The 72,089-nt window shown below is 36.7% G+C and overlaps 1 protein-coding gene across 2 annotated transcripts; it reads right to left on the bottom strand.

Moving 5' to 3' along the window:
- Positions 1-25,028: 25,028 nt before the first annotated feature.
- On the bottom strand, positions 25,029-60,606 carry LYPLAL1 (lysophospholipase like 1). Of its 2 annotated transcripts, XM_047705121.1 has the most exons (6): positions 60,462-60,606; positions 55,292-55,391; positions 38,379-38,548; positions 26,451-26,566; positions 25,369-25,655; positions 25,029-25,159 (listed from the first exon to the last, which is right to left on the bottom strand). In XM_047705121.1, the coding sequence occupies exons 1-5, from the start codon at positions 60,553-60,555 to the stop codon at positions 25,416-25,418; spliced, it is 720 nt and encodes a 239-aa protein (XP_047561077.1). In that variant the 5' UTR covers positions 60,556-60,606; the 3' UTR covers positions 25,029-25,159; positions 25,369-25,415. The 2 variants fall into 2 exon arrangements, with proteins under 2 accessions (XP_047561077.1, XP_047561076.1); XM_047705120.1 differs by lacking the exon at positions 25,029-25,159 and having other exon boundaries at positions 25,267-25,655.
- Positions 60,607-72,089: the final 11,483 nt, after the last annotated feature.

The raw sequence follows: 72,089 nt of genomic DNA, 5'->3' as shown, positions 1-72,089 counted from the left end.
AGCTACAGCTTGGAAAAAAAAAAAAAAAAAGAGAGAGAGAGAGAGAGAGCACGAGTGAGCGCTACAGTGTGGTCAATAAAATCCCCAAAATAAAATTACTTGGGGAAAAAAAAAAACTTTTCTGTTGTACTGGAAAGAAAATACAAAATAATGAAATATGAAGCTTATAAAATATGTATTTTTTTCCACTGATAATTTATGCAGCATAATACCTCACTCAAAAATTTTTTAACTTCAATTGTAGTACAGAATTTCCAATGGGTGTACATATTCATTTGTGCTGACCTGATTTTTTATGTTGCTCCGGCGACTAATTTCCTTTATGTTCAAAATACTCAGTTAACACAGCATTACTTTCTATAGAGCATTTTCTGTGAACCCATGTAGTTTTAGGTGTTAAAAGAAAGAAACTGAAAAGTGCTTTCTCCTATATTCAAGTGACATTTCACTGATTTTAAAGTTCATAGAAAGTGCCAGTGGATTATTCCATTCTAATTCAGTTCATTATTTTGGTACTTTATGCTATTACAGAAGACTAGGGAAGCTTGGGGGTATATGTTACTAGGTATTATTACTAGGGTTACATGAATGAATGGGCTATTTGGGTGGAGATACATAAAGTGATATTTTTTTATTTATTAGGAGATTGTATTCGATAAAGGTTTTGAATGAATGAATGAATGTCTATAAGTGAATGTATGAAATTAAGAGGAGGCTTGGTGTAGATAACTAAAACCATGCAGATATTTGTAGGATAACCCTTCATACAAAACAGAGGCATCATTACTTGCTCTGAGGTGACAACGAATGCTGCTTAACTGTTAATACTGCCTATGTCTTGAATTTTGTATCCTGTTATCCAATAAAATGTGTTGAACAAAACCGTGGTAACTGTTGAAAACTTTGCCTCACCCTTTTTCCTTCCCCACAGGAAACCACATCTTCTCACATCCAACACCCCTAGACAGTAAGGGCAGTCCCCTGCCTGAAAGGATTGTGTGCTCCTAAATGGATAGAATCCAGACACACGTTAGTGGATGACTTCAATCATCCCACATGGGACCCATAGAGTGCACATTTTCCTTTTTTTAATTTTTAATGTCCATATGTTTGTTTGGCTGGAAGTCAAGTTTCATTATATGCCCCTATTATTCCACTGTATAACAATTTTATTTATAGGCCATTCGCATAAGAACTAATTTCTTTGATAGGAAGGTCTCTAATGCTGATTTAAGCTCACTATAATGAAAACAATATTGTTGGAAGTCCAAACAAATGCCGAACCCTAGAGCCATGCCTTGGTCTTTTCCCTGATTATGAGACTTCCCAATGTCAACCTATTCTCTTGGCTTCCCGCATAAATGTGCAGAAGGTAGGCAGGAACTTTATTAAATGCTGGCAATTCGTATATAAAACAAGCATGGTGTACTTAATCTCCATGTTGGCTTTGAGAAGTCTTCCCGATGCCAAGACTCTATTTGAATTCAGAGGTTCCCACACATAATGAATATGTCTTAGAAAACCATGTAGGAAGTAGGTAATTTTATTTGTGAATGTGCTATGTGTACACATAGAGAGTAGTGAGGGCAAACTTGATTTCTGTACTACTCAGCAAAAACATTTTTGGTCAAGTCACACACTCCAAGGCTGAACGTAAAATAGATTGTCTGAAATATTATAAGTGTATTGATAGCAAGTGAAACCCTGGCCTGTTTTCCACCCTCACCCTCAGGTAATTAGATCACGCTCTGTAAACAAAGGCTGGGCTTGACAACTTCACTTTCTCCTTCAGTGTGGTCTGGTAGTAATCAAAGATGCCTCAGTATTAACTTTAGAAAGTGTATATTCTCAGTGAAAGAAGTTTTGTGTTTCAAGAATGTCACCTTTATGTTTTCAGATGTTTACATTTTTGCTTACGGATGTAGCCATGAGCAAATACATCCACGTGTGATTTAATGGTGTGGTTAATTCAACCTCTGCAAAGTGTCTTGTCAGCCGTCTAAAACCATATGTTTAGCAGTCGTGCCCTGATAGCATTTCAATTAAATTAATCTTTTCCTCAGGACATCTTAGTCAAACTGAATTATGATGTATACAAATGAGAGACCTTGTGTTACGTTATGTAAGAACTACAGAGAAAGCCAGTGTGACAAATTAATACTTTCAAAAAATCCTTTTGAGTGACTTTGATCTTTATCATATTCTTATTTTTATCACGTACAAGTATAAAGAAATGAGTAATCTTAAACATGTTCAGAAAAGATGCAACTCTTTTCCCCTCCCAACTAGAGGCTGGATATTATAGTAACCAGTGGGATCTAACTGCAAATACACCTTCTCTTAGAGACTCCACAATATGCACTCAAGCAATGTCTCTACATTGTAATCAGTAATCAAATGTTCAGTTTGTTCAGTTCAAATTGTTCAGTAATCAAATGTTATGGTTTACAAAGGAACCTAACAAAAAATATTTCAATAATTAGTAAGAATTCTGTAAGAGGAGGATGATTGATGTCTCTGGCTCTTCCATGCTGTGGGCAGGAAAGAAAGACCATGGAGTTGAGTTATGAATGATTTCTCACAGAGGAGAAATCACTTTTTTCTAGTTTAATGTGCAGATTTTCATTACCATCTTTTTATAACTTTCAATATTCACTAATTTAAACTTATAACATCTCTGATTATCTTCAGTTTATCCATTGTACATAAGTAAATGTAGGAATCTTCTGTGAGTATTGTTTATTTGATTAGGGAAAGAAACTATTATTTAAGGAAGTTATCTAATAGAGATGGATTTATATATTTTTAAATGCATCACTAATTTACTGATTCAATAACTTAGGCATAAAGTTCTATCTACTAAATACAAGTTCTGGTATATCATTACTTTCTTTTCCAAAGTTCAGAACAATTTTTTAAAAGATTCATGTATTTTTCTCATAGAGAGAGTACATGCATGCGAGTGAATTAAGGGCAGAGGGAGAGGAAGAGAGAGGGAAGCAGACTCCTTGCTGAGCAGGGATGCTGACATAGGGCTCAATCTCATGACCCTGAGATCATGACCTGAGCTGAAATCAAGAGTTGGATGCTTAACTGAGCCACCCAGACACTCCAAATTTCAAAACAGTTTTGATTTGAAGCAAAAGCATTTTGATTTGAAGTAATAATTATAGTAATAGCAACGCTATATTAGTACTTTTTTTTTTTTTCTAGGCTGTGTATTGGGAACTCAGTAAACTCACACCAATTCATCTTCAAAACAATCTTACAGGGTTTACCTTTTTACTTCTCCTTAACATAGAAGACCAGAAACCAGAAGGTTCAGTAATCTTGGTTCAACATGGTAATGCTTAGTATGGTCAAAACCTAGTTTAACTGACCCCGGAAGTGACAGGTTTTTGACCACTGTGTTCTTTTTTGCTTTCCCCCAATACATATCTTGTCTCTTCTTTGGAATGCTTATCACAGCCTCGGTCCCCCTATATACAGCAGTAATTATAGGCAGAGATTATCACTCCCTTGGAAAACATTTTTTCATTGTATTTGATTGCATTTTGTTACTGGTTAAAAAATGCAGATAATGTAACATTTACCATCTTAACCATTTTTAGGGTTTAATAGTGTTAAGCGTATTCACATTGTTGTGCAACAGTCTCCAGAACTTTTTCATCTTGCAAAATTGAACCTATACATCCATTAAATAATCCCCCATTACCCTCTCTCCCACCTCAAAGAAAACTACCATTCTATTTTGTTTTGTGAGTGCGCACACACACACACACACACACACACACACACACCCCTATATGTATGTACGTATAATGTGATGAAACAGTATCATGAAAATTCTGTACTATTTTCTATGTGTGTATCATGGGGAACATAAGAAAACATAAGAAAAACCTCTATTTCTGAAAGAACTTCATATTTAGGGAAAATGAGGCGGCTGGTATATGCCACATAGAAATAATTACACATACAAATTTATAGATGTTTGACATCGCCTTTACCGTTGTGTGAACATATATGTAGTTGCCCCTAGATATTGATGCTGAACATGTAAGGGAAGCAAGCCAAGCTTGTCAAGGAATGCCAGATAGTCTGTAAAAAAATTGATGCAGACAAAACATCAGTCTGGTTGGATCTCCCCAGAGAGTGTTTTTCCCAACTGTTTAAAAAATGATGATCCTTTTTATTTTTATATTTTGTAGCTTTGGCGGTGGTATTAAAAAAAATTAGGGAAGTTTACTAATGAACATTTTCCATCATTTACTAGTGACATTTGTCTTCTAAAAAGCCTCTCTACATATGAATACACATAAACATATATATGCACACATATATACAATGTATGTAATATACATCATTAATATTTTAATAATACAAATGTGTAACTTATATTGTATGTGTTATATATATTACATATATATGTATGTTTTTATGAATATACTTATATATTCAAACAAGTCTCCTCTTGACAGAAAATACTAATATTTTCAGTCCAGAGAACCTAAATGAAGATACCATGGGTTTTTTTTATGTCTCTATAACTTTGCATTGTTTGAGAGTTTAGGACAGTTATTTCCATTGCTTACAATCAGAGTGTTTGATGTTTCAGTGCTCTCCTCTAACACGTTTCAAACAACCCTTTCCACATTCTCACCATCTGGATCTCATCCTCATGCATGCAAGATATTTACCCACGTGGCCTTCCATCTGTACAAAATTGTTAAAGGGATCCTAAGGATGATTTACTTAAAATTCCAAGCATTGCAATACGCTGGCAAGAGGGACTAATTTAAAAGTAGAATTATATTTCTTTAGAAATACCCTATACAAGTTAGCTGTCATTGTTAGTGGTTTTATTAGCCATTTTCAAGGATTTATATAACTAAATTTTGACAAGTAATTTCTTAAAAGGGCCTCTAAAATGAGTTCTGGATCAAAACGGTGTCCACTTGGGTGGGTAGTCAAGTGGAACTGTGTGGGTATGGCATAAATATTGGATTGAAATTTGTGCTGGCACGATTCTCCTGCAGAATTCATCTCTTCATCTAGAACTGCCCTTAGTGACAACAACTTCCCACCGGCACCCTACAAAGTTTCTTTTCACCAATCCAAGGGAACTGAAATTGAACAAGGTGGATCCCTGCTGAGCTCTTAGATAACATTTCAGGCATCAAAAGCCCACTGAGGTAACTGAATGAAGTTAAAGGAGACACAGAGCCAGATGATTACAGTTGAGGACTGGAGCTCTTCTGCTCCACTGTAATTATAATCATACGTAGCCTTTTTAATGACATGAAATTCACTTTGTACATATTTTACTTGAGTTTTTCTTTTAGACACTATTGAAAATACATGGGTAAGACAAAACCATTCTGACTAACCTAATTTTCTTTTGACCGATGGGTTGATGTTTCTAAATCAAAAGGCAGCAAGAACTTACTTGGCAGTTATTAAGCAGCTGAATGGTGAAAGTAATTCAGGTCTTCTGTTCTTGTTTCAAAATGTCCCCCATACACAGTGGTTCATGACTAGTTCATAAGAACAAAGTGGGAAAAGTTAGCCGTAACACAGATTCAGATATTAGCTGAAAGGAAAAACAACAGACTATTTTCTTGGACAATGAAACATGAATTCTCCATAACATTCTGATGACTTAAAATCCTGATGTGATTCAAATATCTTAGCAGCTAGAGAATACGGTAACATACTGTTTGCTTGAAGCTCATTTTTTAAAATTTTTTTTTAAATTTTTTATTTCTTTTCAGCGTAATAGTATTCATTGTTTTTGCACCACACCCAGTGCTCCATGCAGTCCGTGCCCTCTCTAATACCCACCACCTGGTTCCCCCAACCTCCCACCCCCCGCCCCTTCAAAACCCTCAGATTGTTTTTCAGAGTCCATAGTCTCTCATGGTTCACCTCCCCTTCTAATTTCCCTCAACTCCCTTCTCTCCATTTTTATTTTATTAACATTTCACATTTAGTTTACAAGGCTTGTTACACAAATAGTGGTTCCTGCTTGGCTCTTCTGCTTATTTTGGTATTTACTGACACATCTCTAAATAGCATGTTTTTAACTATTTTTTTTTTAGATTTTTTAATTTATTTATTTGACAGATCACAAGCAAGCAGAGAGGCAGGCAGAGAGAGAGGAGGAAGCAGGCCCCCCACAGAGCAGAGAGCCCGATGTGGGGCTCAATCCCAGGACCCTGGGATCATGACCTGAGCCAAAGGCAGAGGCTTTAACCCACTGAGCGACCCAGGCGCCCCATGTTTTTAACTATTTTTAAAAGTTTTCATTTGTAGATTTTATCATCTTCTCAATAGGGCAGAGTGGATTTATTCTTTTCTTTTACATGTGCTTTCTCCCGTAACTGTCCCCACCACACACAATATACTTCCCCTCTTTCCATCCCCTTATTTTCCATCTGCCTGCCTATTATCCATCTACTACCGATTTATCTATCTCCTTTCCTTCCTCCTCTGATCTATTTTTTGTTGTTGTTGTTCTCTTTATCTTTCCATGTCTCCCCTCTCTGTGTCTCTCTCTCTTTCTCTATGTATGTGTGTATTTTTGAGTATTTGTATTTTCTCAATGATTACTGCTTATATTATGATAATTATGTAGACTCTACTCAGAGCCCAAATATATAATATTCCATGATTACATTCCTTTCCTTACATAATTTGTATCCCTGGAATGAATAATTACCTTATTTGTTTCCCTTTAGATATACTCACCACTAATTCAAACTCCTGTCTCTCCTGTCTGAAAAAAGAAACTAAAACCTTTCTTTTGAATGTGTGATTTCTCAGGCTTGGAACTTCTGGCAAAATACCTAGATAGTAGGAAAGTCTCATCTCACATATTGTTAACATTTAGTTCATCTTCTATCTCTCACACTAGGCTGTAAGTTCCATGAGGGCAAAAACCATGTCTTGGCTGTTCAGCTCTGTATGTCTAGCGTGTGGCCTGGCCCAGAGGACTCTCTCAGCAGATATTTATGGCATGGAGTATAATAGTTACATAATACTCCTTGAATCTTAAGAAAGCCTCTATTTCAGGGAAAAATCTTTCACATTTTATTTACACAGCTAAAAAGTCATTGGGGTGGCAGTCTTCATAATAACATCAATTTGTCCTAAGAATAAATTTCAATTTCACCTTTTAAAAAACTTCCAATGGGTCCACTTGGGTGGCTCAGTCATTAAGCGTCTACCTTCAGCTTGGGTCTTGATCCCAGGTCCTGGAATCGAGCCTAGCTTTGGGCTCCCTGCTCAGCAGGGAAATCTGTCTCTCCCTCTCCCATTCCCACTGCTTGTGTTCCCTCTCTCTCCCTCTCTCTCTGTCAAATAAATAAATAAAATCTTAAAAATATATATATTTCCAACCTAAAAAGGGGAATTTTGCACTCTTCAAAAATTTCAGTTTGTGTAGATAGAAGGCTTTGATCATATTGGTTTAAGGGCAAAAGATCCGACCAGTATCCAGATGCCTCTGCTTTCCATTATTCCAAATAGTTAAAAATGCATTTACTAGCCAGGTGGTCTAGGACAAATTACTTATTCATTTTGTGCCCTAGTTCACACACATATAAAATGGGGATAATAATGCTACTTATCGGGCGCCTGGGTGGCTCAGTGGGTTAAGCCGCTGCCTTCGGCTCAGGTCATGATCTCAGAGTCCTGGGATCGAGTCCCGCATCGGGCTCTCTGCTCAGCAGGGAGCCTGCTTCCTCCTGTCTCTCTGCCTGCCTCTCTGCCTGCTTGTGATCTCTCTCTGTCAAATAAATAAATAAAATCTTAAAAAAAAAATAATGCTACTTATCTAAAAAGACTCTTGGGAAGTTTAAAAGAGCTAAAAGTGCTTAGAAATGTACTTGAAAAAAAAATACTGCCAGATAGCTACTTAACATGGAGATACATTGTGGTATGTATCTTATTCTTGAAGCTTGGGGAACATTCATATAACTATAGTAAACAAAATAACAAATTAAATTACATCATGTGAAGAAAGCAATCCTAGGTATCTCAGATGATGATATGTAGCCATACTCCTTAAGAAGAAAGTTTTCTAATATTGTGGGCATGCCAGGACTTTTAGTTGCCTACTGGGCATCCATTTTCTTTCCAACTTCCTCCTTCTTGGCAGAACCCAGTTTTATTCAGGTATCTCCTCTCCATAGAGCCATGTGCATCACGAGAAGGTGATCCTATCCCCAGCTCTAGGGAGTGGACCCTGATTTGACAAAGCCAATCATGACATCCCTACTACTTCTCTCTTGCCAGCAACTGGTTTAGAAATGGGCATGTGAACAAAGTCTGGCCAGTAACACATGAGAGGGAGGTCTGTTGGGGATCTTTAGGGAAGGTTTCTCACTCGTAAGAAAGAGCCAGAAAAACAGACGGTTTTTCCTTTTCTTCTTGATGATGTTGTATCTGAATGTGATGCCTAGAACTGCTGAGGCCATCAGAGGCCATGAGAACTGACACTACAGCCAGCTCTTGGGATGGCAGTGCCAATGGATGGAAGAAACTTGGGTCCCCAGCAGCCTGGCTGCACCGTGGAGAACACTTTGCTTAGAGCCTACCCAATCTGTGGACTTCTTGTTATGTGAGAGAATACATTTATTTCTTAACTCAGTTTGGGTCTGCTATAGGCTAAATGTTTGTGTCCCCCCATCCCATCAAACGCCTATGTGAAAATTCTAATGAATAATGTGATAATATTAGGAGATGGGACCTATGAGAGGTGATTAGATCATGAGGGAGGAACCTTCATGAACAGGATTTGTGTTCTTCCAAAAGAAGCTCTAGAGAGATCCCTCGCCCCTCCCACTATGTGAGGACACAAGAAGTCATCAGTTTGCAACCTGGACGAGGATCTTCACCAGAACCTGAGCTTGTGGCATATTGATCTTGAACTTCAGTCTCCAGAGCTGTGAGAAATAAATTCATGTTGTTTATAAGCCACCCAGTCTGTGGTATTTTGTTATTACAGTCCTAATGGACTAAGACAGAGTCTGTGTTTTCTATTACATGCTGTTCCAAAGCAACATCTAAACTGATAAAATGTCCTTTTAAAATAGACATTAAGAAGTAAGTTATCATTTAGTTAAACATACACTGCTCTCCTTTAAGAAAACCATATCATGGAGAAAGAGTGATACAATAACATTTTCCCTTTTCTTCTATAAGGTGTCAAAATCCAAAGATTATTTTTTAATGTCATTCTTCAACCAATTATTTTCATTGCCAAGTCCTATACAATCTAAAAACATTCTTGTGGCACTTTTCCAAAGCCATGTTATACAGCAAAAGTTTCCATTTAGAGTATAAGTTTCTTCTCAAATAGGACACACTAAATTTAAGGAAGAGTGGTTGTTCAAACTGCAAGACTATAAAATCTCAACACTATAATCGACCAAAATGAACCAAAAAATGCAAAAATAGCATTGCAAATGTTAGTACTTAAAAGTAGGAAAAAGCCCAAGTTAATTTCACAAGCTAAGAAATATTAGCCAGGAAAAATATAATTTAGGTCAGAATCAAAACACACCCGAATCAACACCCAGCTCCTGTTTTTGAAAGAGTAAAGCATAGTGGCAGGAAGTAAGTTAAGGTAATTCTGGAAGGTCTTCTGACCTCCTCTGATTCAGATTTAGATTTCCTCTAATGGACAACAGCTGTGCCACTAGAATGTAAGCGCCTTCAGGGCAGGGATTTCTGTCTGTGTGGTCAACCATCCTATCCTAACACTTAAAATAATATTCAATGAACACTCACTGAATTAATAAATACATATTTTGTAATCTTGGTAGACTTGGGCCTCCGTGAAAGACTATGTTGCTTGAAAAAAGATGGACAAGTGAGGATACTTTCTTGTGCTGTGGCTTCTCTGTGGTGTGAGGATGCACGTGTTCTGGCAGCCATTTTGTGACCACAGAATGACAAATGTCAGGAAAAAGGCCAATATTCTGGGCATGACAGAGTGAATAGACAAAAGGCTGGGTCTTTAATGATAGCATTGGACAGCTACACCAAACCTGAGAACACTTCTCCTCCAACTCTCCTCTGTGAGGGTAGCAACTGTTCTTACCCTTTAAGTCATAGTTGCTCAGGTTTCCTGCAAATGTATCACTCTGTCCTGACAACTTCTACTTTGAATATGTTTCAGACAAGTGAGAAGCTATTTCATTATCATACCTATTTCTCCTTCAAGGTAAGAAATTGATGAAAGATAAACATTCAATTGAGCAGGCAAGAAAAAACAAAAACTAAATGAATAATGGGATTATAAAAGAAGGGGTCATAAGAAACAGGTCAGAGATGCACTCAACAGAACCTGGGGGCTAGATTTAGGAAGATTAAGGTGAAGGGGAAATAAAAAAAGATTCTATTATTCCTTGGTTGTGGGACTGGGAGGAAAGCTGCCCTCTTAGCTGTAGGAAGATGAACATTAGGAATAAGAGCAGAGTTAGGGGAAGTGATGATCAGGTTGTCTGGCCTGGAGTTGGTGCTCATGGGATCATATCAACAGTATCAGTGAGAAGACATCCAGCAAGTCATTGGAAGATTTGGTCTGGTTTTCAAAAATAAGATTGGGTGTCTCAGTTGTAAATATGTGAATCAGACACATAGATGGGAGAGTTTGACAATTTCCATGGTGTAAAGATTCCCACCATGGCCATTTCAAGCTAGTGGTTTAACAACCAATTTGCAAAATTTCTGAAAAATGTTACAGTTGGGAGTCAGTAAAAGCTGGCTCTAAGACAACTCAGGAGTAGAACAATCACTATTATTAGAATTGGAGGCACATGTATAAACTCATTACGTATATATGTATATATGTATGTATATATTCTCTATTATATATATATATATTCCATATATATTCCAAAATTTATGTATGTATGTATGGATTCAAACAATATAAATATATGGACACAATATAGACTATATAGGGATAATATATAACAGTATATATGTGTAACAACATGTAATAGTATACTTAAATATACATATACATAAATATGCTTGTAAAGTTATGTATATGAATATTCATACATTTATCCCATTTTTTTCCACTGATGGCCTGGGAACTACAATACCTCAAAAGAGTAAGTCTACCTAGTGCTTCGTTAATTGGAGTCAGAAGTCCTTGGAGAAATGATTGATTTAGGGATTGGGCAACAAATGATAAGCCTGATACATTTTTTTGAGCTGTAAAATAATGCAATTTTCAAAGAATGAAAAGGACATGTAAAAACGACACCAAAGCCAACTCAAAGAGGCTCTAAATTGTCAATTCTGGGATCATGTCAGTATCAAAAAAATTTTAGAACATATTACTGTGATATATTACAACCCACTGAATAAAATATGAAGCCATGAGTTGATTCTGATATAAGTAAATAAACAAATTAAAACTTTCATGAAGAATTAGAACCATAAGAGACTGTTAATCATAGGAAAAAAAAAAAAAACTGAGAGTTCCTGGAGGGGGAAGTGGGGGGTGGGTTAACTGGGTGATGGACATTAAGGAGGGCATATGATATAATGAGCACTGGGTGTTACTTAAGACTGATGAATCACTGACCTCTACCTCTGAAACCAACAATACATTGTATTTTAATTTAATATACATCACATTTAAAAAGCTGATGTATATTAACTTTATAAAATAATGCTGACATTGTTCTTCAAAAAATTAATTTAAAAAAGAATTAGATACTGCCATAGTCATCACAAAATACCTACTCATTAATTGCAGAAAGGAAAAGGATAACTTTATAATGAATAATCCTTTATAGTGAAGTCACCATACTGATAAAATGGTCAAAGTGAATATTTTTAGCAATGAGATAAATTGAAACCATGACTCACTTGATAGGACACAATAAAAAGTATCTATCATCACTTCTATATTTCTGCATGAGAGGAATTTAATATAATCATAAGGAAATATCAGAAAAATCCAGTTTACAAAAATAACTGGCCTTTGAGTGTTAAGGTAATACAACTCCAAGAAAGACTGAAGAATTGCTCCAGACCAAAGGCAACTAAAGAAACAAGTTAATACAGTGTACAATCTGGCATGGACTCTTTGCTGTAAAGGATATAATTGGACATTTGGTGAAAGTTGAATGGGGATCTAATCTAATAGGATTAGATAGCAGTAATGCATTATTTTGAATTTCTTGATTATTATAGTTGTACCACAGAACTTTAGAATGTTCTTGTTTGTAGGAAATACACACCAAAGTGTTATAGCGTGATGAGGCATTTTGTTAGCGATGTTTTTGCAAATTGTTCAGAAGAGGAAGTTCTTAATACTATGCTTACAACTTTAATATATATTTGGAACTTTAAAAAATATATACCAGTATATCCTACCTTTCTAGTCGTTATAACTCACCAGTAAGTCCTAAATTAGTTTTACAAGTTAACTACTTCATTGTACATAATACTTCAACTCAATGAAACTATTATTTCTATATGATTTTAAACTTTCTCCTAGTTAATTCACATCCGTTGTTACATTTATTCTTATGCCAACCATCGAAAGTAGCTTGGAAATTATCTTCCCTAATGTTTGGGTAGAGAAAATGAGGCAAATAGCTCAGTAATCATCATTCACTACTAGACAATTAACTGCTGAATATTTGTGTCATGGAAGACACCACATAAAGTGCCATCACATGTATCTCAGAGCTGTCAACAATAAAGCTGGACCAGAATTTCAGGTCATCTGATATCCATCCTGTCTTTTCTAATGACCTGTTATCCCAGTGGGATTCCACATTGGCCACCAACTTCATTCAGTTGATAGTGGCTCTTGGAGTCCTGCGTTGAGAAGGAAGACTAGCTGACTTCTTAGAGAAGAATGCCTTGCTTGACACATCTGCCGGAAGCTGGGTGGGAAGCAGAATGCATACTATTGGGTTTTGTTGTTGTTTATTTGCTGCTTTCCCCCCACATTTTGCTGCAAAATGTTGTCTTCCTAAGCATTAAATGTAACCTCAGGGGAAGCTAACATAGAAGACAGGGCCACATTCCTCAAGTCTTATAAAATAAATCCCAAAGAACACCAAAGAAATCTTAGTTAAGAAGTCTTCAGGAAGTGATAATTATGTTGTCTAATTTATTACATGTCTATTGTGTACCAATCACGGTACCAGGTATTGAAGAGGAAAACAAATATATAGCCCTTGCCTTTGAGATCAAAATTTGGAATGGGTAGAGAACCAACATGTAAAGGATCCATACAAAAACATGGGAACAGAGAAACTTCTGCCGAAGATAATTGGATAAGGCATTGAGTTGCCCAAAACCTGTGTCTTAAACGTTAGGAGCTTGTCAGTTGAGGGAGGAGAGAGCTTTCCAACTGGTGGGAATAACATACTGAAGGCACGGTCTTGACAAAGGGCATGTCAAGGGAATCTGGGTGCAGCAGAAGCACTGGGAGTTTGTGTGTGTGTGTGCATGTGTGTGTGTGTGCACGTGCACACGCATGTGTGTGTGTCTATTTATGTGCACTGTGGCATGAGAGAAAAGATGGGCAAAAGATGAAGCTGAAATAGGAGGTAGGGGCCAGACTATGAAGGGGTTAACTGCATAGTTAGAAAATTATAATAATTTAATTCTGAGGACACTGGGAAGCCAGCAGGATGTTGTGAGGTAGTGGGGCAGACCAATAACTCTGATGTCATGCTGGAGAAAAACAGAAGAAACCAGAGGCAAGGAGACCCACCCAAAGGCATGATAGGAGCAGAACTAAGACAGAGACATTGAGGATGGTTTAAGGCCAAAGTGGAAAGATGCTTCTTCGATAGAACATGAAAGCATTTGTGAACTGACACGATGGAAAGTTGAGAGGTGGGGACCAGTGAAGTACAACCGTGGACATTATTACGTAGAGGAAAGTCCTTTAAAAGAGATCACAACAGGAGAAGTGGTTCAGGAATGGGCAACAAAGCAATACTTCTCAACGGCTGTGTTGGGTTCTTCACATTAAATTTCATAACAACCCCATTTTACAGCTGGGAGAACAGAAATTGGAGAGATGAGGTTTCTCTTTTAACCCCAATCATACATTTGATCAATGTGAACATTTTGCATTGTTTTGAATATATTCAAGGTATAGTCCTATGAAGATATCAAGTAAGATAAAGACTGAACCAGGCTATAAGATTCAGAAATTAGAAACCTGATAAAAACAGTTAATAATCTGAAAAAAACTCTTAAATCTATACAATGACTTAAAAATTAGGTTGGACTTGCTATTTCATTGGGGCAGAGGGAGAGACCGTTGCATTCTTCTAGCAAAACAGGAAAAATGGAACCCAAAAGAGCAGGCGTATAAAATATCTACAAAGGAAAGGAAATGGCTCTGGATCTAAGACATTTGAAATTTGTGTGTATTTGTAGCTATACTTTCCGAACGCCAAGGGTGCAGAGTTGCGGCATGCTGAAAAGAGCATCAGAAAGAGGAATCACATTTGAGCCCTCTCAGTTCCTGTAAGTGTAAAATGATAATCTCTGAATTCCCTCCAGCAGTAAGGACTCTTTGATTCTATGGAGAACTATGGGAGAACAATGCTCAGCAGCTGCTCTCAGGCACACTTCACATTTCACAGGATAATTAAGAAACCTTAAAACAAAACAAAACAAAACAAAAACGCATTTCATCTACTATTTGAAATCGATATATTTTTCATTTCCCATTGTAAAACCCTGTTTTTAGACTTAACTAGAGATTTGTTGCTATTGAAGTGAAATTTTTAAAGGGAAACATTTATTTGCTTCTGCCAGTCGCAAGCCGTGAACTTTGGTTTTAACACTTCTTTGTTGTTATGTGATAGAGAAACTGGCTTCATGCTTAATGCCCAGGGGAAAGACTTCTGTCTCTCATAGACACCCCCACCCAATTTTTCAATTTCAATAATTTCATTGGCAAAAGAAAGCATACCAGAAGTGGCCAAAATTAATATGTCAAGTAACTAATATGTCAAGTGTACCTCTAGCTACAATTGGACAAGCCAACAACCCACTGGAACAAGCTATGTTGATATCACTGTTAAAATGAATTTAAAATAAAATGTGAAGGCATTGAAATTTGCTCATCACTTTTTAAGACAGAGAAGAAAGAAAGAAAGAAGGAAAGGAAGGAAGAGGGAAGGAAGGAAGGGAGGGAGGGAGGGAAGGGAGGAAAGGAAAAAATATTCCAGATTCTGTGAACTAAATTATTGGCAAAAACATGTCTCTTATGGGCATTTTTCCCAAAATATTTCTTCAAAACAGGATGTGCACTATTTATCATAGAACTATCAATTCTATTCTCCATATAAAAATATTACATGGCTTTCACAACCAATCCAAAACAAAGGTCTATATAAACTCACAAAGGTAACGCACATAACAGCGTGAGGGCATCACAAAGAAAATATACTTTAAAATAATATTTTACATTTTTGTAAAAGTCCACTCAATATTTCAAATTAAATTTCACTCATTTTCTGAAATACTGGAGTAGTAGAAAGGAATGAGGTTTGCAGGGTGGTTAAACAGCACTTGAAGGAAGTCCATGGAAAGTGGTTGCAAACGTATCAGTCAAATCCTGTGGTCAGTTGGGCAGTAAATGGTCTTCCATCTTTTTTCCTCTTAATGAGGAGAATTTAGGGAAGGGATTATAGGCTGAAGAGAGGGGTCAAAACAATGACCCAAATGCTGTCCTGTTTGTTGCTAATTCTCCTCCAAGTGGGAGGACAGCCTTGGGCCTACCCCTTCAGAATAATGAGTGCTAATAAGTGTTCTGAAGGGGCAGAAGGTTCTGTCCTTTTTCAGAAACAGTTACAGAAACGCACACTTGCGTTGAGTATGAAAGCAGGGAAATTCACCATCCCTACATGCAGAGACCAGGCCAATCTTTAGAACTATGGCCAATTCGCCTGGAACATGGAGGACATTGGACAGGATGGTCGTTAAGGAGGAACAGAACAACTGGGCTGTCTTATGGTTCAGCCTCTCCTTCAGTCTCTCATGCCAACCTAGATCCATTTGAAGGTGGTGGTAAAAGGTCCCAGAATTTTGTTTTGTTTTTTTTTTCTGCACTGGGCTCTACCTGCTTTAAGGAAGCTTTGGGCCTCTCGGAAAATTTCCCTGAAATAATTTCCCATGGGAAACCACAGAGAGGGCATTGACTGATATTAAAGCTCTTATTGTCCTGGATTTGGCTTACCATGCTGATGAGGTTGATTCCATGAAGAGTGAGAACCGGAAAACGAAATAATTTTTGCAAGTAACTGCCATGCCTCTCAAAACGGAGACATGATTTGCTGTGTGGCGTCCTCTTCCTCTTTGCACCCCTGGGAATCCATCCTGTCTCCTTTAACTGACCTCAGCTGGTTTAAGGAGAAAGGAGGCTAGGGTGACATCTCCCTGTTCCCAAAAGGATGAAAGGCTACATTCTATCGAGCGTGTTGGGGAATGTTGGGAAGGAAAGGGATTCACACTGTTGTGGCTCTGGTGGGTACCAACCTCTGAATTACCATTTTACTGGGTCCCATGTGGTGATGAGATGCCCAAATTCAGCTGATGGGATTGGGGCAAGCTCACAGGGGGGAGGGAAGTTAGCATGAACTTGGGGGTGGAGACTCCATGTTAATGCATTGCTGTTCCGGGTTCCAGGGCCGAACGTATAATTGGTATTGGTGTTTTACATGCTTATATGCAATACTCCTAAGTACCAAAGGGGCTTCTCCAGATTGGGAAGAGCCAGGTATAGAGAATACTAATACTTCTGGGGCCCTCCATCTTCAGTGATCGCTTTGAGCTACAAGTCTCCATGACTGACTATGTTGCCAACTGAAGCTTCTGGCAAAGGTGGGGGTAACCTCCACTTGGTGATGCCCCTTGGGGTTTGGACTCATTGCCTCCTCAACATAGCTACCCGTTTTGCCTCTTTTGAGAAGCAGGTCTTAGTTTGAGAAGGGGCTCTTGTTGAAGCTGAGTGCCTGACCCCTGAAAGAACTATGACTATAACCTGACATTTCTATTTTGGGGTGGACTGACTCAACCTCAATGACTAACAGAGTCAAAAGGATCCAGTAATGGAAATGGTACATTCAGGAACGCAGCCGGCCTGGCCTCCGAGGCATCTTGGCTCCACATGAGCAGATGGCAGTTGTTCCACTCCAGCACCTGAAGCAAAATCACTGGCTCAGTGAGGCCCTAGTTCCCAGCGTCTCCCTACAGTGCTGGGGCTTGCTTCACTGATGGTTTGGCTAAGCTGAAATCGGAGGGTGTCCACTGGGCAGCTCCAACCGTTCAGCCTCAGGGCCAACTGTTCAGACCTGAAAATGGCCACAGTCATTCCATTCAGTGGGCAGAACTCAAGCCTGTTCTTAGAGCTCTGACAACTCCTACCCTTGGTAAACCTCATTATATTTTTACTAACTCTGAGGTTGTTGCCATGGCCTATTTGGACTATCACTTGGAAAAGTATAGACTGGGAGATTAATGACACCCTTCTTGGCACTGCTCACTGAGGAAACACATAGTGACTGCTGATTGAATGTTCTGGGTCACTCCTGTAGCTGGACCTCTTGACACCGACTGGAATCGAACTGTTGGTTGAGTCTGCCCTACCCAGACTGCCACTGTTGCTTACCCGAACCATCATTATACCAGACATGGTAACCCATCAACCATTCTACTGGGTACAGAGTAAAAGGTTCTGTTTGAAAAGCAGAGGCTACCATTACGTGCCCAATTCTGAGTCCTAACAAAATTTGATCCAGTTGCCTCTCAGGGCAGGTAAACCACACAGCAGGGAGCATTGCCTGAACTTGCTCCCAACACATGAATTACAACTGATCTTTGACCTGTTCTTGGGGTAAGTGGTGCCTTACTGCTGTCAACCCCTTTTCAGGTTGTGTTCCTGTTCCAGTCTGATAAGCCTATACTGGCTGTACTATTGTGGCTTGTGAAAGTAATCTGAGAGATATTTTTGGTTTATATTTCTGGACCACTTCCAACCTGACAATGGTGTGCCTTTTATCACAAAACAATTCAACAATGGGCTGAAAGGTAAGTATTTGATGGACTTTTCACATTCCCTGCAATTCACTGGGATCTGATCTTCCTGAGCATTGGGGCCTTCTCCTCAAGAACTGACTCAAAAATATCTGGCTGGTTCTACTTCTGTCACTTTCCTCCAGTCCACATACCTTAGTAAGGCAGTTTGGTCGATGAATGCAACAGTCCTCAAAAAGGGATAATCTCTTCTCTGCTGTTTTATGAATTAGAGTCAAAATGAAAGTGTTGGGAGATTGTATAGAACAGTTTTGAAAATTCAGGATTCCTCCTGATCATTCCTGATTATGATTCATTCTTCTTCTTTTCCCTAATGACAACCTGAGGTTGACTTGTTTGGTCCACTCTCTGGGAGGCTGCTTAACCAAAAGGAGGCAAGGGATTCAGATTGATTTTGGCTCACAGATAGGAATTTATTTGTTGCATTGATATGGTCTTAGATCAAAAAGATAATCACTAACTCTTTGAGTACAAGTGCTTACCAAGCCTCGCTACAGTGGTCCATGTGGGGCCAGATTGGGGGGCCCACAATGGGTCTCTGTAAGTTTTATAAAAACGCCCTTGTCCCTCTTGTACCCAGCCCTTCCAGATGAAAGGTCTGGGTATAAGGAGGGAACAACTGGCAAGTAGTGGAATTACAGCTACTGGAATGGGACATAGTTACATGTAAATGGAGGGAAAACAGCAATTCCGGAAACTGAGAATATCTGACCCCAGAAGCTTCTGGGGAAAAAAAGATTTTGAGCACTGTCTTTGAGAATGGCTGGAGCTCTCCTGAAGATGTAGAACAACTTAGTATGGTTTTCCCAAACTGTTATAAACACCTTAAAATTTAAGTCACTGCTGGGCCTGCCATTTCTCAACAGAGGACTCAAAATTTGATTGCCATTCTTCTTAACATTACTAAGAAGACTTTGGAAACAGTAAAGGATGGCCCGGGTTCTAAATCCTTCCCTTACAAAAAAATAAAAAACACCTATCAACACATCTTTCTTATTTCCCACACCCATTCCCATAGCTGTCACTTGTTCACTCTATGGTGTGGACAAATGCCACCAAGCTGGTGATGTGCACAAACAGCACAGAGTGACTGCCCCCTGGGCATTCTCTATAAAGGCAGGAACTAGACTCAGTTATTGAACAGAACTTGAAACTGTAAGGCTAGACAGCTAGACAGGAATTCACATTGGAGACACTGTCACCTGTGCCCTTGACTGATGGAGGTCCCATTTTAGGAGGGCTAACAATTGTAAAGTAGGTGTTAACTCTTCTCTCTGGAACACATGGTGACTTTCATCCATGTAAGACATTTTCAAGTGTTTTCATGAGTAGCTCATATAGATCCCACATGACTGTAGAGATCGCTCCAAAATGAAGTTACCCCTGTTATTCATGAAAGCTTTCTAGAGAGGATAACCAATTTGCTATTTATGTATAGCCTAAGGGCTCTAATCTTTACAATGGGATCCACTCATCCAATTAAAAAATTCGGTAAGAAATTTGTGCCTGTCTTTAGCTAAAATGCTCAAAGATTACTCCTCTTGTTTCTGGAAACATTCAGCGCCAATTCAAATCATGGCTATGGGGTTGTAGAGGACACGCTGTCCTAGATGATCTCCTTGTAGACCAAGATGGAGTCCATGTAATTGCTCATATATCCTGTGATGCCTGGACTAATGCTAATGACAAGTGGGAAGGGCAATATAGAAACTTAAGGAGAAGGACAGCTGGCCTCCCAAGGAAAACTCTAAATGGTCATGAGATTTGTTCAGTTGGATGGGACCAGAACCTGGTGGACACAGCTGAGGTCAGTGCTACAGGGGGGCCTCATTCAAGTTTGTAGAGTCCTGTTCATAGCAGTCTTAATTCAGTGTTGTACGGAACAAATGTGGTTACAGCCAAATGGCAGAATTTAACAAATATGACAAGAGACAGCTCATGCATGTAACCCTCAGTGTAGGAATATGCTAAACTTACTTCAGAAGAGTTTACACATGTACACCCACAGAAACCTATTTTTAAGGAGCAAACTGGGACGTTAATATTAAAATATGTATGACAGCACATTTCTTCTCTGTAAATACAGTTCTAACTTTTCATGTGTTGAAATTACTCCAAGTCAGTCTTATGAACTGACTTTATGTACCATGTAATCTGAATTTTCTTGAAATATCTGCATGCTTTTCACATTGAAATGTTTGCATGGCTTTGGTAATTCTGTCCTCATATCAAGAAATCCCTTTTATATGATAAAGACTTTTTGCCTAAATACATTCTGGCTAAACGGTATCTGGACATTCTCTTTTACATATCAAAGTACCACACGTTATCCATAGCCCAATTGTCATTCTGCTTTATATTTTGCTCTCAGTTCATTTTGTTATACTTCAATTGAAATATTCAACTGCAATTGCACTACTGGGTATTTACCCCAAAGATACAGATGTAGTGAAAAGAAGGGCCATCTGTACCCCAATGTTTATAGCAGCAATAGCCATGGTCGCCAATCTGTGGAAAGAACCAAGATGCCCTTCAACGGACTAATGGATAAGGAAGATGTGGTCCATATACACTATGGAGTATTATGCCTCCATCAGAAAGGATGAATACCCAACTTTTGTAGCAACATGGACGGGACTGGAAGAGATTATGCTGAGTGAAATAAGTCAAGCAGAGAGAGTCAATTATCATATGGTTTCACTTATTTGTGGAGCATAACAAATAACATGGAGGACATGGGTGGGGGGTGGGAGGTTGGGGGAACAAGGTGGTGAGTATTAGGGAGGGCACGTATTGCATGGAGCACTGGGTGTGGTGCAAAAACAATGAATACTGTTATGCTGAAAATAAATAAAAAAGAAAGAAATTAGCATAAATACCTCCCCAAAAAAGAAATACTCAACTTCCTATAAAAAATACATTTAAGCTCCTTATCACTGATGATGATCTTTCTTATTCCAATTTCAGTTGAGAAAAAATACTACCAATAAACATTTGGTAATAAAAGTAATAAAGCACACTACAAAAATTCAAACAGAAGAAAGAGTAAAAAGTGCAAGTTTCCATTCACTCGTATCCTAGCCTTCTCTCTCCTTCCTTGCAAAATTCCAATCTCCCCAACATGAAGGTATATAATTTATTGTGATGCTGATTTACATTTTCTTCTTCTTGCCATTTTTCTTCTCCCACATAAGAAAGGACCACAGCTATTTCAATTCCTTTGCCTTCAAAATGTTTCTGCGGGTAAAGCAACAGCAAGGTTTGGGATGGGACAGGAAAGGAATGACTGAGTGGTTTCCTTAGGAGGACACTTTAAACCCTGGTGTTTCCAGCCTTAGCATATTTTTCTCAGGCTCAAAAACTGGGCTTTAGGAGACCACATGCATATGGACAACAGGGACCTCAAGATTAGTGAGTGAGTACTGGAGCCTGGAGGACCTCCCCTGAACATACTGCTCAGGATTACACAATGGGTATCTTACTGGCCCAATGGGGAGGGGACCAGAATTGGACTGAAGGTTATAGCCATGTAAAATTTTAGATCTATCCTCCATGCATGGATCTATTTGTGGAGCTGCATTTATAACCATACTAACTAGTACTAGTAATGCCTTGAATTTAATATATATATAATTTAATATATACAATATTTAATATAATATATATTTAATATAATTTATATAATATATATTATATATTTTATAAATATGTATATATAAAATATCATTTAGCCAGAATGTGTTTAGGCAAAAAGTCTTTATCATATAAAAGGGATTTCTTGATATGAGGACAGAATTACCAAAGCCATGCAAACATTTCAATGCCAAAAGCATGCAGATATTTCAAGAAAAAAATATATAACATATATTTAATATAATATATATTATGTATATATAATATATATATATATAATTTTATTTATTTGACAGAAAGAGACACAGCAAGAGAGAGTACACAAGCAGTGGGAGAGGGAGGGGGGAAAGCAGGCTTTCCAATGAGCAGGACCCTGAGATCATGACCTGAGCTGAAGGCACACACTTAACCGACTGAGCCACCCAGGCACCTCTGTTTAACTTATATTAAAGACTTTTACATAGACTATATAGCTTGATCTTCAGGCAATAATCTCAAAGAAGAGTATATTGTGGCAGAGGCTGAGGTTTATGCCAGAGTACATGATTAGTAAGTAACAGCCTAAGTATTAAAAAAAAAACCAAACTGGATTTCTTTCCTTGCACTCTATCTGGGATGTATACACTTGACACCGTTCTTTATGCCAGGTATATGTGGTACTCCCAGGGTAAATGCAGCCAGAAGGGGTTTATGTGTGAGTCATACTGTGTATATTCAAGCTGAGACATTTAGAAGTTCAAGGAGTTGAAGGTCATTAAAAGCTTGGGATAATTAAAACCCTGCACAGTCTTCTGTAAAGGGATTTTTGGATTTTATTAAATGTTATCAGTCTCTTTCTCTCTCCCACCCTCCCTCTTCACATTTAGAGTTGATAACTTTTTTTTTAAAGATTTTATTTATTTATTTGACAGACAGAGATCACAAGTAGGCAGAGAAGCAGGCAGAGAGAGAGGAGGAAGCAGGCTCCCCACTAAGCAGAGAGCTCGATGCGGAGCTCGATCCCAGGACCCTGGGATCATGACCTGAGCCGAAAGTAGAGGCTTTAACCCACTGAGCCACCCAGGCGCCCCTAGAATTGATAACTTTAAATACAAGAAGAGTAAAGGGACTTTCTGCTTATGACCAAGATGGAGATATACAAGGACCAGATTTATTCTTCAACCTGAAACAGCTCAACAGCTAAACCATGTGTAGGCTTCCAGATCCCGGACACTGGCAGCACAGGGTGGTTCTTACGAAGCACAGATGAGTTGAGGTCTACAGATGCTCAGCTTACTGTGCGAAGGGAGCTTCTGGGCTGCAGTGTGAGGAGGGAGACCTTGAGGGAGCCAGGAGAGCCCGGAGCTTAGAGTTCACAGAGCAGAGTGTGAGAGAGCCACAGATCTGCAGAGGTTCAGCCCAACTCCAGCACTAACCATCAGAGAGAAGTGTGGGAGGGGAGGGTGACCCACTGGGAACAGAGGAAACAACCACCAGGGCTCATGTGGTTCGTAGAACACACATGTCCCATGTGTGTTCTACGAACCACACTGTGAAACCTCACAGTCCAGCAAGTGTCAGCTTGAGTACCCACAGTGCACTGCTGGAAGAGTGGGGCAAAGTCGGTCCTGGAAAAACAGGGCTCTGGAACCTCCTAAGAAAGCTTGAAGCCTGAAAGGATGAAACTGTTTCTAAGTACTTTCCAGGTAATTTAATTGCACTCAGTGAGAAAGCTCCTATTTATAGAAATGCAAATAGCCCACTGCTTAATGAGGTAGAACTTACAATGCTTGGGATCTAATAAAAAATCATGAGGCCTAGGAAGGAGGCAAGAAAATATCATCCTTAGTGGAAAGAGAGATCAATCAATAGAAACAAACTAACAAATGACCGAGGTGACAGACTCAATAAAGAATAGAACCATTGCTATTTATATCCCATATATTCTAGAAGGAGAATAAAGATATTAAATATAAAATGCCAACAAATTAAACACAGAACTTCTCTCTCTCTCTCTTTTTTTTAATCACAGATGCACAGTACCTTGGATAAAAAATAAAGTAGGTAGGATTAATGATAAATTAAATATTGCAGAAGATCAATGAACTTGATACACAGTGGTAGAAACTATCCAAAATGAAATGCAGAGTGGAAAACCAAAAAAAAAAAAAAAAAAAAAAAAAAAAGGAAAAGGGGGGGAAAAAAAGGAATAAGTACTAATAAGCCCAAAGTCCCCTAAAAAAGAGAAGAGGAAGAGGCAAAAAATTTTAGAAAATGCAGTGGCCAAAATGTCTCTAAATTTAATGAAAACTATAAATCCACAGATTTCAAAAGCAGAAACTCAACAAACACCTGGCACAAAAAAAAAAAAAAAAGGAGAAAACAACACCAAAGCACATCATAACCAAATTGCTTAAAACTAAAGACAGAAAAAATTGTAAATACAGTCATAGAAAAAAAAAAAAAACAGAAAAAATGCAAACTAGAAGATGATAATGTAAGATCTTTACAGTAATGAAAGGAAAAAATACCCTGTGAACCTAGAATTCTATATATCATTAAAAAATGAAGGTAAAATAAGACTTTTTCAAACATACAAAAGTTGAAAGAATTTAATAGCTACGGACCTGCATTATCATACATGTTAAAGTATTTCAGGCAGAAGGAAAATGATATCATATGGAAATCTGGCACTTAAGGAATGAGGAGCACTGGAAAAAGCAGATATAAAATAATTTTAAAATATTAAACTTTAAAGGATAATCCAGTGTCACTTCCAGCCATTGATGTAACGTAGGAAATGAATCTATTCTTTCATCTGAAACAACAACAACAACAAAAAAGGCAAAATACCGAAAACAAGGTTTTTCAAAGTACTGGACATCGGGCAGGAAAGGACAGTGGTCTCTGATGGAAGGGGCAGGGAACAAGGCGAGCCCTATGCCCCAGCTTACTGCCTTCAGAGACCTCCCAGGCCACAGAGCGGAGAGAAAACACTTCATGCAGAGCTCAGAGGACCATATTTATTACTCAAAAGGTCTCCAATCGGAGGGGGAGATGAACCTTGAGCGACTGTGGACTCTGAGGAACTAACTGAGGGTTTTGGAGGGGAGGGCGTGGGGGGTTGGGTGAGCCTGGTGGTGGGTATAGTGGAGGGCACGTATTGCATGGAGCACTGGGTGTGGTGCATAAACAATGAACTCTGGAACACTGAAAAGAAATAAAAAAATAAATAAATAAAAATTTTTTTTAAAGTCTCCAATTATTTACAAATGTATCTGAAAAACAATCCACAGATGTCTAAATTAATATTTGCCATCGATAAGGTGATGCTACTCTCTGTAGTGCTAAGCATTTCAGTGACTAGTAAATAAATCAGTACACGCGATATTTATTAGTATTTTAATTATCATTTATCAAACTGTAATTTGCAAGTAAAAACCACTTTTCTTTTTTTTTTTAAAGATTTTATTTATTTATTTGACAGAGAGAAATCACAAGTAGGCAGAGAGGCAGGCAGAGAGAGAGGAGGAAGCAGGCTCCCTGCTGAGCAGAAAGCCCGACGTGGGGCTCGAACCCAGGACCTGGGATCATGACCTGAGCCGAAGGCAGAGGCTTAACCCACTGAGCCACCCAGGCGCCCCTAAAAACCACTTTTCATGGAGACATGACATGTAGATGAGCAAATCTTCCCTGACTCATTCACGTTGCCTTTCCACTTCTCCCGGAAGCTTCGTAAGAATCCATGACTTCAGTTTTTCGAGCTCGGCTCTGCTTAGCTCATGGTAAACACCCGGGAAACTGTGAAACTTCGCGCTCACTCCCAGGGACCTTAACATCGAGTTTGTCTCCTCACCCCAAGAATGAAGAACTAACTCATCTGCAGCACCGTGACACTGAAATAATTCAGGGGGCACACCGTCGCTGTCCCGAAGAGCCTGGGAACAGGACACGGAAACGGAAATGTTTAAGAAATTCCCTAAAGGACATCATTCTGGGAAACCAGACAGGGCAGACAAAGGGCCACTCTACCCAAGCTTTACTGTTCCAAGGGAGAAAAGAGGCGGGCGTGGTGCCGTCTGGGGCATCCAGCTGGTTGCAGGTACCACGGGAGCCACCGTTAGTCCTATACAACCAGCATTGACTCCACAGAGGACTGCCTCAAACATGGGCAGAGTGTTTCCTGAAGAAACCGTGTAACTCGAGCAGACACACCTCTTCACGCAGGGTGGAAGGATGGAGGAAGACAGGGACAATTAAGGGAAAAACTACATTGTAGTTTTCATTTCTGTATCCGCCGTTTCTACTGCAGGTATGAAGTTACAGCGCTACGTACTGTATCCCTGTATTAGCCTGTTGCTATGAAACAGGCATCGGGAATGTGAGAGATTCTGTTTTGATTACATTCATGACATAAACAAACCTCGCTACAATCATCCATATTTTTATCATGGTGTAAGGGATACATATATATCGTACATACAGATTCTTTTTATTCTTTCACCTTTGACGCTGAGCTTAACAATAGTCTTTCTATGGCATTTCCTGAACATTAATGACCAGCTGGAATTATTATTTACTATAACTATATTAAATAATATAATCGGGGATGGAGTCCCAGCAGTGCTTTGTGCACTGATGGTTACTGCATAATTAACAATTTCATTTTAGTTTCAACATGTGAATATTTTATGCTTGTTTGTTTTGTTTTGTTTTTAAAATCTGGAACTTACCTGGTAAACAGCAGATGTTTTATTAAGAAAACTAGAAAGAGCAAATACTCCTGCCACATCTTGATGATTTCTATATGCTAAATGCATTGCCATGCACCCTCCCATAGAAAATCCTCCTAAAGGAAGCAAAAAATTCACTTATCAGAAGAAGCTGAATAAATGCGACAATAATTTAAAACAAGATACATCTGGGTCAGGCTTCCATGCATATTGTAAAATATTTGGAGACCTTTACAGAGATACAGTGCTAAAAAGTATAGTTTACTTTCGAGCTCATTAAAAAAATACTTAAAATGAGTAACACTGGTTCATCTAGGTCATCACTGGTAAAGAGACTTGTTAAAAGAGTTGGGGGGCACCTGGGTGGCTCAGTGGGTTAAAGCCTCTGCCTTTGGCTCAGGTCATGATCTCAGGGTCCTGGGATAGAGCCCCACATTGGGCTCTCTGCTCAGCAGGGATCCTGCTCCCCCACCCCCCCGCCTGCCTCTCTGCCTACTTGTGATCTCTGTCAAATAAATAAATTAAATCTTTAAAAAAAAAAAGAGTTGTAATTAAACAAAGAAATCATGCTCATTGACTAAACATATTTATCATAATTCAAAATACGAGTCAGCACAAGTATTATTTAAACTTCTAATGTCCACTTACGTTTTGCTTATACTTGTATTATAGGAGTCCTCCCACTGCCACCAGAATTAATAACATGTACCTCTCTTACTTGCCAAGCTCCAAGCACCATGAAGAGTTACATTTCTCGTGCCTGCCTTATAAGAGATGTTTAGGGATCTTTTAGGGAAGATAATCAAAAATTTGGTGAGGGGTGCCTGGGTGGCTCAGTGTGTTAAAGCCTCTGCCTTCGGCTTGCGTCATGATCCCATGGTCCTGGGATCAAGCTATGCCTCAGGCTCTCTGCTCAGCACGGAGTCTGCCTTCCCCTCTCTCTCTGCCTGCCTCTCTACTTATGATGTCTGTCTGTCAAATAAATAAATATAATCTTAAAAAAAAAATTCGGTGAGCTAGTTAAAACATCTCTGATTTACAATATTGCTTTGGAAACTGACTTACGATAGTATAAAAGATGTACCTATACAAATTTTTCAAAAGATTAAAAAAATAATTTATTCATTTAACAAACTGTTATTGTCTTTCATGTGTCCGAACACTGTGCTAGCCACCGAAGATATGCAGACGAAAATACACAGTCCCATGCTCCCCTCAGCAGCACACGTACTAAATACACACAGACCCTTGTCCTTGACGGGGCACCAGGGACATCACAGAATACGGAGATAAGTATAAGATGTGGGGGCCCAACTTCAGGCTCGAGACCTGGAATGCTACTCCCCTGCTTGAGTGAGAGCTAAAAGGTGTCTTATTTGCATTTTGTGAGAAATATAGTAAGTCAGTCACACAGCCACACACTTACGGAAATATAAAAATATACACTGGTGTGGAATCCAGATCTCCTCATTTCCAGCCTCCTGCTTTCTTTCACTTGACAAAGTGTAAAGGTGAATGCTTAAAGAGACTATAAATTTAAATTTACTACAATCTCTTTTTACGGATGAAGTGAACCAAGGCCCAAGATTGGGTGACCTGTTTAAGGATGGCGTCCCTAATTCTGGCTGTTAAGCTAGGACTTTTGGAATCTGGGTTGTTTGTAACAGACCTTAATGTACTCTCTACTATCCTCTAGTATTTATTCAAATAGAACTGCTTTTAAGTTTTGTTTTTATATTTTATTTATTTAATAATGTCTAATAATATTATTGGGCAGGGCAATAATATTATTTTGGACCCAGGATACAACGTATGAGAGAAGATTACTAAGGCTTGGGAAGTTTGGATTTTTAAGAAGTACATAATATGTAAATAATGATAATGTACGATGAATATTACATCTGTGGTTTCCAACATACCAGAAAGAAATAATAGGGCCTCAACAGCAGAAGTTCACCATGGATGAGAACCACCTGGAAGGCTCTTTCAAAATAACCCCCCATACCAGCCACAGATGCAGATACGTTTGAGAGATCATGAATGGGCTTGGCAGGGGACGAGCCGCTCACACACCTTAAAATTGAGTGTGAAAGTTGCATATATGCATCAGATTCCCAAAAAGGTTAAAAACCACCGGACTGCATTACCTGTGGATGTGTACACTGATCATGAGTGATCATGAGGACATGCCTCATTTGGATATGTAGAGATTGCTGCAGACAAGATGAGTGTTTTCGGTAAACCCTCATTGTAAGTAAGCAGAGAGAATGTGATTCTTACTGGGTTCTGCTACAGTTCTAGTTATAGACTGCTCTTTTTCTTCTCAAGTTTTTCTATGTGATATAGTACGTGGGTTATAAAGCAAACACTCTGAAATAGAATTCTGACCAAGTTTTAATTTAGCAACTGTAAGTTAGATCTCTAGATTTTGAAATCCTTGAGGATAAGAACCGTTCTGCCTCCCATGATCACACTATGTTGCGAGTTTATGAGGAGCTCAGCGGAGTGTCCTCGCCCCCTGGTGCACATGTGCCCAGGAGGTGGCTTCCTCATCTCCTGTGCCCAGTGGTGAGTACACTTCCTGGTACACAGTGGTAACTCAGCAAAAGTCTGTTTAGCTGAATTCTTAGAAACCATATATTATAGGATGAAAGTAATAAAAAGTTTATGAATGTCTCTTAAATTTATCATATTTAAAGGCACATGAAACATTTTTTTTTAAAGATTTTATTTATTCATCTGACAGAGATCACAAGTAGGCAGAGAGGCAGGCAGAGAGAGAGAAGAGGAAGCAGGCTTCCTGCTGAGCAGAGAGCCCAATGCATGGCTCGATCCCGGGACCCTGGGATCATGACCTGAGCCAAAGGCAGAGGCTTTAACGCATTGAGCCACCCAGGCACCCCCACATGAAACATTTTTTAATGTAAAGTCTGGTAGAAAGAGGACCCCAGTGAAATAAAGGGAAACCGAGTTTTAATCCTATGACACTCTAGATGTTGCCTTGGGGTAAATTATTTAAAACCCAGAATCTCATTTCCAGTAAGATTAGATAGTTGGACTAGATGATCTTTAGAGTTTCCACCAAGTTTTTATTTTTTAAAAGTTTTCATTTATTCATTTAAGAGAGAAAGAGAGACAGAGAATGAGAGAGCAAGAGAGAGCAACAGTGAGCACAGTTTGGGAGGGGAGGGAGAGGCAGAGGGAGAAGCAGACACCCCACTGAGCAGAGAGCCTGAAGTGGGGCTCAATCCAAGGACCCTGGGATCATGACCTGAGCCGAAGGCAGAGGCTTAACCGACTGAGCCACCTAGGTGCCCCAGGGTTTCCACAAAGTTTTTTAAATCTATTATATACAAATGCTTAATAATCACTTATAAAAGTCAAACAAAAAGGACTTTCAAAGTTTAGAGTTATTGTAAACACAGAAGTCTACTTTCAGTTTAAGATTAAGAATCTGTATCTCCCAGGATATGACCGCAGACTTCCTTCAAGTTCACAGAACCAATCCTAGCAAATGATTACTTCCTTCATTGCTTCAGATCTCCCCTCTTTTTCCAATTTACTTACAAAATGAATTCCAGGTTGCTTATAACCAAACACACTATTCACAATAAAACTACAGCTTTAAAATGAGGGGGAAATGTGAGGGAGAGAGAGTTGGGGTTCCTGGTAGAATGAGAGGTAAAGAATGAAGGAGAGAGAGACACACATAATATGGGAGGGCAGCAGCAATTACGGGTACTTCTGGTCTTCCAACTGCTTCCTTGTAGCAAGACAACATTCTTTAACAGAAGGATTCATGCCAAATCCTACTAGCAACTTCTACTGGCATTGAATTCCTGGGTGGAATTTATCAAGGAGATCTTTATTAAACATCAAACTCAAAATCAGACATTGTACAGACAGCTTCTTCTGCTCATGACTTTTATGTAAGTCTGGGACATAAAGCCTTAGCATTCAGTAGTCTATAAGGTTCATGTGAAGAGGGATTTTTGTCTTACTCACTGATGTCCCCTCCCTATGCTTAGAACAAGTGCCTGGCACATAGCAGGCATCTAGTAAGTATCTCATCAAATAAATGAATAAATATAGGTTGTGGTTCTATAAAATTATATCTATAAGGGGACAAATTTGTATCATCAGGGAATGTGGCTCTTTGGCGATCTGACTGGCTATAAAAGTAAAGCTTAGAAAAAAGCAAAAAAGTGTCCCCCAGCCAGATTTCTAAATCCAGCTCCTTAAAATTAAAGATTCCTAGACTCAGCGCCAGACCCTCTAACACAATCTCAAAGTACATGTCTAATTTTTAAAAGCTCTTCTACCTACACATCAAATGTATGAGAATCAGAGTCTTAGAAAAATACCAATGCCTGCAAGGCAGACGATTCAGGATTAGGTATTACGGGGAAGAAAAGAGTGAAAATATGGTCTTGATTTAAAAGAAACCGTATGTTGTAGATACCAAGGCTGTAGGAACCAAGTTTTTATTTTTTGGAGAAATTCAAGAGCTTGAATTATATTTTTGCCAAATGTACCTAAGGAATATATTAACTATGACCAGTGTGACTAAGGAACTACATGTTTAATTTTATTTAATTTCAGCGAGTTCAAATTTAAGCCTAAATAATCACATGTGCTAAGGACTATCATAGCAGACGATGAAGTTCCAGGTAATCTAAGCTGCATCAATGATCGAAAAAAGCTTCACAATTCATAACTGGAGCAAAAAGAAAACGTTTCATAAAGAGACGTTTCATAAAGACACGCTGAGGCTAGGATCATTAAATGTGATCTTTTAATATAACAGAGATTTAAAAATCACAAGATAAAAGGTGAATGAAACAGATTAGTAAGCAAAAACAACTTAGTTATTTTAAAATCATCCATACTGAGAAAATTTTACAGATTAAATTTCCCCCTCCACCATTTCATTCTTATTGACCAGCATAACCTAATTACTTTGTGTGGTTTCAGAGCCCCCTGAACGAAACCAACCTAACAAGAACAAAACCAAAGATAAGAAAACATTTTCCCACATTTGAGACGTCATTATGAACAGATATGAGTGCGTCCTGCAGATTCTGAACCTCACGTTCGATACTCCTAATTCACAGTGAAAATGAATGTGCTCACTGAAATCTTATTATTTAAACATTTACTCTAAGCCCCTTACCCAATTATAATGTTGTGAGGTAATCTGCTATTTCTCACCAGTCATCTTTGACAATACAATCACGTTTAGCATCACAACTTATTATGAAAAGGGACTTTGTGTATTTTTTTCTAATAGAAGGAAATTTAACACAAAAGACTAGTTATTTGATTTTAATTTCCATCTAAATGTCTAAAATGCAATCTAAAATATACTATTCAATAAGTAAATACCAAATAGTAAACTCATTGTAGTAATGGTTACAATGTGTATTTATAGTTGCTGGCAAAGTATTAAAATGTCAAGAGTTAACATTTCAACATACATTTAAGATTAACAAGCTGAATAAAACATGTTAAAAAATAATAAACCTAGCTTTTATGAACTTTTAAAATAAAATAAACCAGAAACAACGTATTAAAAAAAAAAAAACAACAAAAACTATCCTGGGAAAACTAATCTATCTGAAAACAAAATCCAGAGGAAAAAAATACAAATTCACGTTTACCATCAATTAAACAGAACTTTTAGCATGTAATAAAATCTACCCTCCCTTCAAATTTCAACAACTCCTCCATTTAACTTATATATTATAGTTATTCAGACTATAAACTGTGATAAAGTCTCAAAAGATTTGGGAATATCTATTTGTCTATTTTCTCTGATATTTACAGGGTAAACAAAATACTTATCATCTTCCAGAAAAAGCTGTTGAAACAGGACTTCCAAGCCTTTAAAGTTCTAATTGTTGTTGAGGAAACACAAGTTGTTTAATGAAGATACACACACACACACACACACACATATATATGAAAAGAAAGTAGGAATCTGCTATCATTTCTCAAGTTTTAGCTCAAGAAAGAGCTAAAAGTTTCCAAAGAAACTTGTGTAAGGTCAGGACGAAGGGAGACTGGAAATTTTGGTGCTCATCTTCATCTTGGTCATTGCAATTGTCCTTTCATTTTTATTTTAAATATTATAAAATTAATACACTGATATATATACAGTGTATGAAGTGTTTACACCATACAGGCAGAAATAAAATGAGTCATCCAAAATTTCACTACTCATACATAATTCTGACATATTTTTAAAGTTCATTTTAATAGTTAAACACTCAATATATAATTTTTATACCTTTTTCTTTCATATCATACTGACTTAAGTCTTTCAACAGAATTAAAAAAAACATAACTTTATTCATTGAGCACACACTCATAATGTTCATTCTATGTGTACATACAGTATTTAATAATTACATAATATTCAATTGTATTAATAGACCATAATTCCCTTAACCATTTCTCTCATGATGGGTATTTAGAACATCCACATAAATTACTCAGGTGTAATTCCAGGATTACTTGATTCTCCCTGCTTCAAAATTCTGACAGTATGCTCATATTATCAAAATTCTTGTAATCTGGTTATATCATTAGTCAGATTCTAGATGTCCTAGATCAAATTTAAACCCTAAATTTTATCATTTTTGTCTTAAACAAATTGTCACCACCTAGTGGCCGAAAAAGGAATCCCATCCTGGTACAAAGGTGACGAAGTCAAAGGATCTGGGTTCTAGTCCCAACTAGATTTTATGTTAGCTAGAATCTCTTTGGATTTTAGTTTTTTTTTGTTGTTGTTGTTTTGTTTTGTTTTTAAATATCAGAAATGAGAATAATAATTTCCTGTTTTACCTGTCACAAGGCTCAAAAGAGATACTGTGCATGAAAACAACCTTATAATTTAAACACTATCTGAAAATAAAACAATATGATGTATAATAATGGCAATTTAAAAACTGTCAAGTGTAATATAAATGTGAACTATTTTAGTACTATTACTACTATATGTACTTTTAAAGCACAGCAGTACACATGGGAAAAATTATATACCTTTCTTCATTTTGATTTCTCACATTATACAGAAACATACAAGAAGGAAATGAGTTTCAACACTGATATTAACAGAGAGGCAGAATGTAGTACTATGAATTTGCTTACATTCTGTACAATGGACACTCCCCACATTAATAAAACAAGAAGACAGAATAATATAACATTATTAATAATTTTCTCAGGCTACAAGATTTGAACCAACTGATTTATTATAGTAACTATATTATCAACAATCAGAAACTGATTTAAAGTCACTATTTTACTGCTCGTTTCCCCTTTTATCACACCCTCTGTAGAATCATGAGTGGTACAAATACATAAAATTAAATAAATAAGCTTTCTTATGCCTGATAGTCTTAATGTACAGAGTGAGGATTCACAAATGTCTCTAAGAACACACTGGTATTCCTTGACCATCTCCTCTATCTGACCCCAGCACTAGGACAGTTAGTGAACTTTTTGTCTAGTTCTTCCTATTTAACCAAAGTTAATTTATTTTTCCATTAAGAAAGCAATATAGGGGCGCCTGGGTGGCTCAGTGGGTTAAAGCCTCTGCCTTCAGCTCAGGTCATGATCCCAAAGTCCTGGGATTGAGCCCCGCATCGGGCTCTCTGCTCAGCAGGGAGCCTGCTTCCTCCTCTCTCTCTGCCTGCCTCTCTGTCTGCCTCTCTGCCTACTTGTGATCTCTGTCTGTCAAATAAATAAATAAAATCTTAAAAAAAAAAAAAGCAATATATTTCCACTGATGACTAGAAAATCAAGATTTGTTTTCATAGGTAATGCCTGCAGTGGACTATCATGTCCTTCAGTAAAAACCTTATTCATCTTTGTGTTCCCTAAATCTGTAAACAGTGGGTGTGTTAATCACTGTCATTCTCTTGGACCTACTGCATTTGCCTTGTAGCTATTCTCCAGGCCTTCAGACTGGCCTGCCTGCCACCACACCACCATGTTGCCAGCATAAGCTTTCTGAAATGCACATTCCATCACGTCATTCTCTGCATCTAATTCAATAATCCTTGGGGACTGGAGTGCATACTAAACTAGTATATTCTGAGAGATTCTGATGTGCCCTTCTTTTCTTCCATGAATGTGCTTCCCTCTTTGTTTACCAGTCGTATTCTTACGCATTCTTTAAAACTCAGCTGGAGAGTCCTCTCTTCTAAGAAAAGTCCCTAACTCTCCCAAAGATCACCTGTTTTTCCTGACTGCTCACAATGCAGCTTTTAACACACTTTCACAATACATCGTATTAGAGCACCTTACTTCTGCATCTCCCTCATTAGGCTGTAAAATTTTTGAAGTTTTCTTGGTATTCCAAGACTTAACATTTTTATTAACAATTTGGAGATCAAATTTAGTATGAGAAGTACCATCTTTGACCTGATCGAGCTAGGTACACTATCCAAAAGCAGTTTGGCAAATATAAATTACTAAAACAATTGTTTTTAAAACTAAGGTTAAAATAAAAAAAAAAAAACCACTCATCAAAATAAAACCACAGACAACGGATAGGCTCCCACCTACCCGAATACAGAAAATAGTGTTGCTTTACAAAGCTACACCGGTTGCAGATATAATCTTAGAGATAAGGGTTCCATGAGCATATACTGTATGATATTAAATCAGAAATTTTATCCCATATTAAACAAAATCAATAAAGATAACAATTTTTGTACCTATTATCTCCATATTTTCCCTTTCTGATCCTAAAATTCTCTGGTTTTTCCTTTTACAATTTTTTGAAAATAACCCAACCTTACTGCATATGTGTGTCTGTAATAAAAATTGTTCAAGATCTTAAGCACATTTTTCTTCAACTACCCATTGAATCCCTCCTTCATTAACATGTTATGAATGCACTTAAATCTTACTTCACTTAAAATGTACCATAATAGACACACAAAAGTATAAAAACCAGTAGGAAAATATTAAGCAGTAACTTCTGTTTAAGTAATCTATGAAAAAGAAAGGGAAACACAGCATGTCCACCACTGAGCAAAATGAAGACAGCTGGTGGGGAAGGAGCAGTGAGCTACCTGAGTCTCCCGGGGGCGGGCCTAACCCAGTAGGGCCTTTCTGCTGTTTGGAGTGACCCTGGCATAAGGGCTATAAAGATTATTTAATAACAGCAAGAAACCGGTCTCAACATTATGTGCCAGACATGTTTCTAAGATGGTAGGAATTGACTAGTTCAATCATCACAACTCTGTAAGAGAGCTACTATTATTATCGTCCAAGCACAGAGGCTAAGGGGATTCTGTACCTATAAAGTCATGAGTCTAGGGTTGCAAACCTGCAGGCCAAGCCCAGAGCCCAAGCTCTTGCTTGTGGTATACCACCATGAGCTGCAATTATGATTCACACAACGCAGGGGATGCACGTACACACACTCGAACACAGCAGTGACACTGCCTCTTGTACCGCATTCTCAAATAAATGGGTGGTTTGGTTAGGTCCGTAAGACAAGCAAGTAACAACCACAGCAAAAAGATCTCCACAGGATTAGAATGGTATTTCCTTTCTGCATTAAGAGTTAACCCACGTAAAGAATCCTAGACACAAAAAAGGAGTTAATAACGAATATAAACATATTTTTTAAATATATATATAGTTATGATAATATACCATAGTTTTATATAGGTAACTATCTGTAATATATAGTTATATTAATAACGAATATAAACATAACTAATGTTTTGTCATAGTGTAAGAGGTCAAGGATCATGTGAATTTGGGGGACATGTTTAATGCTACGGAACCGTTCCTGAAGATTTATGTTCTTTGACTAGTGAAATGACTAACAATACAGGTAACAAGAACAAACCGCCTTGCATCTGCACCTTTGTGGTCTCTTTCACATCTCAAAGTAGGAAAGAAGCTTTTTTATAGAAGTTAATCAGCTCAACTCACAAATTCTAAAAAAATATCTTTTTTTCTTTCCCAGCTTTTTATATTCATAAAACAATGTGTAAATATTTTAATATGGCTTTACCATAAATTTCAAGTTTTATCATTTTATAATATAATCATCTACAAAGCTTTCAAAAAGAAATATTGTTATAAAGTCAATGGAATTCTGAGAAAATACTGACTATATTACTGATCGCTTTATAAACAAGACTATTTTTTATTTTTTTAAAGATTTTATTTATTTATTTGACAGAGAGAAATCACAAGTAAGCAGAGAGGCAGGCAGAGAGAGAGGAGGAAGCAGGCTCCCTGCTGAGCAGAAAGCCCGATGTGGGGCTCAAACCCAGGACCTGGGATCATGACCTGAGCCAAAGGCAACGGCTTAACCCACTGAGCCACCCAGGCGCCCCTAAACAAGACTATTTTTTAATAAAGTTCTCTTGGTACTTCAGAAAATTAACTAATACTTCCATGACATGGTAAAAAGAAAGCAAAATAAATTCCAGATGAATCAAAGAATTACATGTAAAAAAAAAAAAAAAAGTTATAGAAAACCAGCAGAAAATTTGAGTATTTACCCAAGTTCTAGAGATTTTCTTAAACTGAGACCTTATTTGGAAAAGAAAAATCGTAAGAGGAAAGAGTAACAGACAACTAAGAAAAACTTTCCTGTGTAAAAATGTAACAAACAAAATTAGAAGGAAAATAACAAAGTAATTACAAATTAATTGCCTTATTTTTAGCAAATTTTTTCAAGACAATATTATCAATGAGGATATAATAAGATGGACATTCTACTAGGGGTAGAAGTATCAATACATACAATTTTTTCATGAAAGGAATTTGACAACATGTATTAGAAGTCTTATACTGCCTCTCAACTCAATGACTAGTTTAGTATTTCAATAAATACAAAGGAAGTTTATTAATTTACCCAAATCTTGTCTGTACAGGATCCCAATGTGCATTTTAATGTTATTTAGAATATGACAGAGATAGCTAATTTGCTATATATTTTCATCACTAAATACAACTCGCTATAAATTGAATAGTTATATTTGAAAATAAACTCCTTCACGAAAATATGTCCTGTACCATCTACACCCTATCCAACTAATCTCATTTTCCTATGTATTACAGAAATAGATATTTTAATAGCTTATGTATTTAATATTTTAATATTTTATTTTATATTTGTATTTAATTAATATTATAAAATATTTGTATTTTAATATTTCTTTTACAGAAAAAGCAAAGGGCATTAAGTAGAATAAACAGTTTATGTAAAGGTACTTTATATCTCCTTAGAAACAGAAATTGCTTAAGGTATTTTTGTTTGTTTTTTAAGATTTTATTTTATTTTTTTAATTTATTTGACAGACAGAGATCACAAGTAGGCAGAGAGGCAGGCAGAGAGAGAGGAAGGAAAGCAGGCTCCCTGCTGAGCAGAGAGCCCGATGCGATTCGAGGCTTGATCCCAGGACCCTGGGATCATGACCTGAGCCGAAGCCAGAGGCTTTAACCCACTGAGCCACCCGGGTGCCCCTGAAGGTATGTTTAACAGGAAGTTTACAAACACTCTACTCCTCTGATACTAACCACGAAGAATTTACTTTTCATGAATTTGATATTTTGATGGCATATGCTACCTTAATCATGGCAATAGTTTAAACATATTTATAAAACTTAAGCTAACTAAAATAAAATATTTTAAAAACTAAAATGAATAATCTCTTAATTGAAAACTAAGCATGGAATTCTCAAATTATGTTATTATCAGAAAGAAAATAAAGTTTCATGAGCTGTCATTTAATATTTTTGAAACCCTTAACATGTAAACTCTATTTGAAACTATAAACAGGTCAAATGATATACAAGTGTTGCTAAATAATATTCCAAGTAAAGTTTAATGTATAAGAATAGAGCAAATTGAATGAAATTTAAATTACCAACATTTAATGGTCTTACCTACTAATATTCTACTCTTCTTGATGCCACTTTTTACTTCATCATCAATCAAATCTGTAAGCACTTGACACATTACATTGATTGACTCAAGGTGTTCTGGGCAGTCATTAGATATTTTAAATCTGTCAAACCATACATTGGAGATTCCTCCTTTCATAGGAGTATATGGCCTGTTTAAAACCAAAACAAACAAACAAAAAAACAAAAAAGGAGAAGAAAACAAAGGGAAAGGGGATGTTATTAAAACGAATGTTTCAATTTCTAAAACACCAATGCGTTGAATAATTTCAATCTCCTCCAAGTTTTATCAGTTAAAGAGTTCATACTGAAAGCAGCCTCGTGCATATTGGACTAACTTGCCTATACTTACACTGATCCCATTAACATTTCCTAATGCCAACTCAAAATCCTTCCCTATTTGCCCCATCTTTTCAGATTCATAAATTCTCCAGAGAATTTCCATGAAAAAAGGAATTTTATATATAACATATAATTATATAATTAATATATATAGAGGGTGCATGTGTTTTGTTGTTGTTTTTTTTTCTCTCCTGCTCGATTTGAATGACTTAACTGATCAGGTCTACCTTTTTTTTTTTTTTTTTTCAATTTGTTTTGATTTACTTTAGTCCCTTCACCCTCTTTAATGTAAGATCTATATTTTAGTATTCGTAACTAACTGAATAATGTTTAATATCTCAAGAGTGGGAAAAAATGATTTAAAAGGTGGTTAATTTGTAGCACTTAAGTATGGAAAGATGAGTTAATAATTTAAGAGCTTTCTTAATCACATCCAGGTCATCCTTAGAATGAGGGCTCAATTTTTTTTTCTTAAGAACTTTTTTTTTTTTTGTCTTCTTAGGAACCTTCAAATGAGAATTTAATAGGGTACAGATAATCTTTGGAAGCACTCATCAAACAGCTCTTCCATACTGTTTGCATCACTGAGGTCTCAAACTGGGTGCCTCATTGGACTTAGGTTTTATGTGATCAGATGCTCTGAACTGGGTGCTCTGTTGAACAAGACCGGTCTTACAAGATGCTTTATATCTACATATGAGGTGAGATGGCTATACTATTAGTGACTCTTAACCCACTCATTGTCTGTTCCTACTCTGGAAAGCTCTGATAGAGTGAGTGTGTGTCTGTGGCAAGGTATTCCAAATGTTCTGTTTTAATCAATTACAATGGGGTTAAGGGTTCCTGTGTTCATATCCTATGTCAGTAAAGGTCAATGAAGGGGAACGAAAACAATCTTAGACATTCCTGCAAGCAAACATAGAGGTGTAGCAGGATACAGAAGATAAACATGGAGAATGAAGGTTTTCCAAAGATGAGGGATAGGAGGGTTCAATCAAAGAACTGTTTCCCACATGGCAAAGTGTGTTTTCCCCTTACATGACAGTGAAAACAGGATTTATGTCCTATGCAAAAAAGACCGAGAAAACACAACCAGTGCTAAAAGCACCCATTGTAATTTCGAAGGAATCTAAACCAATGATGACCACAGATGCAGAATTCCTCCTATATTTACTACTCTGACCAAATCAGAGTTGGATGTATTCTCTCACCATCCAAAGTCAGCGAAATAGGAGTATGAAATGTACAGGTAGAAGGGAAAAAAAAAAAAAAACGGGAGGCTGAAAGACATCAAGTGAGATCTCACAGTGCCTCCCTATACATGCTCTAGTGAGAAACATGCTTCCTGGGGAAAGACTAAGTGGAACTTCAGCAAACCCAAAGAGCTAGAAGTAGTCAATTCTTATTCTCTCAACCACTGTTATCAAAAGGGACTCCACAGTCTGTGCAGATCTGCCCTTGAGCAGCAGCCACTCTAGGGGACCAAATGGCTGGTACAGGAGAGAGCGGAACTAATTTTTCTGTATTGATCATACCACTCCAAAATAAATGGACTTTTTGTGCCTGGAAATCAAGAGGATTATATTTGGACAGTTTCTCGGAGAAACTGAAAGCAGAGCTCATCTATAGAGGATCTTGTTTATTTACTAAAATAGAAGAATGTTATCAATATTACTTTGCAGCATCTTTCTAAAAAACAAATTTTCTTCTGGCTTATGAAGATATATGATATTTTGCAAAGACGGGAAATTATATGTGTGTGCTGTTGTGATGTTTTTCGGATAAATTTGATTCTGCGCACCACTCCTCCTCTCCATTGCTCCTCTCTTCTCCCACTCCTCCCACATCCTGCCTTTCATGCTAGGTAAACCATGTTTAGGATCTGGAATATATCCTTGAATTTTTTTTTTTTTTTGCATATACATTAAAACATGCATCTTGATAGGACATTTTTTTAGAGCACTATTTCCTTTTCAAAAATGAGATAACCTATTTGCTTCCCCTTTGTGCATTATGCTTTTCCCCCTTAACTGTAACTTATGGGTATCCTTCCTGATAGTTTGAACCCATCCTTTTAAATGGCTACATAATACCATATGATAAATATGTCCCACAGTTTCATCAGCCATTCCCCTAATAATGGGCATTTATTTGGTACACGGGTTTGAGCCACTAAGAACAGTTCTGCGTTAAACATATTTGCATACATGTTTTTATATACTGGGGCTTTTAGTCCTATGGAACAGTCCAAGAAACAGGACTACTGGATTGAAACTAATTTTTATCTTATCAGACGTTTTAAAGTTGCTACCATTAAGACTATAAAAATCCAATTTTGTGCAAGAAAAGAGAACATCCTTTTGTCCACAGCCCTTAGAGCAATAGGTGCTAACATCCTTTAAAATACTAGCATTTAAGGGTATCAACTATAGTTTTAAGTCAACTTTCTGGAAGTATAATTTACATATATAAAAGTAAACACCTAACTATATCGGTCCAAGATCTGCCAATATAATCATCTCCACAATGATACGGAACATTCCCTTTACTTCAGAAAATTCCATCCTGCCCCTTTGCCAGCAATTCCCATGTACTGCCCCAGGCAACCATGGAGTGATTCTTATCACTCCAGATTAGCGTTTCCTGTTCTAGAACTCTACATAAATGGAATTACTTATTTGTATCATTTATTTTTTTCTATTGTGGTTTTGCTTTTCCTATTAGTTTAGGAGAGCACTTGGTCTATAACTGACACTTAAATACTTGTCATTTCTATTTCAAGTATTTTTTAACATCATTTTTACATACAACATTACGTATTTACGGTGTCCTTTGGGAAAAAAATCAGATAAAAGACATTGCATTTGATAGAATCTGTCCTTAAAAAGCAACTGAAATTTCTAGGTCTCCTGATTTAAGAGGCTCTTCCTAATCCATTCATTTTTACACATGGAGCTCAAAAATTTCTAAGATTTTTGTTTTCATTTTTAGATTAAAGTTGTGAAATTTCCTGGAATTTATTTCATACATGAAGTGCCATAGGATTCAAGTTTTTTCTCCCATATGGATACTCAATTGTGTCCATACTATTACTACTAAAAGGAAAAAAAAAAAGTCTTCCACATAGGTGAAATTCCATCTTTGCCATATATTTAATTTCATAGTTCTGAATTATCTAGTTTCTCTCAATCTAGATTTTGTGAAAAAAATGAAGCCCTGATGCCTAACACATACACTATTTATAATAAATGGACTCTTTCCAGTGCCTCTAGAATGGTACTCGTTCTATGTTATCCTTGGGGAAATCAAGAAAACAGTAACTGAAATCACATTCTGAGCTGTGCTTCAGGTGAAGAACTCTGGTTGAGAAAGTTTCTATTTTGTTCTACTGAAGTAATTCTCTATCCTTGTGTTAGGATCATACGGACTGTATCGAAGTAGCTTCAGAGTGTACTGTCAAGTTGAGTAATGTTAGTTTATCTCTCCCGACCGTCATCAAGACCAGTGTCTTTTTTTCAGACTCATCCTGCCTATTCTTACGCATCCACTCATTTTTATCTAAGAAATTAATCGCATATTTAAAAATAATTTCAAAAAATTCTCCTTATAAGTCCTTGTGGAGTTTTAATTAATATTAACTAATTTAACTAATAAATAATTAAGAAATTAAATAAATAATAATTTAACTAATAAATAATTAACTAATAAGTAATTGTCTGGGAATTAACATTTTATGACAAAAAACTGGGAGGAGGGGAGATTTTTGCAGACTGAGCTCTTCCTAGGATCTGCCACATTCTCTTGTGGGGCTTCTCTTGCATTATTTTCCAGGCTTTCAAGGAGTGCAGAGATGATAAAATTCTGCATCAGATTTCTACCAGGACTCCACAGAACCCACTTTCTCCCTCATTCCTGCAGGCTTTCTGACCTCCGAAGCTGCTTGGCTCAAGAGAGGTAAATAAATTGGAATCAGAAGGGGAGAGAACACAGAAAGCATTCAAGCCTCCCATCTCCCAGAATCCCTTTCTCAGGATTAACTTTCTTAAAGTACTCTGAAAATGAAAGCAGGTGCTTTCCACTAGTATTAACGTCAGTGTCAGACAAAATGAAGTACGAAAGTACATTCAATTTGTCATTGGAATCACAATGTTCTGAATCAAAACTGAATATATAACACTCACTTTATAAAGCCTGAATTAGACTGTTACTCTTTTTAATTATTTCTACTTTCCTCTTGATTTTATTCTGCTATTTCTCTAAGTATTTATTTGTCTGTCTAAACACTTAAGTAAGGATGATATCATAGGCTAAAATCTGAATCATTCTGGGAACTCAGCCATTAATAGAAAAAATGACACTCACTTAACTTTTTTGTCTTTGACAGTGCCTTACTTAATCAGACACTGATGCTCCACGGAGGTGCACTCCCGATGTAAATTTCATGAATATAGGAGTTTTTTGTTCTCTCAATTCTCTAAGAGAATTACATTTTGTTCAAAAGAGATAGTTGGGAAAATTTAGTAAGACAAAGAACATTAGAACTTTTGTGTTAAGAAAATATAATCAAGAATGCAGAATTCTCTTAATATGTTAGAATAACCTTTAAAGGAGGCATAAAAATAAGGCTGTTTTTTAAAACAGCTAAACAAACTGGCACATATGTTATACTCATTCACCTTTTCCCTCAAATAAATCACTTTATTAGCTAGTATAAAACAGCTCAGACATTACCACAATAAATAAATATGCTTGGCAAAGAACATCTGTGTGGCTCCTTTGTCAATCAATCAATCAAACACACTGGTAAAATATTAAGCTGGAATAAAATGTCCAAAGCATAAAAAAACAAAAAAGAGTTGACATTCAGTTTGATACCAAGTTCTGTTTTGATCTGTGTTCTTTAAAAGTTGTAAAATCAAAAGGTCATTCATAACCTTTACGATAACATCACGTGGCTTCAGTCTTCCTCTGTGTCATTTCATAGAACTTCCCCAGCAATCACCAGGTCCAGGCACATTTCCCTCTTGTTTTCCTTCAAACAGGGTGGCCTCATTATTGATCTAGGGGGTTTGCATCTGATACCCTCTCTACCTGGAATGCTCTGTGCCACACTTCTGCATGGTAGGGCTTGCACGGATCATTTAGGTCTCAGCTCAAATAGGATAATGCAATATCCTACTTAAGTGTGTGTGTGTGCGTGTGTGTGTGTGTTTTAGTGTGGAGGGGAAATACACTTTAAATTGTTGGTTCAAAGAAGTGTATTCCGTTATCCTATTTACCTGTTTTAACAGAATTTATTACTATTTGAAATGAATATATTAGTTGTTCTTATATTTTCCACAGTAATACACTCAGTACCAAGAACAAGTATTTGTTGAATGATCAATGTCAATAATCATTTGTGTCACTGGGAGTAATTTGGGTCAGATGGAAATAAGAGAATATCTAATATTGGTCTATTTTGCTCTGATTATCTTTTGACTTTGTGTAAAATCCATATTGTGATTTCTAGGAAAAGGTCAAATTTTTCTTTTGTTGCTTAAAAGAAAAAATATTTCTAAGTTCTTACATACTAATAAGCATTTAAGTGTGCTCTTTAAAATAAATACCAAAGAAGTAAAACTATTTCTTCAAAAGAGCTGTTTTTAATAGATTCCTTACCAATGAAGTGTACTTAAAACACAGATCTACTGGTATCAGGAGAGCGATCTCCCAATATTGCTTCAGATAGGACTCCAATTTCAAGTGACAGAGCAAAAATGAATCCATTATTATCTGCACCTAAATCGAAAGTACCTAACCCCGTTCTGGAATACATTTAATAAAAAATATAAACATACACTTCACTGGAAAAATAGTAATAAAAGAGTAGAGGCACTATGCAAATCTTATTACTGTTAAATTTTTCAAAACACCAAGAGCAATTTATATCATCATATAAGTTATTAATTGGCTTGTTAAAAAATTTCTATTATTTTTAAAATGGAAATTCTAATAGTAAGTCCAAACCAAGAAAACCTCTAATTACAAATACAACTAAAGTATGCTTTAGAAACAAAAATCTTTATTGAGCACTTCAATTAAATAGTCCAAATTAACAATGAAAAAAATGAGGCAATATTTTCCATTTAAATCAACACGGCAAGTTAACTGCTGACTTTTACTTAATATGCTCCAACTTAGCTGATTAAAAACATCTATTAAATAGGGTTGAGGAAAAGGAATACCTTATAGTCAAATGGCAATTTACAATTTAATCAAAACATACTGACATGCTGTAATGGACCACAACTTGGTAAATATAATAGACTATTGTTCTCCTTTTAAGTTCTTTAAAATATGTATGACTATTGAAAACAAAAATCATAACTGTGTCTTGATAGAGTTTTCAATGTATGTAAATGAAATATGTATGACAAGCATAAAGGGGTGGGGAGGAGATAAAGGAAACTATAAGGTTGTATGTTTCCTACATTTCATGTCAAGTAAAAATCTAACTAGGTGAAAGGTTTGATATGTATCTTATAATCCCTAGAACTGGAAAAAAAAAATAAAAATAGATAGGTGAATGGAATATTAACAAAATCCAAATTATCCATAAAGAAGATGGCACAGGGAGAAAGAGGAACAAAGAGCTGTAGACTTAAAGTCAAACAACATTAGCACTAATTACATTAAATGTAAATGGTCTAAACAAAACACTTAAAAGAAACTATCACATTGGTTAAAGTGAAAAAACAAAGCTCAGATACATGATGTCTGTAAGAAACCTACTTTAAATATGATATAGATTGGCTAAAAGTAAAAAGATGAAAAAAAGACATACTATACTACTATTTCTTGTATGTAAAAATGCATTTAATTTTAGTATCTTGTTCTTGCATCCTGCTATCTTCCTAAATTAACTTATTTTCTAGTAGTTATTTAGTAGATTCCTTATGATCTTTGTGTAAATAGTCATATCATCTGGGAATAATGGCACTGTTACTTTCTCCTCTTCAACATTATTCTCTTTATTTCGTTGTCTAGCCTTATTGCACTTGTCTGAACTTCCATACATTGTTGAACAGAATCAAGGACCTCTTTCTGGCCCAGGATATGGGCTCCCTGCTCAGCAGGAAGTCTGGTTCTCTCTTTGACCCTCACACCACTTGTGCTGTCTCTTAAATAAATAAAAAAAAAAAAACCTTTTTTTATTTTTTAAAAGATCTCCTTCTGTGTAATCTTTGAGGGGAAGCATTCAATATTCCACCATTAAATATGGTGTTACAAGTTTTTATCAATGCACCTTTTATTATGTTGAGGAAATATCATGCTTTACCTAATTAGCTGAGTTTGATGAACTAGTTAAATGCTTTTTCTGTATCCTCTGAAATAAACATATTTTTTAATCTTTTGTTTTGTTAACACAGTGATTACACTGATGGATTTTCAAATGTTAAGCTAACTTTTCGTTCCTGGGATAAACCCATCTGGTCATAATGTATTATCCATTTTATATGTAGCTGGATTTGATTTGCTAGTGTTTTGTTAAGGAATTTTACATATATGGTCATGAGGGTATTGATTTGTAGTTTTCTTGAATGTATTCGAAATTTGTCGCCATCAGGGTTATACTGGTCTCTTAATATGTGTTAGAAAATGCTCCTGTTTCCGGAATTGTGTTAATCCTTACTTCAATGTTCAATAAAATTTACTAGTGGAATTGGCTGGACCTGAAAGTTTCTCATGTGAAGGTTCTGATAATGAATTCAATTTCTTTCATAATAATGTAGGTATTCTGATTTTTATTTTACTTTTATGTCAGTTTTGTCATTTGTGTTTCTCATGGAATTTGTATCTTTTCTCTAATTGTTCAACTTTATTAGCATGAAGTTGTTAATGAGAGTTCCCTTTATTGCCTTTAGGATTTGTGTTGATATCCTTTATTTAGTTTCATATTTAGAAATATGTTGTTAATTTCCAAATATTTGGGAGTATTCCAGATATCTTATTGCTGTTGATTTCCAATTTCATTCCATTCTTGTCACAGAAAATATTCTGTACAATCTCAGTCTTCTGCTACTCATTGGTACTTATATTATGGTCTTCCTTCTATATACTCTCTTGGTGACTGTCCTACAAGCTTTTTCAGTAGAGTTTTATAAATGTCAATGTTCAAGGTAGTTTTAGTACTATTACTTATCAAATTTTACATCTGCCTAGCTATTCTTTTTCTAAATTGTTCTATTAGATCCTGAAGAATGAGTATTAAAAGCTTCAATTATGATTGTAGATTAGTCCACTTCTCTCTTTAGTTCTGACAGTTTTCTTTGCATGTGTTTATAAGCAATATAAATAAATACATGCCTATGAAGGATTATTATCTTCCTTAATATTTACTTTTAGCTTATAAATGTTCACTTTTATCTCTGGTAATACCTTGAAGTATACTTTATTTAATAATAATACAGTAGGTCAGCTTTCCTATGTTTACTGTTTATACAGCATATCTTTTCCTTTCCTTTTGCTTTGTTTTGATTAGTCTTTTCCCAAACTTAAAATTAGTATCTCAAATAATCTCAAGTATTTAATAATAAAGACATTTAAAAAGTTGTTTCCAATAATACTTTATATATTAACTGAATTTAAATAAAAGTAAATTTAAAAAATAAAAAGTTATCTCTCACAAAGATGTTTTTAAAATTCCACTTTAGATTAACCTTAATTTTCCAAAGTAAGAGCTCTCAAATTTTGATGCAGAAAAACTACACAGGGAGGCAGATGACATCCAAACCTGCTTCAGTTTTCAGAGGTAGGAAAGAAGATTCTGTAAATTTTTTAATATAACTATGCTGGTATACTTGAGTACAAATGGTTGGTAGACACTATAATCTACTTACATTAGAAGTGGTGCTCCTTAAATTGCAAATTATGAGCTCCATCTCATACCTGGTCAGTCAGAATCTAAGAGATTGTAACCTAAAATATCCAGATTTTAATAATATCCCAGATAATTCTTACTGGGAACAGTATATTTTAAAAACAATTATCTTCCAGTTTAAAATTTCAATTTCCCATTAACTGTAAAGCTAAAAAAAAAAAAAAAAAAATCCTTCCAATTGGGTACTGACTCATGAACATTGGGGCCAGTATGCTAAGTTTAAGATGCCCCAAACAAAACACACTCCATGTCCAATATTCTCATAGATTCCTACCTTAACATCACTGCCTTCACCTTTTCCCAGATTTTCAATTTTTCCCAACCTATGCTGTGTGAATCTCTCTTGAATTGAATGCTTGTGTTACATTTCCACCACAGTAACCTAGTTCAGACTTTTATGATTGCTACAGCAGTGGATCTCACCTCTGGCTGCATACAAGAATCAGAAATGAAGCTTTTAAAAATCTTTCTGCCTTGGCTACATCCCAAGCCAATTAAATCAAACTCTCTGGGGGTAACAACCAGATGGAATCACAGATAAAATACAGGATACCAGTTAAATTTTAATTTCAGATAAACAATAAATACTTTTTATTTTATAAAAAAATACTATTTTATATTTATATTTTATATTTATATTTATACTATTATAGTATAAGTATGTCCCAGATATTATTTCTTTATTTGCTAAATAAAGCTGGCAACCCTATACTCTAGCATCTGTAATACTTTTAATCACTGAAATGTATGTACATGATCAGCAACCCATATATATATATATATATATATATATATATATATATATATATATAAAACCTATTGTGAGTTGGAATTTAACAATTCTGAAAGTTACTGCCTTAGACCAAGGGTGAGCAAACTTTTCCTGGAAAAGCCAGAGTAAATATTTTAGGCTCTGTGGACCATATAGTCTCTTTGGCGACTACTGAAATCCCTTTTGTAGCACAAAAGCAACCACAGATAATAGCCAAATGAGAGAGTGTGGTTGTATTCCAATAAAACTTCATTTATAAGAATAGGTGATTGGCCATATTTAACCCACAGGCTGTAGTTTGCTGACCCTATTCTAGACTATCAGATCATTTCAGATTTCCATTTTGTTATTCAATATATTCATTATTTTTCTCAGCTTTACAACTGCTAGCCCAAATATTCCTTGAAAATACAACCCACACACATAGGCTTGGAAAATTTCTTCAAGGATTATCAGCAATTAATTCTTTGGATAATATTTCTACATCCTGTCCACAAGGATATCACAGATTACTATTAATAACTAACATTTATTTGATACTTATTTTATGTCAGACATCATGCTAAGGATTTACACATATATTCAGTAACATCACATATTCTCAGGACAACTCTTTGAGGTAGATACAATTATTACTTCCATTTTGCACTTCAAGAAAATGGGACACCAGTAAGGGTAAAATACCTTGCTCTCAAGATCTTAGAGCACTTAAGGAGAGAAATCCAGATGGAAGCCAGAGCCTGCTTAATCCAAGGACCGTATTTTTAACCACTGTACCATGATAATTCTATGTATCTTCAACAGCCTACTGAACAATATTATATCTCGAATATTTCCCTCACCTATTGTCTAACACTGTGGCAAAAATGAGGAGTATTACAGTACTGGTTCTTACTTACAGTGCATAAAATCTGAAAACTCAAAAAGTTAATGACTAAAGGATTTTGGATATCTAGTCCAAATTGTTCATTTTAGACATGTGAAAATTAAGACCCAGAACTGATCAATTTTTCATTAACAGCCTTCACAATTTTATTTAAAATAAGTATTAGATGACATATTTCTAGAAGCCTTCACTTTTCCTCCTTAACTGAAGTTCTGGTTTCTCCAAGACTCCACATTGTATAGCATGTATCAGATCGCTGATTCAAAGTAATCAGAGGATTCACAAGTGATTCATTGCTTATATACAATTATATTGCCACTCTGGATATGTATCACATAACTTTTGCGAATATATAAAATATATATTTTATATATATAATATATAAAATACTTAAATATAAATGATATTAATATAAATATATAAAATACTTAAATATAAATGGAATGAAATGAATAAAACATAAATGTAACTATACATATTTCTAAACCTTATATCCATTAACTAAGCTTAGAAATAGTCAACAAATTAGTACTCTGTTCCTGTTTTAATACTTCCATGTATTTTTCTTCTCAGTCTGTTATATTTTAGAGGATGTCAAATTATAAAGTAGATATCATTGTAAAAGCAGCAATTTTGTGATTAAGAAAAAATAACTTAAAGAATTTTGAGTGTACAAGGAAAAAAATCACATATCTATCTATATATATTTTTACCTAAATACATCAGTAAACTGCTAAGCTGAATTAGTGATACTGAAAGCACTGTTTATTAGATAACTGATAGATAACCCTTAGAAAGCCTCAGTAATAAAATTAGAAACTGTTTTTAAAATAAATTAATGCTACTAAGTGTTTGGTGAAATGGGTATCCTGAGACACTACTGGTAATAATGCAAACTGTCCATTCTTAGAAAACAATTTAGAAGAGTTAATCCCCTGGACAAAAAGAAACTGACTGTAAGGCCTCTGAGTACTTTCTAGGAATTTTTCCTGAAGGAAAATCAGAAATAGGATAAACAGATATACATAGTGGTAAACTGAGGATAAAAACTAAAACAGTCTACAACAGAATAAATTTTAAAGAATATTCTGTAGCTACTAAAGCAGTTTTCTGTATTTCAACACAAAATCATCACAGGAGGAAATCATCAAATACAGCAATAGGTGAAAAAAAGGAAGAATTTATAATTGTATGTTTAGTATGAACTCACATTTGCAAAACTAAATACACCAGACATTACAGATGTTAAAGAGACGATGAGAATCTTAACAGTTGCCACGTACTTTTTATAATACTTGTGGTTTACTCAAGTTTTTACTTTTAGTTAGGAAAATGCAAAAGGTTTCCAAAATGTTGTTCCTCTAGGATAAATTTTTATTAACTATATTTATATAAAATCACCACTAACAGTTCTAAAATCTGAGGGCATTAGGGCTGGACTGATTGAATAGCCTGGAAAAGGGATACCAAAAAGAGGCCAGATGGTCAACAGGAGTCATAATACCTACCCACCAAACATAATTTAATGGGAAAAAACTAAGAAACGACCATCTGTGGGACAGAAAATTAGGCCTAAAAATATGAAAACCCTTAAAATGTATTACATTTAATTCACAATGAAATTAAGGAAGCATCGTCACCAATTTCAATAGGACAAGAGAATAAAATATTATTGAACGGTAAACACTATCTAGTGTCTTTACTACTTCAATGCCGCTAACGCTCCTGTATTAAGTAAAAAATAATCAGGAAATACATTAAAACAGCAAGGAAATAGCATATACCAAAAGTACAATGAGATGTAAGATGAACTAAAACTGAAAAATCCTCAGTCAACAGAGATATGGTTCAAATTTGAAAATGAAAATAGTTCAGATCTTGTAATTTTAAATTACATATTAAATACAGTTTCTAATTGCTCTGAGAGTCTGAAACATCTGGAAGTAAGACTTGCTGATTTCTGCACTATTCATAGAACAAAAGAAAAATGATTTCACAGTAATGTTGAACTAGATTTTCTAATATAATAAAACACTGAACCAGTTCTTGCTTGTTATACTTGCCTGTTGTAAGATCCCTCCTGACATTTGGAAGATCATAAAATCGAAAAGTCTGGAGCCATTGGTAATCCTTGATCAGTACCATTTGATTTCCAATGTGCAAAAGGACCAAAGAAATACAGCAGAGCTACAGAATGTACAACTTACTAAATATCTGACACAAAATAACTTTGCTAGGTCAATTGAGGGTTCTGGTACTTACGTTTGAGAGCAAAAAACATTTAAAAACTCACTTGATTTGTATATTGACAGCAAATTAACTGGCATTACTATCCTTAATCATACATGTTTCATTTCACTCTCTTATTTGATGCCTCTCATCAAGGATAGAGGTCTGAGATGTAATAGCCCATGATGCAGATCTATAGATCTTACTTACAGTAAAAACATATATATATATACTCTTCCTGAAAATTTTTAAAAAGTTCTTGAATTCCTGAATGGGAAACTGCAAAGTTTATTCAATTGTGAGGTTTTTATTTCTTCATTTTAGGAATCTTAGAGCCAGTGAAAACAGGGAAGCAAAGCTTCACAATCCCATGCTCTCAAGAGTAAATTCTGAAGGCAAGTGGAATTTTGTATTTAATGTTTCTGACCTCGAGTAATTAAATCTAAAAATAAAGAAAGCCTAGCACATAAAGACCTGTTCTTAGGTGCAATCTCAACTTCTTTTTGTATTGATTCGAAGACAATGATGCCATTCATACTTTAATTACCTCAGATATTTGTTTTTCTAAAATATAAACAGCTGACCACACTGCAACCTTTTTTTTCCCCCCTAATGGAGAACCAAGATACTAATCATCTGGTATGTGCAGGAATAGAGGTGTAATTTAAAGCAGGGTTTCTCAGCCTGGGCACCACTGTGATTTGGGGCTGGAGAACTGTCTGTTGTGGCGGCTGTCCCATGCAGTGTAGGGCATGTAGCCGCATCCCAGGCTTCTAGCCGGTAGATGCCCGGAGCCTCTCAGGCTGCCTCTCCTGCCAGCCGTGACAACCAAAATGTCTCCCAAACACTGCAAATGTGCAAATGTTCTGAGGGAGAATCATCCTTGCTTGAGAACTATAATTTAAATCATCTCATCATTAAAAAAAAAAAAAAAACAAAAAATGGAAATCTTACAAGTTCAAGCACTATAACCCATGAGAAATCTACGTGAAAATGATGATTTGATCTAGGAGAGTCTCCCTCACACATTATAAATGTATGAGACCTCCTTTTTTAAAAGTCTGAAATTACATTGCCCAAAATGGTAACTCCTAGCCACATGGAGCTATAAAGCATTGCAACCTATAACTAGTTTAACCAGTTACTGAACTTTTACTTTTATTGTATGTAATTTTTTAATTGAAGTGTAAGTAACATACAGTGTTCTGTTAGTTTCAGGTATACAACATGCTTCAACAATTCTATACATTACTCAGAGCTCACCCGATATATGTAGTCACCACCTGTCAAATGTTATTACATTATTGACTATATTCCCTATTCATCTCTGTGACTTATTTATTTTGTAATTGGAAATTTGTACCTCTTAATACCATTTACCTGCTTCACCTATCCCCCACCCACTTCCCTGCTGGCAACCATCAGTTTGTTCTCTGTATTTAAGAATCTGTTTTTTGGGGGTGCCTGGGTGGCTCAGTCATTTGGGTGTCTGCCTTTGGCTCAGGTCATGATCCTGGATCGAGCCCTGCTGTGGGCTCCCTGCTCGGCGGGGAGCCTGCTTCTCCCTTCCTCCCCACTTGTGCTCTCTCGCGCTATCTCTGTCTCTCTCTCTCAAATAAATAAGTAAAAAATCTTAAAAAAAAAAAAGAATGTTTTTTGGTTTCTTTGTTTGCTGGTTTTATTATATTCCATATATAAGTGAGATCACGTGGTATTTATCTTTCTCTGACTTATTTCACTTATCATAATACCTCTAGGTCCATCCATTTTGTTGCAAATGGCAAGATTTCATTCTTTTTTATGGCCGAGTAATATTCCAGTGTGTGCGAGTGTACACACATACACGCACCACATCTTTATCTGTTCATTTATTGATGGCACGTGGGTTGCTTCCATACCTTGGCTACTGTAAATAATGCTGCAATAATAAACACAGGAATGCATCTATCTTTTCAAATTAAGAGTTTCTGCTTTCTTTGAAGAAATAATTATTTATTTAATATAAATTTAATTGATCGATCAGCATCCAAATGGAGAAGTGTTGCAAATGTAAAATATATACCAGATTTCAAAGATTTAGAATGAATAAAAGAATGTAATTTATCACTTTATATGTTGAAATGAAAATATTTTGGATATAATTGGTTAAATAACACATATTTTAAAATTAATTTACTTGTTGGTTTTTCCTTTTTTTAATGTGGTGTCAGAACACTTAACTTTACATGTTAGCTCATATTACATTTCATTGGTTCGCATGGTCCAAAATGTTTCATGGTCTGTTCAAATACATACTGATGATAAAAATATATAATACTCCAAAGTTACCATGAATTCAGTAAAATATCTCAGTGATTTTATATTTTACTGATATTATATTTTACTTAAACACAACAGCACCCACAAATGATACTGAGTATCCATGGAGATTTTTGGATTCTCAGAAATATTTTGGGCCTAAAGTTTGAAATCCACTGGTCTGGAACATGTATCAATACTGCTGATAATATAAAATTCATAACCTGAAAGCATTAATTCTAAAATCTGTTTCCAATGATCTTCCATTCAATTTAGACAATTATGTTTATATTTAGGCTGAAATGAACTTATCTTTCCCATCTCCATAGGAATACCACTGTCCTCCTCCTTCCAAACTTCACTAAAATGAATAGCAAATGACAAGCTCTTTTGACATTTCAAAGGCATTTAACTGAAACAACACAAAAATAACCCCTTGGTCAGTAGGTCTTTTATTTGCACTACCAAACTACTAAACTCCTTTAAAATTATATTAACTTTTTAAAAAATCTTAAATTTTATGACGAAATTATTTTATTGTTCTACCTCTTTCAATTCTATCAACTAAGTAAGTAAAATCTTACTTACTTACTTACTTACTTACTAAGTAAGTAAAACATTAATGGCACATAAAAAGGTCCTTGAAGTTCTGGTTCTGATTCTCCTTAACACTAAGTTAACAAAAAAATAAGAACAAAATGCCTGTGTATAAGCACACAGAATAATTAATAAGGATAAATCAAGAAGAGATAATGGGAAATCAGAGGGGGATGCAGAGCTCAGTATATAATTTTGGTTACCCAAAAAAGGATTTGCAAACCCCAGTTTAAAGTATATGCTCAGGATAAAAGCCTATGCAGATGCTAACTTAATAATTATAAAAAGCAGTATGACTTCAAAACTATACCAATCTCATGACTGTGCATTTTATTAAACACATTTATGGGTTATATAATCTAAATATTTATTAAGTAGTCAATTCCATATTCCTACTATGGTTTACAGATTCAAAAAACTTAACATTGTTTTTAAATCTTTTTAAGTGTAGAAAGAATGCCACAAAACACTTTGCCTGAGATTATGAACTCTGGCATAACTAAATTATTAGAAAGCTTATACTTGTTGGGAGCTATTAGTTTCTTTTTGGGGTAAACGAAGGGAAAAAAAGAGAATTTGAAAGATGAGCAATGTGCACGGCCAGAGTGCTTAGGACAAATTTTCAGAGCTTCAGGGAATGTTTTACAAAGAGGAAAGAAATGACTTGCCTCACAAAACTTGGCCCCACTGTGGAACTGGGGAGAAAAAAAAAGTTCTAGAAAAAAAGGTACCGCAATTCAAAATACTTTAAATACAGAACGAAGTTTCAGGAACATTTAGCTGGTGTATCTGTTTATATACATTCTATGCCACAGTTACACTGAGCAGTGAGATAAATTACTACATACCTGGGAGGGGCTGTTGGATAAATAATTTTTATGTGTTGGAATGTTAACTCTTGATTTAAAACCTGCTGGATCCATTTTCTCAATCCTTGTCCAGAATCACCTGATGGATCACAAAATATCAATTAAGACAAAACATTTTGACAACACAGTGTATTTAAAAGCATCCTATAACTTTCATATCACACAGAGGCTGGAACAAGGAATATAAAAAAATCTCCATATGTAAAAATAACTGCACAGAAGCCAATTTATCAACATGAATTAATTGATCAGGCATTAATAACTAAAAATAATTTAGAAAGTTTTACTCCTAACTTCACCACTGATCACTTTTAAAGACCTTGTTCAAATTTGAGTTTCAAGTTTCCTTGTCTGTTTAAAGGGTAAAACAGGCACAAATAGATGAAGTAAATTATTTTCCTAAAAAAATTCTGTATCTGATTTTAAACATTGTCGTTTCTTATCTTACCTGTAAAAATAGTAAATTTCTGAAGCAAATATAAACTTTTGTAGATGGAACGATCTAAAACAATTTTCTTGGTTAAAATAACAAGATCTTTCAAAAGGGGTATTTAGCAAACTTTATTTTTAACTTGAAGAAATCTAAATTTAATTTTGATAACAGGTTTATGTGATGTAAAATAACAATTATACATCCCAAGGCTGAAAAATAACCAAAATCAAGAATTAATGTATAATTAATAACCATAAAAACCATATAAAAAATAACCAAAAGCAAGAATTAATGTATGGATATTTCCATTAAAAAATGGAAGGAAATTAGGTCCATGTTATATAGTCCTGAAGAGGAAATTTAAAGGTAACAACTTTTAATTTTTTAGATCAGCTCATTAGACATCAACTCAGAGTCTATCTACGGAATACCTATTACTGTGTCAGGCACTGTGTTCACTGCTAGAGAGGCAGTGATGGCAAGGTAAGGAAGAAAGAGTCCCTCCTCTCACTGAGGACACAGTTTACTGTGAGAAACACACACAAGTCAAATAATCATACATGAACATGGAAGACAAATATAACCACTGTGAAGATGAGACACTTGGTGCTGCCACGGTTTACTACATTCAGAACTGACCCAGCTAAGGAGTTCAGGAATAACATCAGAAGATAAGCTCTGCAAAGCGAAGTTCAGTTTGTATTTTAGCCACTGAGTTATTTGTTTATTTAATGCCTAGATCACAAATGACACAAACTGACCCAGTTTTCAAGACCTACAGGATGGTGAAAAGTGAGGCAAACAAGAAAAGAGCATTTTGGACAGAATATGGCAAATGCTAAGATCCTTTACAAGATGGAAGAGGAGGACATCTAAGAATGAGGGAAAGAGTGGTGAGCACAAGAAGAGGCTGGAGAAACTGTAGGGATGTGGCAAATCCTAACAGTACGGAGTTACTTTTTGGCAGAAAGGTGGCTGTCTTCTAAGGGTCACTCTGGCAACTGTGTGACGACAGAAGGGACAAAAGTAGGTGTGGGGAGATCAGTTAGGAGGCGACTGTCCAGATGACAGATGCTTAAATTAGGGATCTAGCAATTGCATGCACAGGATAGGTTCAAGGATACTTAGGAGAGAAAATAAATAGATATTGGTAATAGATTAGTTATAAGGGCAATGGTGGAAGGTTTCAAGGATGACAGCAAGGTTTCTGGCCAGGATAATTGAGTGAACAATGGAACTAAACACTGAGATAGGAAACACATGAATCAGCAGGTCTACACTCGCTATACTGCCTACAAGGTCCTCTACCTGGGGTTGAGCAAACTATAGCCAGCTGGAAGGCAAAAGCCAAAAGCCTTAAGATATGAATGGTTTTTACATTTTTTAAAGAGTTGCTAAAAAAATAAAGAAAAAGGAGAAAAAGGAAGGGAGGCAGAAAAGAAAAATGTGAAAGAAACCATATCTGGTTCACAAAATCTGAAATGGCTGCTACCTGACCCTTTACAGGAAGTTTGCTGACCCCTGCCTCCTACCACCTGCACCAGGATCCTCTGGATATCCTGGCCTACTCCTCTCCCTCAGTCAGGGAAAGTCAGGGAAAACGCCTGACTTGCTGTTCCCATGAATGTCAGGGAACCTACCTCAGGGCCTCTGTCCTGCCTTCTCCCTTGTCCGCAACTGTATAACCCAACACCCACATGATTCACTCACTCAGGTCTAGCTGCTGAAGTACCACCTTCATAGTGAGGCCTACTCTGACCACCTTAGCTAAACTATCACCCCCAATACCTCCCATCCTCCTTGTCTTGCTTTCTCTTTTTTCCACAGAACTCACTACTATCCACTATATAGTATTTCCTCCAATGGAATGTAAGCTCCACAAGAGCCGGGACTTTTTGTTTCGTTCATTAATACATGCCTGGAGCCTAGAACAATGCTCTGCACAGTGGCCATATAATAGATATTTCCTGAATGAATGGATTATTAAATGAGCGATTATGAGGCAGTTGGATAAACATGTACAGAACTCAAAGGAAAATTAAAATAGAGACACAAATTTATGTTACCATATAGAGGAAAACAGAATCCTCAGGCATATGTGCACATTATCCTGCAGAGAAAAATGCAAAATGAAAAGAGACCACAGAACCAAATTCTGAGAAGCCCCAACATTAACAGACAGAACAGAATGAGACTGGAAAATCAATTATAAGGAGTAAACAGGTAGTAAGTACCAAGAAAGTCTTTCAAGAACATCGAATGTTGCAGATGGTTCAAATAAGAAGAGGACTGAAAAATGTTCCCCACATTTAGCAACACAGCAGTTACCAGTAAAGTTACTAGTAACTTCACTCAGTGCCAACTCAGTTTGCTTTGATTTACTGCATGGGGAAAACGCAAGATATGCATAATTTGGGTCTGTGTGAACCTTATAGCGCAGTTTGGGAACTACAAATTAAATTTGGGAATTACAAATAATGGATACCATTAAAAGAAGTGCCATAATGTTCTAAAGGAATATACACCAGAGTGAATTAATCTAAGCTGGGAAGCGGAACGAAGCTAATTAAACTACTACTTGCTTTGATTGTCCTGAAAGAAGGTACCTGTTTGGTATTTTAGGTGTAGGAATGGCTCAAATTAAGTTGGCTATCTATTACTCACATTCCCATACCTTCTTCTATGACTACCAAACCATAGCGGTAGCCTAGGAGAGAACTTCAGCCTTTTAGGATTAAAAAAACAAAAAACAAAAAACAAAACAAAACAAAAAACTGCCTCTGAATATTCTTTTCCAACCTTGAAAAGCAAAACTTAATGCTACAAAGTAACATCCATTCATCCATTCACAAGGCCCACTTTTAAAAAGCCTGCACTTTATTCTAAGAGCATGTAACAACTATTAAAACTGGTTTGTCTGTATTTAGATTAACCAGAACCCAAACACCTATAATATAACCACATATAATAAGTCTAATGTAAAATCATACTCCTAGTACGGGTTTTAAATTTACTGCAGTGGAGGTCTATGTGGAAATTGCATTTCATTTGCATAATTAGCAGAAGAATTCTTTGGATAAATTCTGTTCCAAAGTACAAAAGGAAAAAATATATATTTGGGGTTTATAATTTATAAAAATATAAGTAATTTGAAAAGAGTAAGGATGGTACTTTAAGCAAAGTGGCCCACGGGAAAAAAGAAAAGTCTAGGAGTATTTCCTAACAATATTACAAAACATTTATTACAAAAGCTACAGTATCTGGGAATTTCTGGATGCTTATAAATGAACCCCCATGGATCCCCAAATAGTACCAGGAACAGTCTCTTAGTTGTAAGGCTTTGGTGTCCTCCTAGACACCTCACTTCACCATTCTAAATATATTTCATTAGCGAAGTCCTTCCTGTTAAACATCTTTAGCCCATTTCTTCCCTATTTCCAAAATGAAACAGCTTAGCTCAGAGTTTTTCCACCTTACCCTTCCGGAGTCAGAGAGATCTGGGTGCGAATCCTAACTCCACTACCACTCACAGCAACAGCCAAGTGACCTTGAGCAAGCTGTTCAACTTATCAGGGCTCATTTTAAAAATGAGAATACTTCCCATAACTGCCCATTTCCAGGTCTCCACCTTGTACCTTTCCAATCCCCTCCACTATTCAACTGCAAGTCTCAGCTCAAAGTCCATGTTCTCGGTCAAATTGGTAAAATCTCAGCTCTTCTTCTTCCAAATGCCTTAATATGCCTAACCACAGTTTTTTTCCTTACAATTCTCTTGGCAGTAAATCATGTACCATCTTGTGATCTCCCATCCACTGCTGACTCAAACTAATTGAATTGTTTTTGTTTTTAACTTTAGGTAGGCGCCCTGAGGACACTGGCTGCATCTCATTTCTTTAAAAAAATATTTCCCAAGAACTTACCCTAGGCCAAGCACTAGGGATGCAGAGACTAAAATAAGGGTCCTTACTCTTGAGGAAGGGAAAGTGAAGTGGGAAAGACAGGCTTAAGTCATTACAGATGAGTGTAAGGAAAGCTATACAGAATTAAGCACACGCACCACTAAGGGCGGGCAGTGGAAGGAAGGTATCCGCCCTGGGGACTGAGAGTGGACTCTGTGCTTGTATCTCGGGGGCTTCAGGACAGGAACGGGAAAGAGGAAGAAGAAGGAAGGAGTAGCAAGAAAGAGAGGAAAGGGAGAAAGTACTCCAGCCCTGCCACAGCGCCTCGCAGAAAGGACATAAATATTAAGTTAACTGTCTCAACTGTCCACAGTGGTACGAGAGACTGGAAAAATAAAGTGGCAAATAATCTAAGGCGGTTGAAAATCCCGATCACTAATGGCTGACGCTGGAAAGTACTAAATCATTGGTGTCTAGTAGAAAACTTACCTTACTAACTTGCTTCGTTTAAACTCGAGGGAGAACAGTGGGGGGGAGGGGACGGTAGCAAGGGTTGCAATGGAGAGAGTGTTGCGGATGGACGGATGGCCCAGTGGTGGGACGCAAGGGCCATCAGGGAGCATGATCGAAAAAGGGAATACACGGTGGAGAAGGCCCTGTGTCCGCAGCCGCGGGGTTAACGAGGCGAGGGTCGCCCCCTCCCCGAGTCCACTGAGCCCTATCGAGGCCCAGCGACTCCTCCAATAGGGCAACACTAGGGGACCCCAGGGGAGGACGATTCCCAAGCAGAAGACTAGGATGCAAAACTGTAATCCACCTGAGCCGTGCAGGAAGATCAGAGAGGCGCTGTGCCTCCCAGCCGGCGACACGATGCAACGCTGCAACCGAACTGAACCCGACGCAGACGCCATAGCTGCGGCCCGAGGAGTTTCGTGGGCCCCGCCCCTCCGCTGCCCCGCGGGCCCGCGTACGTAGGCACGCAGAGGGCGCGCCTGGATACGCGCATGCGCGGTGGGGCTGGTACGGTCTGGCCTTTGAGTCCGGTCTGAGGCATCTCTTGCTTCCGTGAGAGTCTGGTTTTGCAGAGGGTTGTTTTGTGCAGGTGACAGATTCGGTAAGGCTAGTGGGTACATTTATTTGCTGCAGGATTTTTAACTGCAGCCCTCAAATTCAGGATTGCCTTTTTATTTGGAGAAATATTGGTGTTATTATGTTCACAGTTTAACAAATAAAATCATATTTTACCTTCCACTTTGGGCCTTGAACCGGATGTTTGTAGCTTTTTATACACAAAATAAGACTATATAATATAACTATATTATATAACTATATAATAATTGTAGTTTTAAGAAATAGTTTGCACAGCAGATCTAAGGAGGTACCGTTTCACACCCATTAAGTTGATTGTTACTAGAAAAACAAAATAAATGTTGGTGATGATGTGCAGAAATTGGAACCCCTGTGCATTGCTGATGGGAATGAAAAATAGGGCAGCAGCTGTGGAAACAGCTTAGTTGTTCCTCAGAAAGTCAGATGATTACCATATGATCTAGCAATTCTACTTTTAGTTATGTATGAAGAAATGAAAGCAGGAACTCGGACAGATATTTGTACAGCAGTGTTCATTATTCACAAGAGCCAAAAGGTAGAAGCAGCCCAACCAGCCATCAATGGATGGATGGAAAACAAATGTAATTACGTACAATGGAGTATTATTCAGCCTCAAAAAGGAATGAAATTCTGATGCATGCTACAACACACATGAACCTTGAAAACAGTACGCCAAGTGGAATAAACCAGACACAGAGGGATAAATATTGTATGATTCCACTTAGATGAGATACCTAGGATAGGCATATTCCTAAAAACAGAGAGTAAAGTAGCAATTATCAAAAGTAAACGGGAAGGGGAAATGAGGAGATGTTTCGTGGGCATAGGGTTTCTGTTTGGGGTAACAAAAAATTTCTGGACATAGTGATGATGATTGTACAACATTGCGAATGTATTTAGTGTTACTGAACTCTATACTAGAAACTCATTAAAATGGTACCTTTTATGTTATGTAAAATTTATCACAATTTTTAAACTACCAAAAATGAATGGAATTACCTTCTATATAAAGACCTAACCATAAGCATCTTTTAATGGGAAGGACTGTAGACCCAGGAAATGGCTCTTTCCTCACGTAAAATTCATCAGACAACCAAGTAGAACTTTAAGTGCCATTAAACACCAGTCTTCTGTTCATTGTGGTTTGCATCATGTTTAAGCAATTCCAACTTATCTTTTCTTTGTTGATGGTACTCACCCTACTCCCAAGTGACTAAGTTGCTTAACATCATGGCTCAGTTGCCAAGATAAGCTCTATTATATCACAGTGTTGGACCAATGCTGTCTATGGGAATGGTCCTACACCCCCTTAGTTCACCAGATCCAAAAGGAGCTCTGAGTCATTTCACTAAAGCCTCTAGATCTTCAGCTGAGAGTACTGAGAATGAAGTCATTCTAGAGGACAGACTGGGGTGGACTGACCTCTGATAACCAATTCTTAAAAAATACTTCTATCGGTAGGCCTGTCTTCCACACATGAATTCTGGATCACTTTCAAGAGCCAGGGGAGAAGAGGGCAGTGTTATCCTAGGAGAAACCACTTGGAGATATGCCAGGTAAGGCTTGAAGTTCTGCTCTTAGAACTCCATTACTGCCAGAGAACCTGGCTGCTCATCATCTCATGCTTTGAAAAACAGCAGAAAATCAGAAACATAACTATTTGCTAATACAGTATAGCTAATACATACTGTTAATACTGATACTACATAGCTGAAAATCATTGGGACTTAGTAAGTGCCAAGTGTTGTCATAAGTAAGTTTCCATAAAATTCTGTACTATTGGTTTCTGTTCTTACCAGTGAAGCTCAAAAAGGTAAGGAACTTGGCCCAAGAGCATCCTGCCAGTCATTTGTGGAACCTGGGCTCACATAATAGGCCTGACTCCAAAGTCCAGGTCCCTAACTGTTACACATTTACACGTGAGTGCACAAAAATAAGACAGGGCATGCCCCAGCTATTTCATTTCAAAAGCAAAACAACAACAACAATAAAACCCAAACCCCCAAATACTTCTGGGATTTGGACTGTAGCCCTTTAGAGTCTCTACTGATTAGGAGTTCTTACGTTACTTGAGATATCCCCCAAGTCTCCTGGTATTAGTTCCTGGTTTATTTCTCTACCTGAATGAAAACCATTTTGGGCAGATAGAAGAGCAGTCCTGGAAGTCTGGGATTCTGAGTTTCACCTAGAACTTGAGTCTTCCCAGATTCAGGATCCTTATTAGGATAAACCAGATTTTCCCAAACCTAATCAAAGTGCTCTTTTATTTCCAGTGATTTAAATGCTTGGCTATTATTGCTGTTCCTTTCATCTTTATTTATAGAACAAACAGAAGGTTTTAGATTACTATATTTAGAAGTGCCATCTGGTAGGCAAACTATTGAACAAAAATGTTTTGTTCCTTTCATGTAACTACATTACTTTGAAATGTAATTAAGTTTCAGAATGGTTGTTTTCTTCTTTTATGGTGGATCTTTTGCCCTATTGAACTGGGGGAAATTCTTCCTGGTAGATTTTTATTCATGCATTCTTTTACTCTTTGTGTATCTCTTAATATTTTTGTTGTTACTCATTTGCTTTTTAGACAGTCATTTGCCCATTATTGATGTACTCCACTTTTGGTAACTTTAGTGCCTAAGAAAAGCTAGCAAACAAAAGAAAAGTTAAAAAAAACCTCCCATTTTCTAGGGTTTTAATATCTACTGGAATCTAAAGACATAAAGACAAGATCAGAATCTAGTTTGCTCTTCCACTCTGTGTTTAGAAACTCTTCAGGATACACTTGTTGACTTAAAAAAAAAAAAAAAAAGATTGAAAGACCAGTCATTGACAATAGTAGTATGTTTGGTACTTTCAAATTATTTCAGTTAAGTGAAGTTTCATTCATCATACAGACAATGCACAGTTATGATCTTGTTTTCCTGGTTCTTGAGCATCAAACTGTATCCTTTCCATTGGTTAGTTTTTATCTGTTGAATTATTTAAAAATACAGAGAAACACATGAATGGAAAAAACAAGTACACGTTAGACAGAATGTCTCAGCATTAGGTAATTTAAAAAATTACCATTTATCCATTTATGAAAGAAATACTAGAAAAAACTGAAAGGTCCTGAATTCTTACAAAACAGTAAAACTCAACTCTTTAGAAAGGAACAGTTGTATGAGTTTATGAACTTTAATATAGCCATTTCTTCAGTTCTAGGGAGTTTAAACTTGCATATATTATTCTAGACACAGCCCTTCTAGGTACAGATAAGAGGAGTCCCCCTACTTCTACTGGATATGCAAGGCATAGTTGGGGTCTTTTTAGAGCGGATAGGTTACCTGGGACATTGTGAGCTGGACTAAGCCAGCACTGGGGAGGTGGGCACATGAGACTCAGATAATGACCACATACAGTTTTGGAGCCTGGGTATTTATCACTCCTGCTGCACTGTTAACAAAGGGATTCCCACCAGTACAGTGTGCAGGCCCCAGATGAAGACTGCAGAAGTTCCTCCTTTGAGCGTAGGATGGGTGGTCAGCATCAATACGGGGACACCTGCCCGTGTTCTCCGCATTGTCACACGACTTTTCTATAGGAAAAGGATTGTCTCCCTTTTGAGTACCTCCCATGACCAGTTCTTATATTCCCAAGCTACTCTTTTATTCTCTTTTCTCTAAGTCCTTGTAGTTGTCTTGGGGTCCATCTATAGACCTTAATATTGCCTGGGTACTCTACAATCCATTCCTTGCTCTTCTATCACAGGCCTTGATGGAGAGCTCTTCAAAGTCACAGCAACAACTATTGGCAACTCCTACCCAGATCCTGTTTCCTTGAGGGCAGTGAAGGTTAAACCTTCAAATCTTCCCATTTGCTGAGGGGACTCTGTTGCATTCCATACATCTATTACAAAGAAAAGGAAGAAAAGCAAAAAGAGTAATTTCCCTATCAACATAGTCTGAGCATCTATATCCTGCTATGTGCAGTGAAGAGGAGATGAGATATATACATTATCGTAATAGTATGTAATAAGAAGATTTTGAAATGATTCTAAGGAGTTCCTGTTCCAACTTCAGGAATTATAGGCTGACATTAGACCGGCCATTGATCTCTTGAATGTGTTTCTTCAACTGTGAAATAAGGGAATAGGGCTTGATAAGCTTACAAGTTCTAGGTTTGATGTTTCTAGGATCCACGAAAGTCTAAATATGGAACACTTGGTATTTTTGTAAATGTACCTCTGATATTTAACTCTCCTCATAAAATTATGGCTCAATGTTAATTGTTCTTCACAAACTCCGTTTGGTAGTACAGAAAGAACAGCCAGTATGATTGTCCTCCTTCCTTGTGTGGCCGACTTCAGCATGCTCACTCTCTCTTCTTACTCTTTCCTTGTCGGTGAGTAAAAGCCAGCGGCTGCAAAAGAGTTGAAAAGGCTCTTTAAAAAAATAACTAGATAATAGAAATCAGTCTCTACAATTTAAAAAGTAAGTGTAATTTATTCCAAAGTGGATTCTTTCGGAATATGTACGTGTAAACACAAGTGTGTATATCTGTCTGTCTCTTTATCTATATCATTGACCAATAGAAAATATTTTATGTAAAGTATGACAGTGGATTTTCTATTGTCATATCTGTATTTTATTAAGAAAATAAAAGAGCTTTGTAAAATTCTCCTTAATTTACATTCTAGAAGCAAATAGCATTCCTTTGTATTATTATACTTTCTGAGAATTTACTTTCTTATAAAATGCTGGCAAAATGTCAGGATTTAAGAGCAAATTTTCATTATATAGGTTAAAAATAGATGCAAGTGTATATATACAAAATAATTGAAAGCAGGGTCTTGAAGAGAGATTTGTACATCCCTGTTTATAGTAGTGTTATTTATGATAGCCATCAAGAGATGAGTGGACAGATAGACAAAGTATAGTATATACATACAATGGAATATTATCCAGCTTTAAAAAGCGGGGAGGGGTGCCTGGGTGGCTCAATGGGTTAAAGCCGCTGCCTTCGGCTCAGGTCATGATCCCGGGGTCCTGGGATCGAGCCCTGCATCAGGTTCTCTGCTCAGCAGGGAACCTGCCTCCCCCTGCCCCCTCTCTGCCTACCTCTCTGCCTACTTGTGATCTCTGTCAAATAAATAAATAAAATCTTTTTATTTATTTATTTATTTATTTGACAGAGAGAAATCACAAGTAGGCAGAGAGAGAGGAGGAAGCAGACTCCCTGCTGAGCAGAGAGCCCGATGTGGGGCTTGAACCCAGGACCTGGGATCATGACCTGAGCCGAAGGCAGCGGCTTAACCCACTGAGCCACCCAGGCACCCCTAAATAAATAAAATCTTTAAAAAAAGGCAAGGAAATTGTGCCACATGCTAAAACATGAATGAACCTTGAGACTATTATGCCAAGTAAAACAAGCCAGTCATAAAAGGACAGATACTGTATGTTTCTGCTTATATGATATATCTAGAGTAGTCAAGTTTATAGAAAGAGAAAGTAGAAGAGTGGTTACCAGGGAAAGGGGAGGAGTTATTTAATGGGTTCAGGGTTTCAGATAGAGCTTCATATTTAAGAGATGAAAAGGTTCTGTTTTACAACAATGGGACCATACTTAACACTAGAATGGTACACTCATGAATGGTAAGGATGGTAAATTTTTTTTTTTTTAAAGATTTTATTTATTTATTTGACAGAGAGAGATCACAGGCAGGCAGAGAGGCAGGCAGAGAGAGAGGAGGAAGCAGGCTCCCTGCTGAGCAGAGAGCCCGATGCGGGGCTCGATCCCAGGACCTGGGATCATGACCTGAGCCGAAGGCAGCGGCTTAACCCACTGAGGCACCCAGGCGCCCCAAGGATGGTAAATTTTGTTGTTAAATGTTTTCTATCCCAGCAGATAAATGGATGAAAGTGACAAAATAGGAGTTTCAAACAGTGGATTATTCAGAATGTTAATTTAGCATTCTTGATACATTTTCATTTGTATACATTTGTTTCATTTGCCTTTACAGATAAGGTTAACAGAGTAAAGGAATGTGAGTGAGAATAAGGATCTTTATTAAACTGTGTTGAAAACCTGAAATCCCACAAACAATACTGAACTAATTATAGACGAAATTGTCAGTGTTCTGGGAGGACAGGTACAATGGATTGGAGACAGGGAACCTAAGTGTGAATCCTTATTCTGCTGGTCCTGTGATCTCATAAGTTGCACTTTCTTAAGGGCAAGAACTATTTTGTTTATCTCTGTATTCTCTTGAAATACCTACAACAGAATTATAACCATTACTTATTGGAAATTAAAGTATGCTTTTAATTGAGTTATATTTTGAAGAAAGAGAGTGTTTGAAGAGTGAAACTCTACACTCTTTCAGGCACCTGCTTGTCACTGGCTATATTGGCAGGAGCTAGAGGTGGGCAGGCCAAGATTTGGAGAAAACCAGACAGGGCCAGGGTCAGGATCACAGTATTGGGACTGGATTCCACCTTTATTTGGGAAGCAGGATTCTTTATAAAACACAGAGCCTGTTATCCAGAAATTTTGTGGTGGGAATCAGACAAAACTAGGACATGATGCTGAGTGAAAAGAACTAGGTCAAAAAGGACAAGGAAAAGAAAGAGCCTTAATCCAGGACAATCAGTTGCTTAAAATGTGACATGTGTGATTGGAGCACTGAAGTCAACCAGCCCATGCGGAGAGGATGTTGTTCTATAGCAAGTCTATTGATTTGATGGTAGTGAGGGTGGTGAGGGCATGTTTGTGGTGCCCTTTAAGATTCAGCTTATGGACCATCTTAAAAGAAAGGGACAGATATTAACACATAGACACACACACACACACACACACACACACACACAGTTCAAATGCACTTTAAAGGTATCGTGAACCCACCAAAGGACTCTTTAGAAATGTGTAAATCTCAGGCATGACCCTGCTTCAGGCTTCTATATTTTTGAAAGCAACAACGCATACAGTTACTGGCACAGGTTCATTCCAGTTCCCAACAAGCAAGACTTTTAAAGGCCCCTTTGTCTTAAACCCTCAACCAAACCAAAGCAAGGCCATTTAGCTGGTCTAGCTACTATGTGTCATCCCGTTTAGCTGGTAGAAGAAAAATAATTAGCTTCTATAATGATTGTCTCCAAAATTTTTCCACTAGATGCCTCATCAGTCAAACGTTTCTACCAAATTTCTTATATGTGCATATTTATTTGTTTGTAAGTTTTATGAATGTCCTATTTAGCGATATATTCTGTACATACAAAACAAATAAAAGTAGAAGTTTAAAAGCGTGGGATAAAAATAAGATATCAAGAAGTTTTAATATTTTCTTTCCACATTCCGGAGGCTTGTCTTATCTTACACACTCTTGAGGTAAAGTTAACCTATTTAGAAAATACTGTTCTTTAGTTTTAGTTCTTTAGTTTTGTTCTTGCAAATCCACACATGGAAACAAGGAACAAATGGGATTATTTTTATAGTAGTGCCTCATTTTAAGAAAGTATGATACACATGTCAAACTCTAAATTTACAAGATAAATTAAATATGGTATAATTTCTATTTGACCAAGTGCCTTTCTTTGAACTTCTTGAAGGCGAACTGGATTTTTTTCATCTTTATATTCCCTATACCTAGACTATATAAAAGGATTCTTCACAGAGTTTTCGGGTTTTTTTTTTTAAGATTTTTTTCGTAATACCTAATAAAAGGCTTGATCTTACAAAATCAGTTTTCAAAAAAACTCTTAAGTTCCCTATTTCCAGAGACAGCCAGTCTCCTATTCTGTTCTCTTTTTGGGGGGGCGGGAGGAGGCTTTAAAAATTTTTTTTTTATTGAAGTGTAATAAACATAAAGTGTTATGTTAGTTTCAGGTATATGATATAATTCAATAATTCTAGACTTTTTCAGTGTTCATCAAGACAGGTGCATTCTCAATCCCCTCTCTCTATTTCACCCATTGCCCCCTGGCAACCACTAGCCTGTTTTCTGTATTTAAGAGTCTGGTTTTTAAGGTTTGTCTCTGTGTTTATTTGTTTGTTAAACCTATTCTATTCTTTCATCATGTTGAACTTGAAGGATTTTTCAGATCAGCTGTGCTACCTCTTGCCCCTGTGCCTTTGGCCATTCTGATCTCTTGGCAAGGAGATAATAGCTAGCCTGTGCTTTGTCTTGGCTACTTGTCTTTCAAAACTGAAGGCCACGTAGCCAAGTAACCACTATCTTCACTTCCTTTGATTGTCTTCATTGAGCGCAAGTGCCCTTTCTCCCAGCTCCTAGAGTAAGCTCAGCCACCACTAACCCAGCATTTGCACATCTGACCCTTTACTTTTCTATCTTTCCAACTTCCCACTCCTAAACTGTGACCCTAAAAAGTAGTATTAACAAAAATAAAGAGCTTCCATTTAACGTTGCCACTAGGCTATGTTCTTTGCCCTTATTCTCTCACTTGAAGCCTGGCTGTAGTGATGCGTATGCGTGTGTGTGTGTGTGTGTGTGTGTGTGTGTGTGTGTAAGAAAGAGTTTTCACTTAATTTTCCCCATATTCATATACAAGTTTATATTTACATGATCATTATAGAATACATAGTAGACAAAGGATGTTCACAAATCCTATTAACTACAGCTGTGTCAATAGGGAACCTACAGGATGAATGAGCAATCAACTCAATTTATATTTAAAAAAAAAACACATTAAACATCAGCTTTCAAAACTTTTTAAATGACAATCTCAACTTTTGCTTCAGTTTGCACCAGTGATGTTCTTTGAAAAACTGTTTATCAGGGTAGTTTACTGCTCTCTTCTAACAATTTGTATATTCTTCTTACTAGCATTGAAGTCTAAATGGAAAAACATTAATAATATTTTGTTTATGAAGACAAGTGGGTTGACTCTAATAAAAATATTGATTCATGTCTTGCTTCTCAGTGAGAAATGCCACCCATGAAGCCTGCTGGCACTTGCTTCTAATAACAATATAATTTTGAGAAAGCCAGAAAAAGTACGTAATTCACATGCAAAAGTGTGAATTATTTATTTTTCTTCAGCCAAAAGAAATGTAAAGTGCATCAGTGTTCAAATTTAGCTGAAAACAATTTAACAGCAAATTTTTACTTAGAAGTTTATAAAACATGAAAAGGGATTGTTGTAGCTTAACAGACTGTAAGAATGTATATCCCTTTCTATAAAGCATGAAAATCTAAAACAAAAAAAGTAAAGCGTTAAAAAATAATAATTAGCTTTCATTTAGTCAGCTATTTTTTCTTTTAAAAAATGAGTAGATTGACATGTGCTATACAGATTTAAATCTTCCTCTCCCCCACAAAAATAGTATCCTATTTATGTAGGTTTTTTACATCATGCGGGTGGAGCTTGTAGACAAAAACAAAAGTATGTTTCATTGTTCGTAAAATCATTGCATAGACCAAGTTTCCCTGTCTTGCCAGTCTCTGCAGAAAGGAACTCTGTCTAGTCACATGCTTAACATCTGGAAGCCAACCAGGGTAACAGCTACCTCCAATTTGTTGCCTATTCAGAGAAGGCATACCAGGAATGGAGGTAGAGAAGGTGAATCCCATGTTTCCTTTGACACACACAACATGACTCCAATCTCATTGTCTGAAGCCATTCAGTAGACCAAGGTGAAGACAGAAGTATCAATAAATCTGTTTTTTTTGTCTTAAAGCAAACTTCCAGAAAACATAAAAATGCACAGCAAGGGGCACCTGGGTGGCTCAGTGGGTTAAAGCCTCTGCCCTTGGCTTGGGTCATGATCCCAGGGTGCTGGGATCGAACCCCACATCAGGCTCTCTGCTCCGTGGGGAGCCTGCTTCCCCCACCCCCGCCTGCCTCTTTGCCTACTTGTGATCTCTCTGTCAAATAAATACATAAGATCTTTAAAAAAATGCACAGCAAATGAAATCTCTTGATTATTTCAATTCATGCAGGACACGATTTTGATTTTGACCTGACGTCCCAGCCGTAAACACAAGATACACGATTTTTTTCCAATCGTACTTTTTGAATAGCAGCAAGTTTCTCTCATTAAAGGGACTTATTTAGGGACACCTGGGTGGCTCAGTCAGTTAAGTGTCACCCTTCGGCTCAGGCCATGATCCCAGAGTCCTGTTCCATGAGGAGTCAGCTTCCCCCTCTTCCCCACTCTCTACTCCTGCTCATGCTCGCTCTCTCTCTCTTCCTTTCATTTGCTCGTTCTCTCTCAAATAAGTAAAATCTTCAAAAGGTGGGGGGATTTATTCATTTTTGAGTAAGGAAAACCGGAGAAGGAAAATGTAGAATGTGATAGTAGAAGTTCAACCAGACTCTTTGTACTCAACAACAACCATTTCTTAACTGTGTTCTGCAGATCTCTGGGATATTTCCAGTAGGGTCAATCGAAGAAACTTCTCCAAGGACTTCATTTAAAAGATTCATATGAGCTCCAAAAAAAACCCCCCAAAACACAAGGCAAAACCCAAAAAACAGGACAGAAATACTGTAGAGGACAAAATACTTTTTTCCTTTAAATTATATCACAAGTTAGAAAAAAAGAACATTCTTTACTTTCAAAGTTATGCTAATCATGGCAATTATTTTGGGATCTGAAGCTTAAAATGAAGCCCTTTGAAGAAAGAACTTTAATTTGTGGCTATGGCTGTTGTTCTCAGAGGTTGTCATTGTTTATAATTATTGTCTTTTTTGACCTGTGGTTGACTAAATCCTTTCTTCGAAAGATGTCCCCACATTCCACATTACTACATTCCAAGTTGTTCTGCTGAAGTTTCCCACCTCCACATTGTTTGAAGAAGTGCTTTATTGCCTCTGTCAGAGTGTTTCTCTCAGGACCTGCTATTTGTGGTTGACTCACTTTACCCTCACATAAGCCTTTTGGGTATTCTGTGCCTAGCCCAGTAACATTGTATCGTGATGACTATCATTTGAATTCAAGTGGATGAAAAAAATCTCATTGTAAGTGATACAAAATTGGTGATTACTCACATATCCAGGTGTCTCAGATTAATGTAAAATTGTCCAAAATTCACAACTTTCCAAATCTGAACAGTCCAAATCTTTAAAAAAAAAAAAAAAAAAACCAAAGTGTAATAATCCTCTCTTCCAGAATGAAATGAGAAATCAGTGCCACCTTCCTAGATATGTGATGTGGTGATATGGTGAACTGTCTTCTCATTTTTAGTCATCCTGAAAGTTTGACCAGATACCAAAACTTTAGTAACTATTACCCAAGGATTGGTAGTAGAAACTTTCCTTAAACTTAACCAGATTAGGTAAAATGTTAATAGTACTGATAGATTGACAAATCCGTATTCTTAAAGACTGTATATTTT

The sequence above is a fragment of the Lutra lutra genome, chromosome 15 (assembly GCF_902655055.1).
Source record: "Lutra lutra chromosome 15, mLutLut1.2, whole genome shotgun sequence".
NCBI classification, from domain to species: Eukaryota; Metazoa; Chordata; class Mammalia; order Carnivora; family Mustelidae; genus Lutra; species Lutra lutra.
This window is presented reverse-complemented; position numbering and strand designations above follow the sequence as displayed.

Excerpts from the sequence above, each read along its gene's own strand:
- LYPLAL1 (XM_047705121.1), bottom strand. The coding sequence starts at position 60,555 with ATGGCGTCTGCGTCGGGTTCAGTTCGGTTGCAGCGTTGCATCGTGTCG. Across the intron at positions 55,392-60,461 it reads GATCTTCCTGCACGGCTCAG|GTGATTCTGGACAAGGATTG; the intron begins GTGGATTACAGT and ends GTGATCCATCAG. Across the intron at positions 38,549-55,291 it reads TATCCAACAGCCCCTCCCAG|GCCATATACTCCTATGAAAG; the intron begins GTATGTAGTAAT and ends GGTTTTAAACAG.